The sequence below is a fragment of the Ceratotherium simum genome, chromosome 37 (genome assembly GCF_057802395.1).
Source record: "Ceratotherium simum simum isolate JZ-2026a chromosome 37, ASM5780239v1, whole genome shotgun sequence".
Taxonomy (NCBI): domain Eukaryota; kingdom Metazoa; phylum Chordata; class Mammalia; order Perissodactyla; family Rhinocerotidae; genus Ceratotherium; species Ceratotherium simum.
In genome coordinates this window covers 15,808,899-15,880,987 of record NC_141936.1, presented here as the reverse complement: position 1 = coordinate 15,880,987, position 72,089 = coordinate 15,808,899, and the positions used below count along the sequence as shown (strand labels likewise).

General features: G+C 39.0%; 1 long non-coding RNA gene across 1 annotated transcript; it reads left to right on the top strand.

Moving 5' to 3' along the window:
• The first annotated feature begins 30,381 nt into the window (after positions 1-30,381).
• On the top strand, positions 30,382-53,065 carry LOC147912311 (uncharacterized). The gene is made up of 3 exons (XR_015550051.1): positions 30,382-30,602; positions 37,180-37,290; positions 52,900-53,065. It is a non-coding gene; the product is annotated as an uncharacterized LOC147912311 (long non-coding RNA).
• The last annotated feature ends 19,024 nt before the right edge of the window (positions 53,066-72,089 follow it).

The window sequence follows — 72,089 nt, the reverse complement described above, 5'->3', positions numbered from 1 at the left end:
AAGTATGAAAACCCAGCCTAGCAAATGCTGGTCTCCACCCTGGTGGGATCAGAGACTTTATGCCAGGAGCCAGCCCAGGAAAACTGTGTTCCGGAGACTCTGGCTGGCAAATTGCTGAAGAGCACCAGAATGCTCCGCTCCCTTCCTCCAGGCAGGCTAGGTTTTGGAGGATGAGATCAGCTTTCCTGAATAAGATCTAATTTAAATAATGGTGGATTTAAATAATAGTGATTCATTTGCTCCCCCTAGATCAAGACTGCCAGAAACTGCAAGGGGGAGGTTTGCATTTATAAGAAGCCTGCGGGCGGGGGTGGTGGCGGTTGTTTCCACTAAAAGAAATGTCACTTATCCTGGAATAGGAAATGTGGGCATCCCTTGGGATTGAAAGGGAGAGGTAGCCCAGGGCAAGAGGTCGCGGGATGGGGTAATAGTTTTGACGTGTGGCTGTGATCCCAACCTGTTGGAGACGTGCCTTGGGGAAAATGGAGGTGAACGGGCATGTAGGTTTTTAAAAGTTAAGAAGTAAAACACTACAATGCTGGCCCAGGCCCAAGGTGGTGGGAAGCAATCATAGATGAGGGTAGCAATAAGGGAGAGACTTCCTCCGCCACCCACACAGAGACACCGCAGTGAGGTGATCCAGGGATCTCAAGACAGGAGTGGAGAGATGGAGACCGCCATCACTCAGCTCCTCCCATCACCACTGGAAGTATTTCCTTCCCTGTTCCCCAAAGCAGCCTAAGGGGAAGAATGTTCAGGATAATTCACTTGTACTAAGTTGACAAGCAAGACATAATAAAAAGAGATTCAATTAGCCATGAAGTTGTGTGTGTGTCTGTGTTACTGAGAGAGGGTGATCAAGAGAGAGCCATGGGGCATCTGAGAAGATCGACTGCACTATCTGACACTCTGGAAAGGTGAACTCACCCTCAGAGCATCCCAGATATTTACGAGGTTCTTCCTGAATGAAAAGGATGCAGTACAACTTCAGAAATTGCTTTAGTTCTCATAACAGATGCTGCCCCCAAGCTGAAACTGAGGCTAGTGCCCAGCAGCTGATACTGGCTCTTTTATGTTGTTCTAAATTAAATTCAGAGCAATTCAGCCCATGCCACAAGTACTATTATGTGGGCTTACTTGCACTAAATCTATGTTTATGGGAACATAAAATACATGTTGTTCTTGTCGTCAGATTTTATTATTGACAATGATTTCTAATATGTGCCCATCAGCTGCCCTTTTAATCACTGTCAATCATTCTTTTCTATTGCAGTCAGATTTAAAACAGCAATGACAGTTTTAAAATAAGGCCCTTTCTCTGCTCAACTGTATTTAGGGCTAATTAAGATTAAATAACTATTCTGGCAAGGAAGGCAGAATCCGAGCAAATCTTTGACAAATGCACCCTTCCCCTTAGAGGAACATATTCTTGTCTGCTGCCAGTAAATATTTCCATTATAATCATAAGAAATTTCGTTTTTCTCCCCATTGAGAATGACATGCTGCTTTGCTACAAGTAGAGAAAAATAAATACCAGTGAAGGCCAGGAAGGAAAACACAAGAAGCATTTAATTAAGAAAAAAGTATATAATTCCCTGTTTCTTTCAGTTTATCTCAGTTCCATTTGGTTGCAATCACAGGCTCTTTGCTCCCACTCAAGTCTGACATTTCCCCTAAATCTTCCCACCTTCCTCCGCTCCCACACCCTCTGTGATGCAACACAATTCATTCACTATAATTTGAAGGTTACAGTCAATTGCTCCAAGACAAGAAGGCAGAATGGATCAGATCAGACTTCCTGCATTATGAATGTTCACCTTGATTTCAGTTCTGTAGGCTCTCCTGCCATGTCTTGCCCAAAGGACTCTCTGTTCAATTTTGCTTTGACTGGGCCTTTTAATTTCTCCTTTCATTTAAAGACGAGAGTTACTGTTACTTCGCAAATTATAGATTTTAATATTTCTTATATTTTCACTTCCCATTGAAATCTTAGTTACTTTTGTTACCTCCCAACGTGGGGCCTTCTGCTCGCCACAAGACATGCCAATAGTCAAGAGGCAAGGTGGTAGGAGAAAATGGACTTTTTATTACAGCTTGATAGCAAGAGGGAAGATGGCCGATTCATGTCCAAAAGAACCATCTTAAGAGGGCACGACGGGCCGGCCCTGTGGCTTAGCGGTTAAGTGCACGCACTCCGCTACTGGCGGCCCAGGTTTGGATCCCTGGCGCGCACCGATGCACCGCTTCTCTGGCCATGCTGAGGCTGCGTCCCACATACAGCAACTAGAAGGATGTGCAGCTATGACATACAACTATCTACTGGGGCTTTGGGTAGAAAAAAAATAAATAAAATCTTTGAAAAAACAAGGGGGGGCACGAAATCTTACAGTAGTTATATAGGCTGGTGGGTGATAGGGGAGGGGGGTTAGAAATGTTGACTTTTGGTGTTACAGACTGGGAGTGCCACACCAGATCTTTCAGTTTTCATTGATGATGGCTATCAGCATAGATTCTCTGTTCCCGGGTCATCACATTCCTAAGGAACTCAGAAAGCAAAGTTATCATCTTCTCGCAGCTGGGAGGTACACGCACAAGCAGGGGTCGTAAAATCTACAGAGCAGGTAGATCTCCTGGAGGGTGCAGATCCAGCTGGGTTAGTTTGTCAGAGATCATTCAAAGTTACAATAGGGTTTTTCTTTTCTACAATATGGCTTCCCTTATGTCAACGTTGTCTTGAGCTGGTATCACTTTTATGAATTTCTTCTAACTGGTAAAAGTTAAAATGAAGTGTCTTCCTAGCCCAGGGAAGGAGGAAGAAGTGCAATGAAGGATGTATAAGCTCAGAAAAATTGGACTGTGTGAGAAAAGTAAACTTTGAGCTACCCACATGGAAATATAAGAGATATACTGTTTATATTTATCCCATTTTTTAGAAGTGTAAGAAAACCCTATTATAAAATATGGAGTTGCAACAAATTAGCTTAATGAAGACACAAGCAAGGGTATAGGTTTTTTTTTTTTTTTTTTTTTTTTAGTGCAAGCACACTTAAATAAGAAATTCTTATATGCATTCAACACAGAGTGGTTGAGTATCACCAATGTAATATGCTGTTCAGTCCTCCTTACTAATTTCTTAACTCCAGTCTTTGTTGATTCTCCAAGAGGATGATAAACATTAACAATCTTCAAAATTATTTTTAATTACTCCACTTAAGTATTATAGGCAGACCCCTGTTTACTAACTGCTAGTTGACACTAATGAACTAAGTTTTGCAGTATATTGACTATAATATCTAAGTTCATTTATTTTTTCCACAACTATTTCTTGAGCACCTATCATATTCTAAGTAGATTTCTAGGTGCTGAGGATACAGGAGTGAAAAAGATGAGTACAGACTTGAGCCTGCAGAGCCTACATTCTAATAAGCAATATATTCAATAACAAATGGATACATCATATTTCAGGATTCATACATGCTATGAATAAGGGGATAGATATTATCAGAGTCAGCTATTTTAGAGTCACCAGGGAAGGCCTCTCTGAGGAGATGACTCTTGAACAAAGACTATAATGGGCAAGGCGGAGGGTAGTAGGAGGTGAGGTTAGAGAGATGAGTATGGCAGCCTTGTAGGCCATGGCAAGGACTTGGAACTCTTGTTTGAGGGAGACAGAAGCTTTGGCTCAGAGAAGTAGCATGATCTAGTTTACATTTTGCAAAGATCTCTCTGGCTATATGGAGAAGGGACTCTTGGATAAGGTTGCCAGATAAAACACAGATGCCCAGTTATATTTGAATTTCAGAAAAACAGCAAATAATTTTAGTGGAAGTATATCTCGTATACTGCATGGGACATACTTATACTAAAGAGAAGATTATTGTGAGGCTAGAACCCCTGAAATAAAGTGCTGCTACCACTAACCAACTTGAGAGTAATTCTTGCAGGGGTCACTCTTCTTGTCTTCTACCACCTTCCAAGTAAATTCCCCAGACCTGTTGCTCCTGGATTTCCAGCCTGACTCAGAGGCTCCTGGCAAGGCTGGGGAGTGGGAAGGAAGAGGTGGTGGGCCTTTGGCCAATGGCTCCTTTCCCATCTATCTCTGACAAGCCCCTTCCTATCTCCTCTTTCCATAGTCATTAGCTAGCCCTTCTTACCAATGGCTCTGTCCTCCCTCAGCCCACTTCAGAACACGCTGAAATATCAGAGTATTGAGACTATTCTATCTCCAAGGCAATGCCTCTGGAAGTTTGTGAGGAAACACACACACACACCTAGATTAAGCAGCCAGTCATTATTTCCTAAACACTTCAGGGCTAACATGCTAAGTGTGCTTGGGTACACTTAGTCCTGGACTCTCTCTCCCCATATTATTGACTCGGAGAACAAGACGATCCTCTACCCAATAGCAATATGATTGACAAATAAGATGATCACAAACACTTGCCAACAATGGGTCATTCTGAAGACTATAACTAATAGATGGAGGTAAGAGAAAGTTTTCAAGGAGGAACAAAAGAGACACTTTTCTGTTTCTTAGCACCTAAGAAAACCAAAAATTATAGACAGTTGAAGAACTAAAGTTGGCTTTCTAGAGTGATATATTGGTTTTCTAGGGCTGCTGTAACAAAATACCACAGACGGTGTGACTCAAACAGCAGAAATTTATTTTCTTGCAGCTCTGGAAGCTAGAAGTCCAAGATCAAGGTGTCTGCAGGGCTGATTTCTCCTGAGGCCTCTCTCATTGACTTGCCAACTGCTGTCTTCTTGCTGCGTCTTCACATGGCCTTTCCTCAATGCACACACATCCGTGGTGTCTCTCCATGTATCCAAATTTCTTCTTCTTATAAAGACAAGTGTCACATTAGGGACCACCCTAAAGGCCTTATTTTAACTTAATCACTTCTTCAAAGGCCCTGTCTCCGAATATGGTCACATTCTGAGGTACTGGGAGTTAGCGCTTCAGCATATAAATTTTGGCAGGACACAACTCAGCCCATAACAGGTGAGGATATGTTTGTAATGGTGGTTGAAGTCATCAACACTGAGGGGCCAAAGGACAAAATTGAGTTCCCCAAACAGCAGAATAGTAGGGCTTCGCTGATGGTCGGGGTGAGAAATGAATGAATGAATGCAGGGTCTGATGTAAACTGGGTCCAACGTCCCTCCAACTTTGAATGTGAATCATCAGTTTTCTCATTAGATGAGTGGTTACCTGTTTTTTCTCATTGGGAGTAGATTAGACCATAAGGAATCTAGAGAGATTATGAAAGCAAACATAACACTTTATTAGAAATTTAATTCTAAATATCCACTGATCTCTAAAGTTTGATAATCGTCAAGCATAGATTGTGTTGAAAAGCTTTAAAATGGCTTTTTGACATGGCAAGGGGCATAGCAAGGCTTTTGATGATGGGAGAATAGTAAGCACAAAAGAAGAATTTGGAAACCACTGCCCAGAGTAGTGTTTTTTAAACTTTTCAAAGAATATAAATTTGAAGTCAGAGGAGAGCGAACCCCTGGCTGGGAGAGAAGAGAGAAATGGATGTTGTGTTCTATTATTACATGTATTTGAACTTTACATTCCTTTCTATAATATATTTCTTTTTATTTTGATTGAAAAACTGCGTTACTTTTATCACCCGAGTCCTCAAAAAAATTCACGATCCAGTAAGATACACCATGCATGTTGTGTAGCTTTGTCTGACCCCTGGCATCGCAGTTACACACCTGGCTCGTTTGTGCCCCAGTTTGAGAATCCAGCCTCAGAGTCTTAATTGCCCTCTTGTAGCATGGGAGTAGCCTTCTGGATAAAAAGCTTAACATACATCCTCAATGAGTCTTGGCCACAGGACTTGTTCCAAGCATACTAAGAATAAATGAAAGTCTAGAGTCCAGTGCAGACAAAAACCAGGATCTCTCCTTTCCCATCTGAAGGCAGCCCCTCTACAGATCTCCCTGACCTCTTCAGGAGTTCACACCATTTCTTTGGCAGTTAATGTATAGTTATCTATTGCTGTGATTATGATGCATAAAAAACCCACACAACCTCAGTGGCATAAAATATAAACATTTATTTTCACTCATGACTCAGTTGGCTGAGTAGTTCTGCTGATCTTGGCTGGCTTGACTAAGCAGTTCTTCTTGTGTTGGCTGGGGGTCACTTACATATCTGGCAGTCGGCTGATTTTTAGTTAATGTAGCATGGTCTTGGCTGGGATGACTGGCTTTGCTCCACATGGTCTCTCTTCCTCCAGGAAGCTATCACAGGCTTGTTCTCATGGTGCAGGCAAGAGAGAGTAGACGTGTGCAAGACCTCATGAGGCCTGGGTTCAGAGGTGAGGCCCCATTCTATTAACCAAAGTAAGAGAAAAGAGCAGCTCAGATTCAAGGGACAGGAAAATAGATGACATTTTTGGGGGGAAAAGTGGCAAAGTCACATTGCAAAGGGTGGAGATTCAAGGAAGGCTGGAGAACTGACATTTCTTGATCAATTTACCACAAGAAGGCATTCCAAGTCATGTTTTTTGTAAGCAAAACTCTATAATCATATTATCTTTTTCCATACTGCTTACCTATGGAGCCCAGGAAGTCTTATTGGAATTCAGGATGGAATATTGCTGTGAAAGGTTTTAAGCCCTCCTTGGACATCAGATTTAGCTACTTACACATACTCTTTGTTGGGAGAAGAAGGAGGGAGCAGATCGTCTCTAACAATGACTTCCCTGAGGTCTGGTGGTTGACTGGTGATGGGATTGCTGTGCTGGATGAAGCCAAATTCTCGATAAAAGTGAGATATATTAATGATAAATTTATTAGACTTGTGACAATTTGGCATCTGCTTGATCAAAGATTTCAACCATGCAGAGAAAAAAAGACTCAAAAATGTGGAGGAGAAAAATTATGCAAGTCAATAATGCTTAGATGTATAGAGGAAAAATAAATGATATTTTTGAAGCTAGTTCGAGAAACTTCAGTAATTATGAGGCAGATTTATAGCCCTTAAAGTGTAGTTTTTCCATGGAATCACATCTCATAGTTAAAAGAATATATAAAAGAAGCTTAGCTCTTCATTTTTAAAGTGTATATCATTACTCTGCTCAGATATTTACTTGCCTTTATCCACAACTCAAGATGAATATTTGGAGAAGGAGAAGGAGAACTCACATAGTTTCAGGAATAGCTGTGAAAGATGAATTTTAGAATCTAGAATGAAGAGACACAGAAAATGACATTGATTGGACACTGTGACAGGTGCATTATCTCATTTAATCTCCACCTTAACATTGTGGGATAGGTATTAACAGCCTTTGGGTTTTTTGGTTTTTTTTTTTCAGTGAGGAAGATTGTCCTTGAGCTAACATCTATGCCAATCTTCCTCTAATTTTTGCATGTGGGATGCCACCACAGCATGGCTTGATGAGCAGTGTCCACAGCATGGCTTGATGAGCGATGTGTAAGTCCGCGCCCCGGATCAGAACCCGGGAACCCTGGGACACCAAAGCAGAGTTCATGAACTTAACCACTACGCCACTGGGCCAGCCCCCTAAGAGCCTCTGAGTTTATCGATAAGGAAACCAAGACTCAGAGAGGACAAGCAGCGTGCCCAAATTCACACGACTAGTGAGAGAGAAAGCCCAGAATTGAGCCCTAACCTCCTGGTGTCCATTTCTGGCTGTGATTTTTCCACTATAACAGATCACTTCCATCTTGGATAACCTCATCTTTATAATTTGAAAGTAAAAAAGTACTGAACTGGTTTTTGTTCTTTGGGGTTTTGTTCTCAAAGGCAGGGAAAGAAAGCCTATTTAACACCACGTGAATGAATACCTCACACTTTGTTCATGGTCTTCCCTGGAATGGTCTTTGTTAAACCAAAGACAGAAAGACTAGTCTGCAGGGAAAAAAGGCAGCAGAAATGCTAAACACAAGTGATGCAGTGACTCCAGGGTTTACAAATTTGAGAAAGGACTTTGCTCCAGGTCAGGCCTGAGGGAGGGGAGTAACAGCAACCCACACCAGACACATGTGCAGGGCTCTGCTGCTGTGGGCACCCATGCCAGTATCCATGAGGTAATTCTGCAGAACAGCAGGACTCATTCATCCCACATGCCGTCTGGGACAATTAGAGTAAACAACTTTCAGATGCGTTTCCTGCTAGCTAAAAAAATTTCCATGGTGGTACGAGTCAAGCAGTATGAAAATTCCCTTTTTGTGTTTCCTCTAAAAGTACTTTCTTTTGCAAGAGATTTCCCGGACATGATATCATCCTAATTATTCCTTGACCGATTTTATCACCAACCACTTCAAATCTAGACAGTTTATCCAGCTTTACAAGGTGGTTAGGGTCACTCTGGGAATGTCCGAAGTCATGACAACAGAAACACTTCAATTCCGTGGCCAGATCCTACCGTTGGAGCAATATGTGACCTGTCTGCCTGATGAACATTTACTGCAAAGCTTGGAGATACAACTAATTGGTTGCGGAGTCATAAGGAACATTTACAAGGTGCCGAAAAAAATCTGTGACTGGAAACGTGAGAGAAAATAATGAATTGACAGCTGGTTCTTACTCTGAGTTCTTTAAAGCAAATTGTTCAGAATTGCTGCAGAAGTTGAGACTTGGTTCCCTGAATAGGGTTGCGAGTTCAGTGCTTCCCACTTCCCTGTTTTGGCTTTTCTCAATGAGTCTCAACCAGAGGAAGCAAATCCCCCCCTACCGCCCAGCCCCCCGCTCTCCAGAGGGGGGGTAGACAGATAAAAAGCTCAAACCAGATTTACACAGATCTGCTCTTCTATAAGATTCTTGCCTCTAAGATGAGAGAAAATGAGAGAAATGTTGGCATCTTGTTGATAAATCACTTGAGGCATTGCTAAGTCATTCTTAGAAGAAGATAAGGAAATAGACATTCAAAATCAAAGTTTGAAGTTAGAGATAGTTCCAGAACTTATTTTGGAAATGACACTGGCCATAGATTAAGTCTATTTCAGAGAGATGAGTTTCCTATCATGAGATTTCAGTCTCGTGAAATCTGCCAGCTTCTATCTAGAGAAGTGAGGTCAAGGCCAGCACCTCTGGCCATAATTATTGGTGTATGTATCTCAGGTTCAAGAATCCCAGCTTTGTTGAAAGCAAATTCTGGCTGGCCTTGCCCACTCACGGGACTGGAGAGCCCTTAGCAGTCCATGGAGGTACCACTCACAACCCCAACAGCATGAGGATGAGGAGGACAAACCACACTATGCAGGGATAGAGAAAGGCCTGGTAAACCCCTCAGCCTGGTAAACCTGGGACTCTGCCCCCTCCTGACCTAACCTAGACAACACTGGACAAGATTACAAGTGGCCTTGGCATTTCACTGATGAGGGGAAATGTGCGAAAGGAACGAGGTGTGAGATCTTGGCAATCTTTCTGGTAAAACCGTGGTTAGCCCTATAGCTGCCAAGTGGCTGTTACTCAATGAAACAGAAGAATCCCACTTTCCTTCTGGATGTGAAGGTGACTTGGCTTCAACAGCTGTGTCTTCATTGATCCTCAGGGCTGATCTGGCTCACCTGGCTGGCTAAGAGGAGGCTCTTTCCTTCCCAAACCAGCATTCTCTCTTCTGTAACCCATTGTTGCCTCCAGATACAACTTCTTTTCTAAACTTCCCAGGCTATGAGACTGTCTTCCCCTGCTCCCCACTCCCACTTCTATAGAAAAGGCACCAAGATCACCCTGGGCCTTTGTTTGAGCCACATTTCAACTCTAAATGGCTATGATTTATTTTTACAACAAGGAGGAGGAGTGAGTGGGCACATGTTCCCTGGAATTTGAAAGAAATTTCCTTGCCTAGAGGGCTGATGACTTGGGCTTTTGTTCTTCCTTTCCTTCTAAAAACTCTTCTTAAGAAATAACCCAGAAAAAAACACCCTTAGTCGTCAGCAATCGAATGTGTGAAAAGCATGAACTTGTCTGAATCACCTTTCTGATAAGGACAGGACCAACCAGAAGTCAGTTTGAGGCAGCCGTTGAAGAGTTCAAGATAGCTTGAAGAGCTTGTTTTAATTAGTGTCAGAGCAGAAGAGTATTAATCAAGGCTAATGTTAGAAAAAAACAAAAGGAAAAAAAAATAACAGTATAGGTGTGGATGGAAAAAGCAGAAAAAAAGAAAAAATGAACAAGATTATGAAAGCCTGATATTATAATTCATATTCTGTTTGTTTTTTGTGTTTTGGTGAGGAAGACTGGCCCTGAGCTAATGTCTGTTGTCAATCTTCCTCTTTTTGCTTGAGGAAGATTAGCCCTGAGATAACATCTGTGCCAATCTTCCTCTATTTTTTATGTGGGACACTGCCATGGCATGGTTGACGAGTGGTGTAGGTCCTCGCCTGGGATCCAAAGCCATGAACCCCAGGCCACTGAACAGGAGCCCATGAACATAACTGCTATGCCACCAGGCTGGCCCCAATTTATATCTTTTTTAATTCCATATTTTTATAAAATTCAGTTCAGCAAAGATTTTTTTGTGTACTAGACAGTCTGTTAAGTTCAGGGGATAGAAAGATGCATAAGACCAAATCTCTCTCCTACAAAAACTAAGCTAAGCACTTGGTAAACTTTCAATAAATGTCAGTTCTCTTTTTTCTGCTAATGAGAGAAATTCTGAATTAAAGGATATTTATTGTGATTGCTAAGAGTTGTTAAAAATAATATACTGTGACAGAGAAGACTAGCTCTCCCCTAAAATCCATTCTCATCTTCTTTGCCTGGGCACATTAGTAAACTACTAATTTCCCAGCCTCCTTTGCAAATAAGTGTAACCACGTGATTAAGTTCTAGCCAATGGCATGTGATCAGAAGTAATGAGTTGCTTCCTGGCTGAGGATTTTTAATAAGTGGCTGTATCTTCTCCATGCAAATTTCTTGGACACTTCAGCATGTAAAATAGATTGGTCTTTATCACAGTGAGTGAGGGTGGAATGTGAGATCCATCCCTGAAGAAGTTTTCAACAAGGGGATGGATATGATCAAATTTGCTACAAGTAAAATCCTTCTGGTAACAGACAAGAGATGGTTTGCTGCAGGCAAGACATAGGGCAAGAATACCAATTAGCAGGGTGTTGCAGGAATTCGGGTGAGAATGATGATGACTTGAATTAAACAGTGCCTCTGGGTGTGAAAAAAAAGGGGGCTAATTAACTATATCTTCAGGTCTTAGTCGCTAAAAGTTATCTGAAGGCAGATGGGGTTGGGAAACGTGCTCATAACTCATGGACACAGTCAAGAAGGAAATCTTCTACCACGTTTTCCACTCCTTCTCCTCCACCTCCTCCTCTCCACACCTCATAATTTTCCATTTTTCAAACGTCAAGATGCATCCCTGAGTGCACATAGGAGAAAATCAATGTTAGCAAAAATTCCAAATACTATAATTGCACCCCACATCCAAACTATAGTCAAAAACCACTAAAAATTATTTGTAAAAATGCCTTGTGGGCCGGCCCCGTGGCTTAGCAGTTAAGTGCGAGCACTCCACTACTGGCGGCCCGGGCTCGGATCCCGGGCGCGCACTGACACACCACTTCTCTGGCCACACTGAGGCTGCGTCCCACATACAGCAACTAGAAGGATGTGCGACTATGACATACAACTATCTACTGGGGCTTTGGGGGACAAAAAGGAGGAGGATTGGCAATAGATGTTAGCTCAGAGCCAGTCTTCCTCAGCAAAAAAAGAGGAGGATTAGCACGGATGTTAGCTCAGGGCTGATCTTCCTCACCAAAAAAAAAAAAAAAAAAAATACCTTGAGTCAGCAACTCCGTGATTGGCCATTGGAGGGAATCTTACTGGAGAAAAATATAATAAATAGAAAGCAGGCAAAGGGAACACTTATAAGGATGTTTTAGTCTACGATTGGGGAAAGCAGGAAAGAAAAAGATAAGGAGGAAAAATATTTAAACTCATAATTAAAATTTTTTGTAATGAAAGAAAAATGTATAATTTGTAATGAAAAACAAATTGCAAAAGGCTTAGGAACCAAGTTAGGCACCAGAAAGCCACAAAAGGCTCCAATAACCTAAATCATTGCCAGGATACAATAGAGACACATTTACATCCTTGGTCTTAATAAGGCAACTTAAATCTTTGCAATAATCCGCTATAGCAAAGGGTGCCAGCATTGTAAGCCTGACCCTCAGAAACTGAAATATCTCTTGACCTGGATTTTATAAATGTTTTTCCTAGATTAAATTGGGGGGGGGGGGTGCCTTAGCAAAAGTTCAGAAATGTCTTGTTTCCCAATAAGCGGTTTCAACATCTTTCAAAACTTTGACCTCACTTTCAGCTATAAGACTATGTTACACCTTTAGCTATCTATTAATATTCCTAGCACTTAATACTTGATTGATTCATGAATCCTAAATTAGCTATCCAAACTTTTAAGAAAAACTACAAGCCCAATGTACTACACTTTAACAAAATTAATTTAGGAAAAAGACAAACTATTTTGACAGTCTGAGAGGTTCTAGCTTTGACTATAAGGAAAGGAAAATTTTTAAAAAATACTTTTCTGTCTCACAGTGTTCTTAGTAGACAGAAAAATGGTTCATTCTTTGAAGATAAAATGTAGAGTCAGATTAAGAGTGAAACATCTGCCAATAGAAACAGCAATGAGAATTAGTTACATATCCTGGAAAAATAAGATTTAGCCCAACTATGTTGATATTACTTAGTAAGATTGGACACCAAAATTGGCAAAAACATTTCTTATTCAACTATTTTATGGAAATCCTATGAAAATAATTGAAAACAGAGACATTAAATTGCTTCACCAGAGAGAATGCATATTCCCTTTCTTCTACCTTCAACATTTTGCAAATCTGTAGAGGGCTTGGAAGAAGAATACATTTAAAAAATCCTCAATATGTGGAACAGATATGGAAGTTAACTGTGAAGCAAAGTTTTATATAGCAAACTTTTTCCCACTGACTTTCTTCTTAAAATGGAATGAATACATTCTACTGCTTCAAAACAAAAATGACTTCCAAAAGGAAATAAAAATTGAACCCAAGAATGCAACACATCTCTAGAACATACATTTAAAGTAAATTAAATTGGCTATGTTATTCATATTAATGCAAAAATACATACGCCAAAAGTGAAAATTATAGAAATGTGGAGCCATTGTGTGGGGGTATAAGGAATTAGGATGGGGCATTTGCAAGCATCTGAGGCTTAATAATGTGATCCTAATTCCCATGGACACAAGTTTGCCCAATTCAAGTTTCTACTTTATGACTGTTTTTAAGCTTGCTGCCATTTACTAATCTCTATCAACTCAGCTTGCATAGAATTTAGTGCTCGGTGATCACAAAATTGTTTAGGACCAGTTAATAGCACTAAGTGAAGGGTCCACTGTTGAATGATGGTTGTTTATACCAGTGCTACATTAAGGTGTGGTCTGCAAACCTTTTTTTTTTTTTTATGAGGAAGATCAGCCCTGAGCTAACATCCATGCTAATCCTCCTCTTTTTGCTGAGGAAGACTGGCTCTGAGCTAACATCTATTGCCAATCCTCCTCCTTTTTTTTTTCCCCAAAGCCCCAGTAGATAGTTGTATGTCATAGTCGCACATCCTTCTAGTTGCTGTATGTGGGGTGCAGCCTCAGCATGGCCAGAGAAGGGGTGCATTGGTGCGCGCCCAGGATCCGAACCCGGGCCGCCAATAGCGGAGCGCGCGCACTTAACCGCTAAGCCATGGGGCCAGCCCTGCAAACCTTTTGTTACCAGTCTTAGTATGGAAACTAAGAGTAAGCATCAAGAAATGTTTATAGCAATTTAATATTGCTGTAAGATCTGAGCATAGGCTCTAAATAGTAGAATGTGGTTCAATTACAAATAGACTAAAATAATCAAAGATAAATTGGAACTTTTTTTTAAAAGTCTTTCACCACAAATAGATTGAGAACCATTGGTCTACATTAAATTAGGAAACATAATCATAGTCTAAGTGTGAAGATGTCAGATGAAAGAGAAGAAATACTTTGACCATTTCAAAGTTTATTTTTTAAAAAACTAAAAAGTTTCCAAAGGTCGATGGGAACCACTAAACCATGATTCACCTTCTGCATTTGTAACTCCGGATATAGTCAAAGGAAAATACATAGCCTAATTGTCAGTCTGGCAAGTAATTTTCAAAATTGATGATTAATGATGAGTAGTACATCATACAAAGTCAGTAAAATCATGTCACCAAAGTCATGTCACCTGCAGATAATCATACTAATAATGGGGGGCAGAAACTTTCCTAAATTGTTTCCTATATCATACAATTCACTTAATAGATCATGATTATCTCTCAAAGTCAGTAAATATACTTCTCCATCAACATTGTTAATAACTGCAGAATATTCCATTTTATGAATATTCTATAATTTGTTTAACCAATCTGCTACTGTTGAGTATTTAGAGTATCTATATCTGACATTGTATCTTTTTCCATCTTCTTACTTTTAATCTATTTGTGTCTTTATATTTAAAGTGTATTTCTTGTAGGCACATATAGTTGGGTCTCACTTTTTAATCCAATCTGACAATCTCTGCCTTTTAATTGGAGGGCTAGACCATTTACATTTAACATTATTATTGATATAGTTGGGGTTTAAATCTACTGTCTTGCTTTTGTTTTTGACTTCTCCTTTCTCTTCTTTGTTTCCTTTCTCCTATTTTTCTCTCTTCTATTGTACTATTTCTTATGATTCTTTTTAGACTTCTTTATTGGCTTATTAGTTCTAACTGTCTATTGTGTTACTATAGTCATTGTTTTAAGATTTATAATATACATCCTTTACTTCTCATAGTCTACTTTCAAGTGGTATTATACCATTTCATATATAGTATAAAAACCTTAAATTTCTGTCTTCCTGGCCTTTCTGTCATTTTTATCATACATTTAGCTTCTATGTGTGTCATAAACTCACATACAGTATTATTACTTTTGCTTTAAACAATGATCTTTTAGAAAGACTTCAATGATAGAAAGAAAATGTCTTTTGTTTTTACCCACATACATACATTCCAGTGTTATTTTGTTACTGTTTCTAGTGTTCTTTCTTTGGATTCCTTTGTTTAGATCCAGATTTCCATCTGGTATCACTTTCCTTCTGCCTGGAGGACTTGCTTCAACATTTCTTATAGTGTTGGTCTGATGGTGATGATTTCTTTCAGTTTTTGTGTATCTCAAAATGTTTTTGTTTTGCCTTGGTTTTTGAAAGATAATTTCACTGGGTATAAAATTCTAGGTTGACAGATTGGCTTTTTCTTTCAGCACATTAAACACAATAATACACTGTCTTCTGACCTGAATTGCTCCTGGTGAGAAATCTTCCATCATCCTTCTCCTTGTTCCTCTGTGTCTTAGGTATCTTTTTTTCCTTTGGTGCTTCTAAGATTTATCTTGATCACTGTTTTTCAAAAACAAAGTTATGATTTACCTTGTATTTTTCTTCATGTTCTTGTGCTGGGAGTTTGTTGAGCTTCTTGACTATGTGGGTTTATAGTTCATATCAAATTTCCAGTCATTATTTTTCAAATATTTTTTCCGTGCTCTCTCCTTCTCCTTCACAAACTCCAATTATATGTATATATATCTCCACTTAGATGTGTCCCACATTTCACTGATGCTCTCTTATCATCTTTAAAAAATTCTTTTCTCTCTCTGTGTTTCATTTCAGATAGTTTCTTTGCTATGTCCAGTTCACCAATTGCCTTAGCTCGGGCTGCCATAAAATATCATAGACTGAGTGCCTTAAACAACAGACATTTATTTCTCACAATTCTGGAGGCTGGGAAGTCGATTCAGTTCCTGATGTGAGCTCTCTTCTTGGCTTGCAGAAGGCCACCTTCTCACTGTGTGCTCACGTGATGGAGAGAGAGAGAGATCCCTCTCTTTTCCTCTTTGTATAAAGCTGATAATCTCATCATGAGGGCCCCACTCTCATGACCTCACTTAGCCCTAATTACCTCCCAAAGGCCCCATCTCCCAGTACCATCACATAGTTAGGGCTTCAACATATGAATTTTAGGGGCCACAATCCGTGGCACTGAGTTTTTTGGGCAATATTTAATTTGTTATTAATCCCATCTAGTATGTTTTTTATCTCAGGTGTAGTTTTCATTTCTAGAAGTTTTATTTGTGTCTATTTTATACCTTATACCTTTATATCTTCCAGGTGCAATCTTTTTAGCTTCTTGAACATACGAAATACAATCATAACAACTCTATTATCTGGTCATTTCTGGGTGGATACAAATATTTCTTTTATCATTAGGGGCATATTTTCCCACTTATTAGCATGCCTTAATTGAATGCCCAACATTATGATTTTTAACTTATTGGGTGCTAGATATTTTTGTATTCCTATAAATATTCTTGAGCTTTTGTCTGGAAGACAGTTAAGGTACTTGACAATAGTTTTTAATCCTTTCAGATCTTGCTTTTGAGTTTTGATAGGTAGATCCAGAATAGTGTTTGATCTGCCCCTAATTTCCTGCTACTACTGAGGGCTCATCTTACCACAGTCATTTCACTGAAGCAAACACCTTCTGAGCACTCTACCTAATACTCCACGAATTATGAGGTTTTCCACCTTGGCTTGTTGGAACATGAACTATTCCTGGCTATATGAGAACAGGCCAGTGTTTCCTCTATATCTCGTCAGTGGTTCTTTTCCTGGTCATGATCGTTCCTCAGCTGAGGACTCAAGGGGGACCATCTGTAGATCTCCAGAGCTCTCTCTCTGTGGTGCTCTCTCATTTCTGGTACTCTGCTCAGCAAACTCTAGCCACCTTGGTCACCACAGGCTCCTATCTCTGGTTCGTCAACTCAAGCAGACCTCTGGGCTCTGCCTTAGTTTCCTTTCCTGTGCTGCTCCCTGTAACCTCTATCTAAGCAGTAAGCTGGGGTAACCATAGGCCTCACCTCATTAGTTTCCCATTTCTCAAGGCTCACTTTACTTGGTTGCCTGATATCTAAAATCTTAAAAAGCTTTGTTTCGTATTTTTTCCAGTGTTTTGGTTGTTTCAGGCTGGAGGGTAAATCCATCACCTGCTACTCCATCTTGACCAGAAATGTCCTTTATATTGATTTCTAAATGACTTTATATATTAAGAACCTCAATCTTTCATCTCTCTTATATATTACAAAGTGGAAGCTATATTTAACTCAGTCTTTGTGGACTTAGTCCTGGAGCCCAGGTCAAAAGGAAGAAAACCAAGAAAGCGTGAAACTCATATGGGTCCAAACTCTGAGCTAGACATAAGCCAAACTGGTCCTCTGATTGTGAAGTTGTATAACAGTGATACTTCATGTACTCAATCGGATTGCCCTGTTATAGGAGACTTTGATAAATGAACACCTAGGAATAAACTTCCCTGGAAATAGGCCAGATCTATATATTCAAGCAAATTGAAAACAAAATAGAAGCAGCTAAATAGGAAAATGTTAAATTTAATTATTTAATTCATTTCTTCATCTAATAAATGTCTACTAAGCACTTACTACGTGCCTAGCGCTTTTCTAGATACAATTAATATCATTTGATGTTAAATACGAATTATAAACTAAACTTTAATTAACACATGTAGAAAGGAAGGTAAATCACTGACACATCCTAAATTTCTCTATTAATTTAGGAGGTAGTAAGTACCAGGAGGTATTTCAACCCTTTGAAGCACAGACTTATTTTCAAGTGCTGTTTGCTCTGAGAAGTCGAAGAAAAACAAAAGCAGATGTTTTTAAATGAGGGCAAATAAGAGTTTATTGCAAATATGTCACTCAAATATCAAAAAGAATTGGCTTAATAAAAGAACAATATGGAAATATTTGGCTTCTAGTAAATTATGTACAATATTAGTGTATCAGATATTAGAGTTGAGAAATTTAGTGAGTCAAAGATAGCTAATGCTGCCACTTAAATCTCCACGATGATTTGTTCAAAATGAAAGTTATGACATTTCTAAAGTTAGGGATGATGCAATAGAGGGTAAAAACAGACCAAAAATGTAACTTTGGATTATTCATTAGAAAATGCTTTAAAATTCAGTATGAAATTCCAAAGTGAAGACAGATTCCCAAAATTTCACAAAATTATTTCCATTGCTAACCCAACACAATCAATACAGTACATATCAATATCCATTACAATTAATTAATTAAGCCACTACAATTAATGACCACAAATTACTTGTTAATGAACTCTTTATTTTGGAATAATTTTAGAATTACAGAAAAGTTGCAAAGACAGTACAGAGTTCCCATATATTCTGCCCCCCACAAACATAGTTTCCCTTAATGTTAACATTTTACATTAATTACTAGGGTACATTTGTCAAAACTAAGAAACCAACATTGGTACATTACTATTAACTAAACTCCAATTATATGGAATAACTTGAAAACTATTCAAATAATGAGTGTAAGCGTGTCCTTTTTAAAGGGAAAAATACTACCATTTTGGTTAATGAATAGTACCCTTAAGTTTTAGAGATGTAGCTTTACATTGGGTTTCCTTCAGAAGAACTGAAAGTAAACTAATTTGAACAGAATATGTAACAGAATCTTCTTGGATGAGAGTTGTTGTGCCTCTTGTATTGGGCTGAACTTGAACTTACACCAGGCATAGCTGCACAATTCCTCAAGTACCAGAGGACTCCAGGAAAGCTGGTTTCCAGTTTTTCCAACAGGATTTTAAAATGCTTTGAATTCACCTTTTTTTTTTTTTTTTTGCTAATTCACTCAAATTGTACCTATCAAATTTTCTTAACAAAGATGAAGGTTCATTAATTGGCAAAGTATTTTTTGCCGTTTGTGTATTAACGCCCACATAAAATTAATCAAATCACACATATATTTGCACTTTTATGAATGGTCTTTGTTGAAAAGAATAAGATTTCATGAAATAGAGACCATCCTGGAAAATCTGGGATGTAGAGCTTTTGTCTCCATGGCAACTAGCTAACTAGTTGCACCTGGTCCTCCAGGGTAATTAATTTCTTCTGTGCTGGGATAGTCTGCTGCTTCTCAAGGCCAGCAAAAGAGAAGAAACAAGATGACCTTTCTTTAAAACAAAACACACTTAAATCTCACATAGAGAAATCAGACTTTTGTGTACACTCTAATTTCACTCTTGCAGTGGGTTTTGCATTTGAGCAATAAAATGGGAGGCCAGATTTTGAGTTCTGTTGAGCTTACTTTTCAGAGAGCTCTATTGCATCAGCCATATTTGTAGGATCTTGAAGATTTTTTCTCCTGCTTGAATTAGTTCAGCTGAATCAATAGCTGTTTGTGGGTACATATTTGCACAGTGTGCTTCGCCTAAAAAGGGAAGGGGAAATGTCGGAAGACCTACATACTGAATATCCAAAGACTGGTGATCCTTAATTCTGGTGGCATGTTGGAATCACCTGGAACTCTTTTAAAACAAACCAAGCCCCATCCTTCAGAAATTCTGACTTAATTAGTTTGGGGTGAGGCCCAGGTGCCAGTAATTTTCAAAAACTGATTAGAATGTGCAGCCATAGTCAAGAATCAGGATTAGACAGTATAGTAACTTAGTTAACTTTGACCCAATGAAGTAAACTCTTTGTAGATAAAGGTTGGGTAAATATATGATGTTTATTAAAGTGGGTTACTGTTTGTTGCTTAACATTCCTTCTGTGCTACAAACTAATGAAAGCTTCAAGGAATGCTTAAGGTAGGAGATATAGAAGTTAATGTTCTTTAGTTTTCTTTTTTTCAATCCAAGTGTGATATAACTTAAGCTTTTAGAATATACCTTCCACCTGAGAATATTACAATGTCTGAATCTCAGTGAGCCTCATTTTAGAAAGTTTTCCCAGCTGTGTACTAGAATCAGACTATACTGGCTCCAAGAGCTGATTGTAAAATTTTCAGAAATTTAGCTAGCTGGCTGTTAAACAATTAGTAGCTTGAAATTGGCCCTGGTGGGAGTATTTACACCATGGTAATCAGCAAATGCTACAAATCAGAGCTTTGTTTCTTCTAAAGAGTGAGTCATTAAACATCTACCTGCAAGCCACTGATTTTCACCTGTGAAAATAAGGTCAAAAGGACGAAATTTGACTGGGCTTCAAATATTTGCCAACTCCTGTTTTTACAGATAAAGAAACTGAGGCTCAGAGAGTTTAGGTGACTTGTCAAGAAAATTGCTGGTGGACCCAAGAACAGAAGCCAGTTCACCAGACTGTCTATCACATCTGTCTTGATTCTGGTCTATGTAGCAAATGCTTTCAAATGTCAGCTCAGCATTTTACAAATAAGCATCCATCCATACAGTATTATTTTAGGGGCACAGGTATTTTTGGTGAAGATGCCAGAATTCTGTAATAACTATGATACATCTAGACAGTGGAGTATTATGCACCCATAAAAAAGGAATGAGAGACTTCTGTATACAGACACAGGAAGATCTCCAGTGTATATTGATAAGAGAAGAAAGCAAGGTATAGAACAATGTGTATAATATGCTACTTTTTGTTTACAAAGGGAGAAATAAGAATATACATAATTGTATTTGCAAAAAAGAAACACTGAAAGGATAAAAGAGAACCTAAAAAAAATGACTCCCTAACAGGGTGGAGGGAAACAGGGCAGTAGAGGCAAGATGTCTCTGTGTTGAAAACCAAATGAAGGCTCCGAAAACTGACAGCTGGTAACAACCCACAGTGTTCCCTATAAACATAAACAATTTCACAGAATTTCAACATCAGATGAGGTCACATCATATCCCTGATGGAACCAGGTCTGAATAAGACCATTCTGTAATCATGTCTGAACACAGACAAAAACAAGGATACCACACAACCACCAAATCAACAAATATTCTTCTCTCTCCGCTAACATGAGTAACTACTCTTTCTCTACCATGACAACTCTAGCTTCACTTTCTCCCTTCTGCCTCCTAGATGAAAATTAAGATTCTCAATCATTGAATAGTCCCCATTGCCTTCCAGCACCTAATTTGGCCAATGGTTTGAACATCCAAAAGCATAATAGTTCTGAAATATACTAAATTATGAATATCTAAGATTATATTATAAATTCATAAAAGAGAAAGCAGGTTATTATACCAACTTGATTTTATTATCTAATATAATGAGCCATGTAACTGTATTCTCAATGAGCACAAAGAAACTAATTGAATGCAAGACCAACCAGAACTGGTACAAGAAAGAAACGCTGAAATGGAAGTAAAAGGGAAAGATATATTTGTCTACAAAATTTGGCTCACAGCTTGAAATTTTCTCTAGCTAAAGATAAGTGGTCTTTTCTTCAGCCAACATGAATAATCTCATATAAATCCTTGACCTTGCTAGGTTCTTTTAACTTCGTTTCTATAATGAGATGAGCAGTATTTTTCATTCACACCTAATCTCTGAGCATCAATCATGTGCCAGGCATAAAGGATTCAAAGATGAATAGGATCTGGTTGCAGCTATCAAGGAGTTTGCTTCCTAAAGAGTGAGGCTGAATTTCTCCTCCTCCTTCTCAATTCTGTTTGAATATCTATTACCTAGGAAAGCATCCCTGCAGTGATCTGATGCACGACTCGTGGCTCTTGAAGGGCAGGGAACATGTATAACTTATTCACTATCACCTTCCTGGTGCCCAACAATGCATCTAATACAAGTGGACTCTTGTACTGGGTTGAATAGCATCCCCTCCCTTCCTCATTCATGTCCACCCAGAACCTCAGAATCTGACCTTGTTTGGAAATAGGGTCTTTGCAGATGTAATTGGTTAAGATGAGGTCATATTGAATTAGGTGAGCCTTAAATCCAATATGACTTGTGTCCTTATAACAAGAGAAGATCCACAGAGGTACACAGAGGGAAGAAGGTCATGTGACGACAGAGGCAGAGATTGGAGTGATGCAGCTGCAAGCCAGAGAAAGCCAGGATTGCCAGAAACCAGCAGAAGTTAGGAAAAGGCAAAGGAGGAAAGACAAGGAAACATTTGCAATTGCTTTCTCAGTTTTCAAGACATTTCTGAAAGCATAAGAACCTAGGTCTCCCAGCAACTTGGAAGGCATATGGCATACAGGTTAAGGAACAGGACTTCCAATCAGACTCTCTGGGTTTGGGTCCTGGTCCTTTCACTTATTACGCTGTGAGCCCTCAGCCAGTTGACTTAACATCTGGGTGCTCAATTTCTACATCTGTAAAATGATGAAAGTAATAATAACTACCCTTGATTGTGAAGAGGATTTAATGAGATTATACATGTAAAGTAAGAACTTGCACTATTGAATACGTGGCCATGAGCCACACGTGGCTACTGAGCACTTGAAATATGGCTCCTCCCCACATTGAGATGTGCTGTAAGTAAAATTCACACCAGATATCGAATACTTAGTGTGAAGAAAAAAATGTAAACATCTTGTTAATACTCCTTTTATATTAATTACGTGTTGAAATGAGAATATTTTTAATATATTGGGTCAAATAAAAAGTATTACTGGGGCCAGCCCGGTGGCCTAGTGGTTAAGTTCAGCACACTTTGCTTCAGCGACCTGGGTTCGGTTCCTGTGCATGGACCTACACCACTCGTCAACCCACATACAAAATGGAGGAAGACTGGCACAGATGTTAGCTCAGGGTGAATCTTCCTCAAGCAAAAAGAGGAAGATTCGGGCCATCCCCGTGGCTTAGCGGTTAAGTGCACGCTCGCCACTACTGGCAGCCCGGGTTCGGATCCTGGGAGCGCACACCAACGCACCACTTCTCCGTCCATGCTGAGGCCGTGTCCCACATACAGCAACTAGGAGGATGTGCAGCTATGACATACAACTACCCACTGGGGCTTTGGGGAAAAAAAGGAGGAGGCTTGGCAATAGATGTTAGCTCAGAGCTGGTCTTCCTCAGCAAAAAGAGGAGGATTAGCATGGATGTCAGCTCAGGGCTGATCTTCCTCACAAAAAAAAAAAAAAGAGGAAGATTGGCAATGGATGTTAGCTCAAGGGTGAATCTTCCTCAGGAAAAAAAAAAAAAAGAAAACTATTAAAGTTAACTTCACCTGCGTTTTGTGTGTGTGGCTACTAGAAAATTTAAAATTACATATGTGTTTCAAATGTACAGCTCACAATATACTTTTATTGGACAGCCCTGGAATAAATGGTGCCTGGCCACAAATAAAATTACCTCCACTTAGAAATACGTAGAATCATTGTAAAATTCAGTGTTGGATATTGATTCAGAAGTAGGATATAAAAGATTGGTGTGGGGGCAGGGAAATAGTTCCAAGCATAAGAAAGATTATATAGTGTTTTTGGCTCACTATAGATGCCTCTCCCAAGTCACTTGTCTGTTTTTCCTCAGAGTTACCATTTAGCGGCACTTGCTATATGTCAGGCTCTATACTAAGCATGTTGCACTCACCATCTTATTGAATAATACAGTCCTATAGTTTGTGAATAACATATGTAACTTATAATACATAATATGTGTTATTTAGAACTGATGTTAAGGTTTCTATTAGGTTAATATACATCATTCACTCTTGAACTATATAATGCCTCTGGAGTGGGAAAGAAATGGCAGTCACAGAAAGTGTGTCCATGTCACAGGCAGTGAGCACCTCTGACCTGGGTATGCCCATGGGAGTGTAATTCAGATCTGAACATTATCTGATTCATCTTGTTGGGAAAAGGGCAAGATTCCCTTCTGGAGAAAGAGTGGAAAACTAGAAAATCTTCTAAAGCCTGGCATTTCCTGGAAGCACCACTGACCCTTTAAATCTTAAAGCTCCCTGCCCTGCAGACACGAAATATGAACCTACTTAAACAGTATTTCTTCTCTTTTGAGTTGAGCTGAAGAAAAATCCTCCTCACCCAGCTTTTTGACATTTCAATTGAGTTAATCCTTAAAGGAATTGTAATCTCCAATTAAGAGGTGATCTAACTCTTGGCATCTATGCAGAGGCAAGAGAAAAGCAAGAACAGAGCGTCGATCTTGTCCCTGTTGGGGTCACATTTATGCTGTGTACTCTTTGCAGAAACAAGAAGGGGCATGAGTTTCTCTTGGCATTGAACCTGTAGTGCCTGAGCTACAAGGAGCAAAATCATTATGAGCTTTAGATAAGGCATTAACCTTCCCCACCAAGAATTGATGTTAGGACTTAATCTCTGGAAGATACCAGAGTGATAATGCCCCTTTCTGTTTTCACCAGGCACCAAAATGACCTCTTCTTCCTTGTTAAAAGATAGAGTGAGAGAATTTGCTGGGTCAGCTGGAGTGACAGTATGAGGGATACTGGTTAGATGACAAGACCAGTTCCCTATGATACATGCTCTCTCTTATAATGCATTTGAGTGTTTACTCTTCAATCTTGTAAGCATTTTCATTATTTTCCCCATTAGGAGACATTTAGACGTTTTTCCTACTCATCCCCCCCAATAAATTTTAATGTCACAAATATACTGTATATCTGTCTATGTACTGCATGTTTATCTGTGCTTTATGCATAAAAAGTAAAATTTTTTCACTCTCCAAGAACAAATTATGGTTCCCTTGGGTGCGATATTGCCCTTGTTGAGAATGTACGAACTGGAGTGAGTCTTTTAAGATAACACTGCATAATCAACAAATTAATAAACACTCTTAAAATGACTATCAGAGGACTGAAACATGCAGACTTTGTCTTTGCTATCTTCCCACCTCCAGAAAGTTGTCTTTAGTTAACTGGCTTGATATATAGAGAAAAGTATGTAGTTATGGTAGCACACTGCTCCATGTGGGCACTGTAACTCAACCAATGCTGCCTTCAGGGATGGGAGGGTATTTCATCCAGAACTAATTGCCCTATATAGGTTACCAAATTACTGCAAACTTTGACAGCCTGGAATATTATGGAACAAAAAGCAAGCTTGAGAATATAATATAATAATATTATCACAAAGAAAAAAATTTCTGGGTAGAAAGTGGAAATTTTTTGCTCAGCCTAGTGTTGATTACTGTAAAATAGAGAACATGGAGGAATATCAAACAGAATATTATTTTAAGCAAATATACTTTTCTCAATAAAAAACCGTATTACTCACCAGTGATCAAATTACTAAACATCTAGGAGTCAACCATAGTTATCATTTGACTCTCTTTCTGCAGTTGATACATTTGCTACATTTCCACTGCCAAAGATATTTCTCCTTGAGGCTTTTTTTATACTATTTAAGAAAGTTTCTTAAAAATTAAGAGTTGCATGCTTATGAGTCTGACTTTTCATTGACCAAGTCTTAAGGCTTTGAGGGATCCTGAGCTGGAAACCATGGTGATGGCTTTTGTAAATATCACATTAGCATAATAAGCAGTAGATTTTGGCTTTGCAGTGGGAATACACATTTTATCCAGTACTAAAAATAGATTATTGAGATTATCTTGAAACCAGCTTCAGTGATCCCAACACATTAAATGGATCATATGGAAAAATCCTGTGTTCCAAGGGAGTTTATTGCTCTAAGAAGTAAGCAGGTGTGCAGTTGGACACATCATTTACCCAGCCTTCAGACCTCTTAGCAAAACAACTTCTTTTAATGAGTAATAAGATTCACAAAAGGAAATTACCTCATCTCCCTTGATTATCTGAAACTACGTAAACTTCTCGGAAGAAAAGCAATAAGGACAACAGTAAACAAATAGTTCATTTTATCCGCATCATTCTTTTCTGTGCTGAAGAGCATCTTCTTAAGGTGTTCTGTTTTAGACGTAAGCATGATGGTGAAATACTTACTAGTGAAAACTAAAATTGCCTGCTGATCACCTGCTTAGAGGTATTTTGTGTTTCTTGTCAATAACAAAATCAAATACAATTTATTAATACATTTTGATGTTTCTGTCTCTTTTGTGGATCATTGACTAGTCACAACTGTGTTACCTTCAATGAAAACAGCAGGGAAATCTTCATTGATATTCTTTATGATTCCTAGAGTGTGCTAAGGGTCAATGGAACTGTTGGGAAAAGTTATTTTGCTTCCCTTCACATTCAGGCCACTGTAGAACTCATCGGTGGCCTGAACATCTTGAGTCACTGAAACGCCATTGAACTCAGAAGCAAAGACATCTGAACATGCCTGAAGAAAAAAACTGCAAAGAAAATGAGACAAAATTGTAGGCACTGTCCAAAGATGTATAAAAACAATTATACACCACAACCAAGTGGGAGGTATTCCACGTATGCAAGGCTAACTGAACATTCGAAAATCAATTAATGTAATCCATCACATCGAAAGACTTAAAAAAGATAAATTACATGATCATATCAATAGATGCAGAAAAAGCATTTGAAAAATCTAACACTCATTCATAATAAAAGCTCTCAGTAAACTAAAAATAGAGGGAAACTTTCTCAACTCGATAAAGACTATCTGCAAAACCCTGGAACTAACATCATACTTAATGTCAAAAAACTCAAAGCTTTTCCACTAAGATCAAGTACAAGGCAATGATGTCCTCTCTCACCACTCCTTTTCAACATTTTGCGGGAAGTCTTTGCTAATGCAATAAGGCAAGAAAAGGAAACAAAAGATATACGGATTGGGAAGGAAGACATAAAACTGGCTTTGCTCACAGATGACATAATCATCTATGTAGAAAATCCAAAAGAATTGGCCAAAAACTTCTAGAATTAATAAGTGATTATAGCAAGGTTGCAGGATACAAGGTTAACTTACAAAAGTCAATTGCTTTCCCATATGCTAACAATGAACAAGTGTAATTTGAAATTAAAAACACAATATCATTTACATTAGCTCCCAAATAAATGAAATATTTAGGTGTAAATTTAACAAAGATGTGTACAAGATCTATGTAAAGAAAACTACAAAATTCAGATGAACAAAATCGAAGAAGAATTAAGTAAATGGAAAGAGAGTCCATATTCATGGATAGGAAGACTCAATATTGTCAAGATGTCAGTTATTCCCAACTTGATCTATAGATTCAGTGCAATCCCAATCAAAACCCCAACAAGTTATTTTGTGGATATTGACAAACTGATCCTAAAGTTTATATGGAGAGGCAAAAGATCCAGAATAGTCAATACCATATTAAAGGAAAAGAACAAAGCTGGAAGACTGACGCTACCCAACTTCAAGACTTACTATAAAATTACAGTAATTAAGACAATGCCCTATTGGCAAAAGAATAAACAAGCAGATCAATAGAACAGACTAGCGAGCCCAGAAATAGACCAACATAAATATAGTCAACTGGTCTTTGATAAAGGAGAAAAGGCGACACAATGAACCAAAGAAGTCTCTTCTACAAACGGTGCTGAAACAAGTGGACTCCCACATGCAAAAAAATAAATCTAGACACAGAGCTTACACCTTTCACAAAAATTATCTCAAAGTGAATCATAGGCCTAAATGTGAAAAGCAAAACTATATAACTCTTAGAAGATAACATTGGAGAAAACCTAGATGACCTTGGGTATGGTGTTTCCCCTTTAGATATACCACCAAAGACCCAACCTTTGAAAGGAATAATTGATAAGCTAGACTTCACTAAAATTAAAAACTCCTGGTCTGCAAAAGACAATATCAAAACAGTTAGAAGACAAGCCACAGACCAGGAGAAAATATTTGCAAAAGACACATCTGATAAAGGACTGTTATCCAAAATATACAAAAAACTCTTAAAACTCAAGAATAAGAAAACAACCAACCAAATTAAAAAATGGGCCAAAGTCCTTAACAGAGACCTCACTAAAGAATATATACACATGGCAACTAACCATCAGAAAAGATGCTCCAAATCATATATCATCAGCAAAACACAAATTAAAACAACAATGAGATATTACTACATATGTAGTATTAGAATGGCCAAAACCTGGCCACTGAGAACACCAAATCCTGGAGAGGATGTGAAGCAACAGGAACTCTCATACATTGCTGACGGGAATGCAAAGTGATACAGCCACTTTGGAAGACAGTTTGGCAATTTCTCAAAACTAAACATAATCTTACCATGCGATCTAGCAATTGAGCTCCTTGTTATTTACCCAAAAGAGTTGAAAACTTATGTCTACATAAAAACCTGCACATGAATATTTATAACAGCTTTATTCATAACTGCCAAAACTTAAAAGCAGCCAAGATGTCCCTCAGTATGTGAATGGATATATAAACTGTGGCACATGCAGACAAAGGACTATTATTCAGCGCTAAAAAGAAATGAGCCATCAAGTCATGAAAAATCATGGAGGAATCTTAAAACCATATTATTAAGCGAAAGAAGCCAATACGAAAAAGCTACATACTGCATGGTTCCAACTATATGACATTCTGGAAAAGACAAAACTATGGAGACAGTAAAAAGATTAGTGGTTTCCAGGGGTTGGGGTGGTAGAGATGAATAGGTAGAGCACAGAGGATTTTTAGGCCAGTGAAAATGCTCTATGTGCTATTATAATGACAGATGTATGTCATTATACATTTGTCCAGACCTATAGAATATACAACACCAAGAATGAACCCCAAGGGAAACTACGGACTTTGGGTGATTATGATGTGTCCATGTAGGTTTATCGTTGGTAAAAAAATGTACCACTCTATATCAAAATTGGTCATCTCCAGGAGGCAAAAAATAAGTAAGGAGGGAATTGAACAATATAATAAGTAAACTCATGTGGGTGTGTGTGCCTACCCATGTGTGCACACGAACTCATGTATGTAGGAGAAAGACCCTTCCATTCTTTGAATAGAGAAGATACACTTCCCCCCCAATATGTTCACGGAACATTTTAAACAGTTGATCCATATTTGACCACAAAGAAAATTTTGATACATCTTTGCATTATTTCACTTTTTGCAACAATCATGTATTACTTTTATAATGCAAAAAAAAAAAAACCACACCAAAATAAAGGAAAAATTTAAAGATGAAAAACAAAATGTACCACTTTGATGAGAGATGTTGATAACGGGGGAGGCTATGCACATGGGAAATCTCTGTACCTCCCTCTCAATTTTGTTGTGAATGTAAAACTGCTCTAAAAAAATTAAGTCTTAAAAAAATTGTAGGTGCTGGAGAACAGGGTTGTGGAGTGTAACAAAGATATTCAACGATTGTGGTGGTTGTTTAGTTTTGTTTTCTTTTCCCCTGAGAATCTATATTATTTAAAATAGCTAAAAGAACTTCTTCAACCTGAAAAGAGAATTATGGAAAACTTAATCTTCAAGTAAGTTATTTCTAACAAATTAATTCTCATGCAAATTTATCGGATTTGCTGAAGTTATCAGTTCCTTGACATAGATCTATTTTTTTTGACACAGTAAAATAGTTTCTCAATTTGATCTGTATATGTAATGTACTTCCTAACTCAGCTAAACACATATTCCCTGCAACCAGTCTCCAATGACCAGAGTCAAGATCTTGAATATGGAGTAAGTAGAGAGAAGAAAGAAATCCCTTTCTGAATCAAAAATATCAGTTTCTAAATGCATGAATCATTGATATTGAATAGGAAGCCTAGTCCTATCTCATTTGAGTTGCATTAAGGACCCTGGCTTCTTTGGACAAGCCATTTATTCTTTTTTAATCTCTGTTCTGTCATTAAAATAAGTAAAAACAAGCCTAATAATTGTTCCCAGAATACCTCTCAACTTTAACAGAATCTTAGCTTATTTGATATATATATATACACACTTATATACATACATTTGTAATACAGCTATTTGGACAGGATTGTGCTATTTAAGAGAAGTACAATTCCAAATGTTTGCAAGACGAAATAACAAGCTGTACTTTTTGCAGAATATTTTCAGCTAGAAAAATAAGTTTTACATGCAAGGAAAATGGAAACTTTGGTTTGGTTTGTAGAAATATATCATACTAATATATTTGGGTCCACAATATTTCCTATAACATCTCACTCTACTGGGCTCATATAAAAGCTACTCATCTGTTTTTAAAACTTAGATTCTTGTATGGATTGGAGAATGTTAGAGACATATTACAGTGGATTTGGGCAGAGGTCCTAGGAATACCCACATTCTATCCTAGCCCAGCCACTCCTATGAGATCCTCTGGTGAGCAGTTAGGCATGGAGGAATGTGACCAGCAAAAGTACTTTCCTAGCTGGACTTTTGGCCCCAAACCCAAATGTAGAGCATTAGTGAAGGAGGCTATCGATGTCACGAGTTACTGTTGCCTGAAATCTACCTTGAAAACAAGGAAAGGGGAAAATTCTATTCTTTACCTTTGCAACAAGCCCAGGCTTGCCTCTGGACTGTAGACAATGAGGTGGGAAGAAAGCTCCAAGCAGAGCATGCCAGCTCTCTTGAAAGGGAGCACAGGAGCAGTGAGAGACACTGACTCCAGTGCCAAGAGAGGCTCCAGGGCTCCTCAAGTCTCCCAGTTCCAGATTGATCTAAGCCTGAGGATCTGAGAGCCCAAAGAAAGACTGAAGAAGGGAGCCAAGGAGAAAGTGAGATTCCCCCTCCTGTATCCTAGGAACAAAATATACTCAAAGGAAACAAACAATGGAAGAAGAGGATGGGCCTTCTCCCCAGTCTGGTGGAAGAGACACACAAAGAAATGACGCTACGGTGAGTGTTTGCCCCAATACAGGTGCCTTCACATAGAAACTGCATTAAAAAAATAGACGGCCTAATTAATACCCTTGACTTTGACTAAGTCAGCCACATTCTTCATTAGGGAATTCGAGAGTTTGGGGACTTTGATAGGAGAAACTATGGGCTTCAAGTGAAAATTTGTCACAATTTTACTCTCCAAGGTATTTTTACGTATTATAATATCTTTGCATCTTCATGTACAACATACCTACACATGCACGTACTTACATCCAAGGAATCCTCCTCCCCTAATTGTGAGTAGGAAACTACCTTTAGAGTGCTTCATATTTATTAGCTTCTTTTACAGTGGACAATCTTTTAGGTCAGGAACCATATCTTGCTCTGTCAACCCAGTAAATACAAACAAAGGATTTGAACCAATGAGAATAAAGTTGACTAAAGGCGATCTGTCCTGCTTCATAGATCCAGCAAGTCTTGGCCAATCTAAAATTCAAAACAGATGGACAACTTGAATTCTTTTATTTCCATTTTTGCTGCACACCTACAGTAGTTCCTATTTTGTGAAAAGATAAATTGTGTTATAACAGATGTCTATTGTTTTGGGAATTGTCAAATTATCCTTGGCTGTGAAAGAAACATGTGCTATATATGAGTGGTCAAATCAAAGTCTATAATCCAGGACTGAACCTCAATCTTTTCCCAGTACCTGAGTCACTTCACCCAACATTTATGTACTGCCTCTTCTGTGCAGGGCGGTGCCATAACTGTGGGAGATTTTAAGAGAAATTAAACACTATCTCTGCCCTTAACAAATTTATAGATTATAGGGGAGACAAATAGAAACTCAGGCCTGTAACCTGACCTTTCCCAAGAAGCCTTGTTAAACTTAAGCCACGTATCTACACTGACTCCGACTCCTTCTTCCACTGGCACCAGGTGTCACTTCCAAACTCCCAAACTGGAGACCTGAACACCTTTCAGGATATGCCCCCTCTCCTGCCTTTCTGAACACGCCTTTGAATAAAATATTTCAAGAGCCCATTAGCAGGAAACCCTTTTTACAATTTTGACGATAGAGTCTCCTTCACACCCAAAAGCTGTGAGTTTTTCCAGTAAGAGTGGGCTTAATCCCAAGTCCTCAAAGCTATATCCTGGTGGCACATGTCAGCAGTCAGCAAGGAAGAAGCCTTAAGTATCACCCCTGAAGTGTTCAAATTCTGATGGTTATATAGAAGAGGTTCTCAACACTCACTATGCATCACAATCACGAGACGGATTTTAAAACCTGCAGATTCCTGGACCCCAGCCCCAGACTTTCCAGTTCAGTCAGTCTGAGAATGGCTTCAGGCATTGTTTTTAAATTTTTTAAATCTCTCAGTCATTTTAGGTGCAGCCAGGTTTGAGAACTGCTCTACACAGAACTTGAGATGGGGTGAAGGATTTTCTCAGCCTCAGTGACACTTGATTGATGTTGAAAAAGACTAAGGGGACGTCTTTCTTTATTCTGCTGCACAAAACCCTGAGCCTGTGGTATTTCTGGCCCTCTTATTAGAGTGATCTAATTTGTGGATGGCCAGCTCCTCAATTCATTCACTCTTTCTTCCCATCTGCTGTAGACTGAATGTTTGTGTCTCCCCAGAATTCATATATTGAAGCCCTGATTCCCAATGTGATGGTATTTGGAGCCTTTGGGAAGTAATTAGATTTAGATAGAGTCATAAAGGTGGAGCCCCCGTGATGGGATGAGATGGGATGAACCCTTACGAGAAAAGGAAGAGGCATGAGAGCAGCTTTCTCTCTACCTGCTATGTGAGGACATAGTGAGAAAAAGGCTGTCCATAAGCCAGGAAGTGGGCTCCCACCAGGAACCAAATCTGCAGCCACCTCGATCTTGGACTTCCCAGGTTCCAGAACCGTGAGAAACAAATGTCTGTTAAGTCACCTAGTCTATGGTATTTGTTATAGCATCCCGAGCTGACTAAGATATCCCCCTTGTGTAAAACCCTTACCTACTGTTTATTTTTTTTGTAGTTCCTCGCGACGCTTAATGTACCCTCACAATTTGCAGAGTGTTTAATGGATGTCGTTGGTTTTCTATGTTCACATTTCTCAACCCCAAAAGGAAAATTCAAATTTTTGCCTGGTGACACTTGAGTCAGACAAGGATTCCACAAATTGATTATAACTTGCAGAAATACAAGACACACTATCCTTTTAGAGCATTATCATCTTCATAACTGCCGCGTATCTATCACGTGGTGAGACCAGTGAGGCGTTAATCATCCCTCCACAAAGAAGATCACTGTTGACCTCAGACCCCAGTATTCCCTGCCAAAACCAAGACTCTCATTATCCTTAAAAATATATACCTAGGACAGCTTTTGGCTCAGAATTAAATACAGCTCCCAAAATTATTTTAAATGCTTAAATTTTTTTGATTGCTTTTATTCAAGTAAGATGCAAATATTTATTTTTTATTATTATTATTATAAATATTTATTTATCATTATTTAATTTTGCTGCCTCTTTCTCTTTTTTAAGGGCACTAAGCCCATCACGGAGGCTCCACTCTCATGACCCTATCTACATCTAATTTTTTTACTACTTTTATTCAATTTAATTTAAATTTTTTATTGTTTTTATTCAAGTAAGATGCAAATATTCTTTGCACATTTGCCTGGAGATCAACACATAAATACTATCAACTTGCCTGCGTGGGTCACAGAGTATACTAGACGCGAGCTGATATGCTTTGTGCATGGCACATAGCTCATAAAAACACTTGTTTTAGGAAGGGCTTTTTGGCTTTCAGGTAGGTATTTGGTTTTGAAGGGTTTACAAATAAGAAATCTTTAACTGAGCACCTAGTATGTTGCTAGGACAGTGCTAGAGCCTCTGGGAGGTACAAAAGATGTGAGCTCTGATGGAAGAAGACAAGACACTCATGACATGAAAATAATAATGAGCCACTCTGGGGATTCCAAGGAGGCGAAGGTCAATGAGAGCTGGAATGACGAGGAAAGGCTTCTTGGAGGAGGCAGGAATTGACATGGGCCTGGAAGGTTGTGTAAGATTTGGATAAAAATAGAGATAATAAGAGTGCATTTAGGCAAGAGGAATAACATGTCTGAAGAAGTCATGGCAGCAATGTGCAGTGTTCAGGAGGACAATCAAACAGGCCTGGATGTGTGACTTTTAGCGTGTTAGTTAACCGATCTGAGCCTAAGTTTGCTCGTGTGTTCAACGCAGACAATAAGAATCAGCTAAGCAGAATAACTCATAAGATTGTTGTGAGGATTAAGTGCAATCAGCCTTTGGAGTTAGTGTCTAGAACAAAAAGCATTCAATGAAAAGTAGCCTTGTTGTTATACTTATTACTACTACTATATTTATTATCACTTAATCAAGAGAAGTATCCAACAAGAAAAAAGTAGAAATATCTATGGACCATAGAGTGTGGCTAGATTTTGGAATACTATAAATTTGAGGAGAAAGAATAACAAGGAATCGAAGTGTTTGAACAGATGGGTAACAATGGAAAAGACAGTCAAGGAGGACCAGGAGGAAGCTCTTGGTTGTATTTATGTGAGAGCAAGAGATGTTCTAACCCTTTGTTATTGACCAAGTTACTGATTTAAGGGCATCCGTCATGAAAGAATAACCAACTGCAATGCCATCGTCCACCTGGAAAGAGATTCAGGCAGAAATGCATGAGTTTTTTCACCTCACTTCTTAAAAGTCATAAAAGCCCCTTCTCAGTTATTCTTAGAAAGAAAAATATGTTTTGCCAACAACATACTATTTAGGAACTGGGAGTGTTTCTACTGAACACCCGTTTTAGCAAGGGTATTGTATTATTATGACATGCTGAGATATCTATTTCTGGAGTTCTGGGGGGTTTGGTTTGGTTTGGGTTTGGTTTGGTTTTGGTTTTTCGAGGAGGAGAGAGGAAGTGACTTGACAGTAAAACACTCCTTCATGACAGAAATAGACCGCGTGGTTTTAGTTAGGAAGCAGTGTAGTGTCTATTCAGCTGAGCAGTAAATCAAGGCTTTGTGGGCATGGCAGGCTCTGACAACTGAAGCTCATCTTCCCCACGTTCGGGAGACGTCGGCCGCAAGTCCTTACAGTAAGTAACTGCAGACTTAACTGCAGAGTGTGGCTTGGCTTCCCAATCACTCTCCACCCTACTTCCACCAGCAAATGCAAAAAAATAGAGCCAGCTATACCCCGTGGAGGCTGGGAAAGGCTCTGTATCACTTTCAGCCTTAATAATTCTCTCTACGCCCATCATTTGGATTCATCCAGCAGGAAAGTGCTCAGAGCAACACCTATTATCTCCAGGGTAAGATTCTCAGAAATTACAAAGCGCCCCAAACCAATCTCCTGTACTCTTATAGAGAAAAAATAATTTACCCTGGACAGAAGAATGCAGTCTGGGTTCCTGCCCAATTACATCCAATGGAATATTTCTAACTGAAGCCATTGAGGCAGGACACACATACAGGCATAAAGAATCCTCAGTATTTTCTCTCTTATCCGAATGCCTAAATTTTGACACTTTCGTTGATTATCAGCATCAGAAGAATAACAGGCTTTTGTAGGAATGTTTTTGAAAGGGTGATAAAACAATATTTCAAATTTGCTACTCATTAAAAACTATAAAAGTTTTAGTGCGGATGAAGGTCAAACGTGTTGGCTGAATTATACTTTTTGAATTATATTTGTTTGAATTGTCTGTGGATTTAGGCATCCCTAATGCCATCTTTGCAGAAAAAGTCAGAAGCTGTGTAGTAATATCTAAAGCGTTGCAAAAGAACTGAATGTGATGAAAGGAAATGTAATTATCCTTTATGAATGTCTTTTCTTATATGCAATAAGACTTTCCTTTTGTGGGATTAAGGTGAGGGGTAAGGACGGACATGAGTGGTTAGTATAGAAGATAGGGTCTTAAACTCCACTCTGCATAAAAATCGCCTGAGGAACCCTCCCACAGCAAAGATTCTGAAGTGAGGCCAAGGAATCTGCATTTTTACACACAATGTAATTCTGATGCAAATTGTCCTTGACCCACAGTTGGAGAAATTCTGGTAGAGTTAAACCTCTGTAGTTGCTGGTATTGAAAGACAAAACCACCTGCACCACGTGGTCTATATGGTGGTATTTCGGGGAATTTGGTCTCATTTGGTATAGCTGAGGCCCCTTTATACAAGGCATGGATTAGCAGTGTTTGCTTGGGGAAGGGAAAAAAGCCTAAACATCCATAATTTGCCAGGTGCTGCGTGTGTCCATGATCACATAAGATATCAAGGAATTAACAAATATTCCTCATTTCTACTGGGCTCTTCAAAGGACAAGTGTTAATTTTCACACTAGCACTATATATGACTTCAGGAAAAAGAGAGTCACATGAATTTCCAACTACTCATCTTCCCTTAGGGTGCATAAAAATCCCCTCCAATCTATTTTTGGTCTCTTCTCAGAATGAGAGTTAGATTTTTACCTAAGAAAATTCCATGCAGTACAGATTTTAAATTTGTAGTTATCAACCCACCTATTTCTCAGAATGTTAGGAAATTTTAGTCATGAAGCAAAAGGTATAATAAAGCTTCTTATAGATAACCATAATCTTGGACACTTTAAAGGTTAGGAGTCAATGAGAAACTTTTCTCCTTGGCCATGCTTCCTAACTCCGAAGCACAGCCCAAGAAATTATTGGGGTGATTCATTAAAATCACCAAGTCAACAGGTGCTGAGGAAAAGAATCTGCAGTGTGAAGAGTAAGATTTGAATTGTAATGAGTGCATGGGCTCCCTTTAAAAGTGCTTCTGCTGTTATCTGCAGAAAGTGCTCACGTCTTGGCTCTGCCTCATATCGGCTGTGTGACCACAGGCAGGTTACTTGGCCTCTCTGATCATTAGCTCCCGTATCTTTAAATGTGGGGATAAAAATGCGCATCTACAAGTGTGATTATTAGGAGTAAATGAGACAAAGCAAGCGGAAGTGCCTAGCAGAACGCCTGACTCACAGTGGATGCTCAGTAAATTTGATATTTCCCCATGATAGCGTGAATATTTAATTTGGAAAGAAAGAAAAGCAAGTGAGGATGAAATAATTTAATTCATTTGGAGCTTGTAAGTAGTTTTAAAAATGTAACATATGAGATCACGATGGTCAAGACATTGCTTTTCGAGATAGTCAGTTTTAAATCTTGACTCAGCCCCTTAGTAACCTTGTGACTTCACGCAAGTGACTAAAAGTTTTTAAGCTTGGGCTCCTCATTTGTAAAAATGGGACTAACATAGAGATATTGTGAGAATTTCCAGGAGAAAAAATATAAACTACTTAGTATAAGGTCTGGGACAAGATGAACCTTCCGTCTGCCGTAGTTGTTATTCATATCATTATCTCATTATTATTATTATTCATTAACAATACCAAAGAGATCAAGGCCCTTGAATGTTCATTTCTAGGCAAACTTATTTTGGTACAAGTCCCGTAAGTTTGCAAAAGATCAAATTACATGATCTTGGCCTTCTGGCAGAACAACTTTATCAGCCTCAAAAGTAACCTCTAAACTGTTTTCCAGATCACTGGAGGCTGGCCACATACTATTTGGCTTCCAAGTCCCGGAATGATTGTCATCTTTGCAGAGAGCTCCAGCCAGCCAGATTAAAGACCTGGCACACTCCTTTACAAAGTAAGCAAATCCCGCAACACTTTGAGTAGGAAGGTGGTCGTGAAGTTAACCCTTATGGCTTAAATCACAGGAAAATGCCTTTACCCCCAAGAATCCATTTACTTCTGGCAAAATGTGGGCCTTGCATACCCTTAAAGAAATAAAAATATGTATAGATTTAACTCAATTATTCAGGGTAATAAAAGAAAGACATATGCATGATATGCAAATTAGGTAACAGATATGCAAATCACAAGCCAAGTCTTTCCTTGAATTAGAAACAATTAAGAATTGGCTCCTACAGTTAAGAAGATACAGAGGAAAGTGTAACTCTCATCTGGTTCCATGCAGCTAAAATATCCAGGTGTGTGGAAGGGAGAGGGGGCAGAAACTGGGTATGAATGATTCTGCTGTTTCAGACCTTTAGAAATGATGTTTCGGGGAGAGAAGTTGGGAGTTTCTCTCCCTAGCCTGACCTTGTTATTCCCAGCACGTGTTGTCAAGATTTAGCGGCAGCTCCTTTCTCAGAATGACTCTAGCTTTCAGAAGATTCAAAACTCAACACTGGTTTTAGGTTTCTTGAAGTGATCGCTAACCCAGGCACCTCCAATTCATTGGAAGACAGCCATATTTATAAAATCTATTTCCTTATTTTTTGGAAAGATAATTTTCCACCCATACTTGAAGATTTACTTTACAAATATTTCCTGTGCCGGGCCCTGTATGAGACACTCCACATGCATTATTGCATTGAATGCCCCATGATGTAGGCACATTAGCCCCAGTAGACTTGCAGCTAGTATTATCCGCCTCAAGGGGTGTCCTGCTACAGGCCCTGTAGATAACAAGGAGCAGAAGCTGGGGGGAGGTGGGGTCCTGAAGATCTATCTTGACCCCAAATCCATGTTCTTTCTCTAGACATTAAAGAAAAACTGAAAGAGTGATGCAGAGCCTCTGTCCTAAAGGAGGAAGGCATGATCTGCAGCAGAAATGTACCTATATGCCACCAAACGAGGTGGAGAAAATAAACACAATAAGATTGCAAATACTTGGGGCAGGTGGGGGGGGTGCTGGTGAAAGAAAGAAGAAGTTGCATCTGCTTGGAGCAATCAGGAGAGATTTCTTGGAGGAGGTGGCATTTGAAATGCACTTAATGTATTTTGATAAAGAGGGAGATGGGGAGGCATTCCACAGGGCTAGAGTAGCAAAGGAGAACAGCACATTGTAGAATCTGACTCGAGCATAAGTTGTGAACATTGGAAGGGTGGGGCATTCTATAATGACAGACTGAACACGTATTGTACTAGTTAATTCTGTTGGTGAAGAAGAGTTTTCTAAAAGTACTTTTGCAAGGGAAGCTGTGCTTTAGGAAGATCATCTGGAGCTGTGCATAGGAACAAGTGGGTTGGGGGAGACAGGAGGCTGGAAGACTCATCGGAAAGCCTAGTAAGGATCTGAATAAGGATGGGGGAGTGAGTGACAATGGAGAAGGGACCAGCCATGACTGTCTTCACCAGTTTTTCCAGCTCGTAGCACAGTGCCTGGTACTAAATTGATTCTCAGTGTGGAAGGATGGAAGCCAGGGAGGAAACGAGAGAGGGTGTGAAGGAAGGAAGGAGGCATGGAGGAAGGGAAAGTATTAGAGACATTGCTCATTAGGACTTTGGGAACTTGTATTGAATATTCTCAAGTTGTAAATGTCAATCCAGAAAAAAAAAAGAGTACATGTAAAAACTGGTTAAATCCAAGTAAGTTCTCTTGTCTAGTCAATTGTATTCTGCCAATGTCAATTTCCTGGTTTTGATAACGTACCATAGTATGTAAGATGCTAACGTTGGGGAAGGCTGGATGAAGGAAACATGGGACTTTTCTGTACATGTTTTGCAACTTCTTGAGTCCACAATAAGTGGACTTGAGTTCAAAATAAAAGTTTTTTTAAAAGTCAAGACAAGTGGTGAAACACTTCCATCCCCTTGTTCTATCAGACAGCTGTCCTCGCTCGTACTCTCTTTGGCGGGTCACCAGGCTGGGTTAGAACAGAGTGACCTGCGGGATGAGACTGCCTCGGTTAGGTTTCCCAGCCTCAGGGACATGCCCCCTAATCTCTGACATTCCTCCAAACCCTTTATTTCCCTTATCTCCCAAAGAGTTGTTATTTTTTCTAGATATATCAAAGTTCACAAGTGTTGCATTTCAAAACCTTTCTCATTCCACAGCTCAGTACATCAAAAGAGCTAAAAAAGGTGTTATCTTTATATTCACATTTTCTTTTAAATTTCTGCATCTCAGAGTTCAATTCATTAAATTCACTGTGTCTTACCCATCAGTCCACACGAGTTACGATTCCATTCTATTCTATTTACTTATAATTGTTACTAGGTAATAGGTCAAGTTTGGGGTACTCATGATGGGACACCCTTCTAAAGTTTTTGAAATAAAACATTTAATGAAATAGGTAAATTGTGTCTTAGAGTGAATTTATTATTCCATTATTTTGAAATAGCTTCTAAATGTATTTAGGATAAAAGATGTTAAGAAAAGGAAATTGTAGGATTTTAAGATGATTTGGTACCACAGGTTTCATCACTGAGTTTGGAACCCTACACTAAACAAGTGGTATTTGGGACCAAAGCTTTGGATTCTATTTAATTTTTAAGGAAATGCCCACAGCGTATGTATCTTTCTCTATAGCTAATTTGGAATACCCGAATATCTAGTAAATATCTACTTGAGCTTTTCTTTCTTTTTCTGCCTTTCTCCATCTCTTTTTCTTCCATTTCTTTCTTCATTTTCTTACCTTAAAAAATGGGTTATCCTTATTATACTGAAAACCTTCCATAAAAGAACCCAGCAGACTTTCTAGGAAATAGGCTCTATTTCTGAGTTAATTTCAAGAGGTACACATAATCTTGGGAAAGAAAACAGGAAAACACATGTGAAGTCCCATTTCACTTGAACTTCAAAACCCAAGTGTAGGAAACAGCCCAAAATGAATGAATATTAGATTTCTTCAAACTGCTTATTCTATGGAAGGAATTATGGTCACTACTTTTAAGTTTTCAAAATATGTTTATGAATATAACTCTACCCAGCATTTGTGTAATGCTACTCTTTTCAAAATGGTTTCATTTAAACTGCTATGGTCTGACTGTTTGTGTACCCCCAAAATTCACATGTTGGAATCCTTATGCTCAATGTGATGGTGTTAGAATGTAGGGCCTTTGGGAAGTGATTAGGTTATGAGGGTGGAGATTTCATGAATGGGATTAGTGCTCTTATAAAAGAGATCCCGCAGAGCTCCCTAGCTCCTTCCATCACATGAGGACACGACAAAGTCTGCAGCCCAGAAGAGGGCCCTTACCCAACCATGATCTCAGACTTCCAGCCTCCTGAACCGTGAGAAATAAATTTCTGTTGTTTATAAGCCATCTGGTCTGTGGTATTTTGTTACAGCAGTCCAAATGGACTAAGCCATAAACCAACTCATGTGACCACAAAAATCACGTGACTGTCCTTAAATCTGAAAAAGGTACAGATGAAGGGATAAAGAAAATGTGGTACATACATACAATGGAGTATTATTCACCCTTAAAAACAAAGAAGAAAATCCTGCCATTTCTGCCAATGTGGATGAACCTAGAGAACATTATGCTAAGCGAAATTAGCCAGTTACGGAAGGGCAAACATTGCATGATTCCATTTACATGAGGTATCTAAAACAGTCAAACTCATTGAAGCGGAGAATAGAGCGGTGGTTGCCAGGGGCTGGGGGGAAGAGGAAGTGGGAAGTTGTTGCTCAATGGGTATAAAGTTTCAGTTACACAGGATGAATATGTTCTAGAGATCTGCCATACAACATATTGCCTATAATTAACAATACAGTATTATGCACTTTAAAATATGTTAAGAGGATTGATTTCATGGTGTGTTATTGCCACAAAAGCATACACACACATAAATACACACACATATATACACACAGACACAAGTATGCACACACAAAAGAACACAAGCAAATTTTTGGAGGCGACAGATATGTTTAGAACTTGGATTGTGGTGATGGTGTCATGGATATATGCATATGCCCAAGCCCATCTAAATGTGTACACTAAACATGTGCAATTTTTGTATATCAATTATAGCTCAATAAAGCTTACAAAAAGATTTGAAAATATTCCAATACATTATCACTGAAACAACACAGCGACAAGGAGAAATTAAAGTTTGGCGTGCCATTGATCAGCATTCATGATTTTTATCTAAAGTTCTTTTTTTAACTGAATAAGTTATATAAGTTAACATTTTATGATGGTATGATCTGAAAGAGATCATGGTACATTACTCCCTAAATGCTCTGTAGGTCTTTGTTCTTCCCGGATTCTCTTTCATATCGTTGTGAGTATTTCAACCACATACTTTGCCACCCAAAACCCACTTTTCAGCAAAACTCTTAGACTACTACAAATTCCTACTTACCATCCCCTTTTTAAGATTTCCTGATTGTGTGTTGAAATTAGCATATTTACATAAAATGCTTAGGACAGTACCTATGACAAAATGAGTACTTAATAAATTATAGATAATATTATTATCAATACGTTTTATTTGCCACCTCTCCTTCCTGCTTTTTAGAAGCATGATTTTTAAAAAAATTCTTTAGCTTAAACATTTGATTTTTGATATTATTTAATATTTTGCTTTATTTTAAATCTACTGCAAGGAAAATGTGCAAAGGTAGAAAACACCAGAAAACAGAGAAAATACCAGAATAATCTCCCACATTCAAAACTTGTTTTTGTAAAAAAGTATTTTAAAATTCTCCAATCTTCATTGCCCACTGCCTCTAAACAACGTCCCAAAAGATGTGGCATACTTCTATTTATTAGTCTATAGTTTATTTGTCTATAGTTCAGCAATTATTCTGCTAGAACAAATTAGCTTACACAAATAAACAAAAAGCTGAGTCATCCTGTTTGAAAACCAGGCCTTTGATTTTTGTTTTTGGCATTCAAACTTTGCTGCCTAAGAGAGATTATGTTTACTGTAGAGTGAAATAACTCCCATTTTCTTGGACCACTTCGGAGGAGGGGGCCACTCACTGGAAGGGTTAGATCATTTCCAAAGTTAACTAGAAGAGAGGTGAATCTCTCACAATAGAAACAAGAACTTAGATAGAACCCACATGAGCTACAGGAAGGGGATCTTTCTTGGATTTTGCCATGCAGGTACCGCAATGGAGGCAGCAGTTCTCAAGTGAGAGGTGTTAAGATGGCACATCTACATGGAGATAGGCTGGAAGTTGAGCACCTGAGAAATACTTTGGAGCTGAAGAGTATACATCTGTATTAGTCTGCTTGGGCTGCCGTAACAAAATTTCACAGAGCAAGTGGCTTAAACAACATTTATTTTCTCACAGTTCTGGAGGCCAGAAGTCCAAGATCAAGGTGCCAGCAGATTCAGTTTCTGATGAGAGGTGTCTTCCTGGCTTACAGGTGGCCACCTTCTCTTTGGGTCTTTACATGGTCTTTCCTCTCTGCAAGCACTTGGGGAGAGAGAGAAAGGGACAGAGAGAGCTCTCTGGTGTCTCTTCTCATAAGGACACTAATACTATCAGATCAGGGCCCCATCCTTATGAGCTCATTTAACCTTAATTACTTCCTTAGAGACCCTATCTCTAAATACAGCCACATTGGGAGTTAGAGCTTCAACATATGAATTTGGAGGGAGGGACACACACACAAACATTCAGTCCATAACAACATCCCAAGACAACTTGCAGAGCAGGTCGCCTGAAAGCCATCACCTAAACATCATGACACCTTCATGATCGTGTCCAAGTAAGAAAGATCCCCTCTCTGCATCCCACCTAGGGCTTTACCTAAGTTCTTGTTCCTATTGTGAGAGGCACATCTGGGTAGGACGAGAAAGTTACTCTTTAAAAACCATGCTGCGTTTAGCCTTTATCTATAAGCTTCTGGGTTTATTGCACTTTTGCTCTCCCTTGGTACACATAAAGTCTGCTCTGAGTTCCCCTATCTACATTCAGATAAACCAAGGGAAGGGAACTGTGGCTGCATCTGGGCCAGAGATCTGAGCAATGGAGTACTAGCTTCCTGGAGTTATCTCATAGAGTCACCACTGGGGTTGACACCTAGGAGGTGCCAGTCAGGCCTGCTACATCATCCCCCAGCCCCATCTGGAGCATCCCTTTCAGGTCAAATCCTGAAGGTTTAGAAGTTGTTAATGTAATAGGTTGGGAAGTATTCTCTTCCATAGTCCCTTACTTTTCTTTTCTACTATTATTTCTACATTTATTTTCCTTGTGCTTAGAATATCCTGAGCATGTTTTTTGAATGTTGGTTGTGATGGGTTCAATTGTGGCCCCCAAGAAAAGAGATATTGGACTCCTAATCCCTAGTACTCAGAATGTGACCTTATTTGGAAAAAGAGTCTTTAGAGAGGTACTCAAGTTAAAATGAGGTCATTAGAGTGGCCCTAATCCAATATGACTGGTGTCCTTATAAAAAGGGTAAATTTGGACACAGAGAGAGACACCCACAGAGGAAAGATGATGTGAAGACAAGCACACAGGGAAAACACCATGTGAAGATTGGAGTTATGGTGCCATAAGCTAAGGAACCACCAGAAGCTAGGTGAGAAGCGTGAAACAGATCCTTCCTTAACGTCTTCAGAGGGAACGTGGCCCTGCCAACACCTTGATCTCTGACTTCTAGCCTCCAGACCGTGAGACAATAGATTTCTGTTGTGTAAGCCACTCAGTCTGTGCTACTTTGTTGCAGCAGCCCCAGAAATACATCAGCGAAACAAGCTGAGTCAGGTTCTTGTTGGCGTTAGATTACACAGACCTTGCTTTACTTGTTGCAGTATCAGCCACTGATAATCTGGGACCTTCATGAATGATTGGGTCAAAGAACTCTAGGCCTCCAAAGAGGAAAGACCGAGCGGGACCAGATGGGCATTTCAGAGAAGATCTGCCCCAAAAATATTGATTGCAAGGTAGCGAGGGAGGGCGTAAAGACAAAACTGTAGAGATGACAAAATTATGGAAGTGGAGAATAAATCAGGGCTGTCAGGGTTTAGAGAAGGAGGGAAGGGTGTGATTATAAAGAGGGAGCACTAGGGAGTTCCCTAATGGTGACAGAACAGTTCTGTATCTTGATTGCTAGGGTGGTTACGTAAATCAAGGCATGGAATAAAATGTCATAGAACTAAACACAAATACATCAAAAACATAATGAGCGCATTCAGAAGCTGGTGAAATCCAAGTAGTAACATCTGTGGTCGAGTTAGTTGTATTGTTTAATGTCAATTTCCTGATTTTGATAATGTACTGTAGTTACATAAGATGTTAGTTACCATTGGAGGAAGCTGGCTGATGAGTACACGGGCCCTCTCTGTAATATTTTTGCAATTTTTTGTGACTATAATTATTTCAAAACAATGTTTTACTGAAAAGAGAGCTTGGCTGGGAGATAAGAGATAGAGATTCAGTTCTTTCATTTCTCCTACCCACATGGCTTCAGCCTTTGACCTCAATGGCCCCTGTTTAATCCTCTGTTAAATTAATATCATAGAATGTGAATACTCACAACCAGTTTTGAAGAATAGATTTCAAGAGGAGAGAGAGCAAAATATTAAGCATGTATTATGGAACTTCTTAGAATTTCAGTTCTCAATCTAACATTGATTCGACCCTCTCCAATAATTTCTGCTCTGATTTGAACCCTGTTACATAGTCGAAAATAATAAAAAAATGGAACCACCTTGCAGTTATGACACAGATGCACTTGAAAATAACATCATGCTTCCTCAGTTGTCAGCTGGTGATTGCTGCAATTATCCAGTTCAGCTTGTCTCTAACCCTGTACCAGCATTATTTTTACTTTTTTAAAAATGAAATAATTGATTCAGAATAAGTGGTTCCAGACTTAGTCATTAGTATCTTTTAAATTTCTCCTTGGTGCTTCTTTAGCAATCTAATCAGATCTAGTGCACTTCAGTACAATTTTCAGGCAATATTCATATATTCTGTTTTCAAGATTTATTTTTAAAATGATGGTACTTAAGATACTTGGTAACTGAACAAACAAGTTATAGAACAGGATTATGGATACTCACATTTCTGCCTGAAATATACATGTGCGGGTACATGCACGTACGTTTATTTTAATATATGTGTAGAAAGAATCTGGAAGAATAGAATATACACTGTTAACAGTGGTTATCTCTGAAGGATTGAGATTGTGGAAGACTCATTTTCTAAGGAATATGTTTCTATAGTATTTAATCAATAAAGATTAAATTATATTTGATGCCTTTCCCAATTATACTGGCCAACAATATGCATATGATGATCCCATTCCTACCTACATCACTATATACACACATACACACAGACACAGAATGAGTGTGTATTAGCAGATCACTAACCTGCAATAATGATACAGAGGGAAGCTCAGATTACAAAGAAGAATCACAGGCATTGTCATTCTTGTCTCTTACACGTTAATCTAGCCTAACCGGGCCAAACGTCTCAATGCTGCTGGTCCATTTTATCCTGTTCCTAACCTTTTGAGCCCTTCTTGGTCTGCCTCAGAACTGACCTCCGTCTCACCTCTAATCCTTGGAACTTGGTGTTTACAAGTAGTCTGTTGAGTTTGAACCTTAGTTTGGTTTACTCCTATGGCACAGAGTCTCTGTGGGACTTCTTCCCCCTGACCCCGGTCTTGGGAAAGGATTCCAATCCTTGAGCCCATCTGTTCTGCCAGCAATGGCCGGGGCAACAATGCCTAGCAGCGTGAGTAAATTGTGAGGGAGGTAGAGGGATCTAAGTGCTAGCAGCCTGAAAAATGTGCAGGAGGGACTGAAAATGCTCGCTCTTGGATAGAGCATGACCAAAACATGATGACATCATTTATGTGAAAGAATTAAGGATGTAAAGAAGAAAGAACGGGAAGTCACTGCCTGATATGGCTTTTGTACATCCAAATTCAATATATGTGCATCAAAGTCTAGAAATTAAAGGGAGACCTAGAGCTCTCCATAAACAAAGAAAAGGGGAAGACAACACATACAAGGTGTCACCAATGTCCCAAATAGGGGAGATGTGGAAAAGGTGTGGATGCTACCTTAGCAGATAAAACATGGCAGGAGGGGAGGGGTTGCATCCTGAGAGGGTGCCTCAGAGTAGCACAGAGTCTTCAAAAGCTGTGTCATGCCGAGAAGTTGGCTGCTCAGGGGCCACTGGCCCAGGACAGAAGATAAGTTTGTTGACCGTCTGGGCTCCCTTCTACTGAAATCCTCCCCAGCGTGCATACAGAATTGAGCCAAAAGCCAAGACACAGTCATGAAGAAAAGCCGTAGCCCCTACCCTCTGTGGGAGAGATAGAAGATCAGTTCACTAATTGTCAGCAGTATTGCGGTAAGCGGACCACAGCTCTGAAACATTCATGAGTCATAAACTTGAAATCTGATGAGAACTATCACCCTCTCCCCTGGGAAATGTGTCTATGCACACACACAGAAGTGTGTACTGTCTCAGAGATTTCAAGAACCCAGTTTAAGAACTTTTAAATAGAACTTCTCCTTGGAGAAGGTTAAAACTCAGTGGGAAAACAGGAAGCTCTTAGTGTGGAATTTAGCATACTAAAGAAAAATATGGGGGAAATGAAAATAGGAAAATTAATAACAAAATGAAAGCCAAGATTAATAGGCTTAGTAAAATAGCAAAATCTCTTTGGACCAGACTTGAAACAGAAAAGTCATCTAGTAAAACTAAATGTTTCCTCAACGGAACAATAGAAAAACCCCAAGGGTCGAGACGGGGGTGGGAAGCTACCTTATACGAAATAAATAGAGAAGGAGCAGGAAGAAGCTGAATTGACTATGCAAACACCCAAAATACAAATTAAAATTACAAGGAGAAACTTGGTCAGCTTCCTCAAGAGAGCACAGGGAGATAGCAGGTAATTGAACTAAAATCAGAAAAATAAAAGCCAGAAATGAGATGCAAATTGCAAGACACAAACAAAGGCATGTACAAAGTTCTTTAAGCACATAAGGCATGAGAGATAGCCACAGGGATGTTGGCCTTCCAAATTGCTTTTTAATAAATGACAAAAAAAATCTCTTAGCAACTTATAACTGTATAAGAATTTAGTTTGCAAAGTTCCCAGCAGTCAATAATAACAATAGTGAGAATAATAATAATGGGGCCAGTCGGGTGGCATAGTGGTTAAGTTCATGCGCTCCGCTTCAGTGGCTCAGGGTTCACGGGTTCGGATCCCGGGCGCAGACCTATGCCAATCATCAAGCCATGCTGTGGTGGTGTCCCACATACAAAATAGAGGAAGATTGGCACAGATGTTAGCTCAGGGCCAATCTTCCTCACCAAAAAAAAAATACATATAGGAATAAGCATGGCATTGTCAATATGTCACAGGCATGAAACATAAGCCCTAGGCATGAAACTTTGTTTTTATTCATTTATTCCCTCAACATCAATTTCTGGAGCATTTTAGTGGACATCTTAAATTAACAAATCCACATAAAGCACTCAATAAAAGTTAGCTATTAGTATTCTTATTGCTATCAATATTTCTGTTTGCCCAGCATCCATTCCCCCCCTTGTGGTACGAGAAATCCTTTTTCTCTTTGGAAATCACTCTCATCCTACTCTCAATCCATGTGGGTCAAGCAGGGCTGACCTCTGCTCCTAATTTCTGGAAGGTGTACTGACCTTGACTAAGGCAGTCAGAGTGCCACACTTCTCAGTCATGGTGATGGACCCATGGATGGGCCTGTGCCCCAAGCAAAACAATGAAAACCCTAGTTGGGACATTTGCTGAAATGATCTCTTTCTAAGACATGGAGTACTGAGGATCAGATAAGCCTGGAGCAACCAGAGCCATCTTGGCTCCGACAAAGGCAGAACACGTCTAACAGTAAAAGAAATACAAGAAAACATCACCCCAAGGACAAAATTTGAGTCCAGGGACACAGCTTGGATGAAACCACCCACTTCTGTCTCTAGACATTTTAGTTCCATGATCCATTGATTACTTTTTCTTGTATAAGTTAGCATGAATTGCATTTCTATAGCTTGTAACCAGAGTCCTGACCAGAAGCGTGCTTGCCATATGCATGGTTTGTGCTGGAGAAATATTGGGGTCTAAGACAGATGACATCTCTGTCCTCCTGGAGCCCAGAGTCTACTGGGGAAGCCTGGCATGAACAAGTCATTACAAATGTGTTGAGAGTTATAAGGGAGTGCACAGGTGTTTAATGGCAAAGTTTAATGAAAAGTGCATCTCACCTGGTCTGAGAGATCAGAGAAGACTTTTCCAATGAAGTCTTATTCTGAGACACAAAGGATGAAAAGGAGTTCATCTGGTTTAAACAGATGACACTGAAGAAACAAAATTCTTGCACATTTACCAAATCCTTGAACAAAATGCTTACTCCACATATTATATAAAATGCAACTTTGAGTTGACTAATAGAACAGGCAATATTAGAAATGCAGTCAAGGATACACATTACATAGAAATCAAGTCCCCTATAGATTAAAAAAATATATGTCAGATATATTAATTTCTGTAAACAATGAGAAATTATATATAAGGAGATGGCTAAAGAAATGTAGAAGTGTTCGTGAATGCACATTGTCAAAGATTACTCCAGTGATGGGTACTCTGGGAGACCTAACAGTATTGGAGCGGTTTAGATGGTAGAAGGGTATTCTGCTGAAGAGTTGAGGCATTAGGACTTCTGAGGACTGGAAATAAACTTTTGTGGTTTTGGAAAAGTCACGTAAACTTTTAGGCATCAATTTTTTTAAATTTAAAAGAAGACAGAGTTGTAATAGATGACCTCTAAGAGCCCTAGCACTAATTAAATTCTATGATGTGTCTCCAGTCTAGTTTCCCAAAGCTTAATTTTGACATATTAAAGAATCATTCAGACACCTATCAAGGGCTGACTTTCCTGAGTTCATATTTCGCTAGGGCCTTTACACTGATTATTCCCACTGGTAGGATTATAACCTATCTAGAGAACTTGACTTTTAAAGAAAGATAGAAGCTAAAGTCCATGTTTCACATTGTAGAGCATAGGAGGTCGGCACAGTGTGATGCTTTTAAAAATCAAACAGCGCTCCCAAAGCTATTCACAGCAATGTGTCTGGATTGAGAAATGATATGAAAGTAAATTAAATGCATGAGGTATGAATATAAACTAATGTGTCTGGCTTCAAAAAAAGTACCAAGAGGGTATGGTCTCTTTCAAAGAAGTCCCTTGGGAGATGAAACCCTCACCCCAGACATGTGCTCAGCCACAGACCAGGGACTTTTGGAAACTACTTTTTTGAATTGCCTGTAGAGACATTACTTGTTCTTTTGACTACACTTAATAGTGATAAAATTTGTCTTTCGGATGATTTTTGCAAACAATGAAAAGGTACTTAGCTCCTTATTAGGTGAATAAAATGGGTAATCAAGCTGCAGAATTCCACTTTGATTTGAAACACGAAGCAGTGAGTTTTGTTCCCCTGTGCTCAAACCGACTCTAGGGCAATTCCAAATAAGATCTAAAGAAATAAAAGTTTGGAACGATGACAATATCTCGAGAATAAGTGTATCTCCTGCTATGGCGACTACTCAAATACATGCTCTGGGCTGACTGCTGTGTAGATAATTTTTTAATCACCTATTACAGCAAATTGAATATATGTAGAATTAAAATTGGGGACCCTCCAATGATTCTCTGTGAATTCATCATTCTAAAATACTTTGGAGCCTCTGACCTGAGCCATGTCCCGTACGTAACAGGCACTCAAAGAACAAGCACAGAATAAAGAAGGGCAGAAGGAAACGAGAAGCAGAGCTTGTCCTTGAGTTTAAATTCCTATTGTGGAAACCTAAAAAGAGAGCATCTGGCAATAGACGGTGACGCTAGGATGAAAATTCAAGACTATAGTGACGGGGCTTTGGGGAAATTAAAGTTCATTTCTCAACAACATTTTGAAAAATTAATGGGATCTAACTAAATATATTCATTTTAAGCTTAAGAGACAAGAAAAGTTTCCTAACTTATATTTGGAGTAACATCTTTGAATAAATCTACTACTGCATATTACTTCTAAATCCCAAACCAAATTTTTTAAGAATTTAAGAAATCTAGACGTTGTCTTTCCTACATGTTTACTGCCACTGGTTGTAACTCTTTACAATTAAATTAACCATATTCAAATCCCACATTAGTTCACAACCAGTTTTTACCCTTGGAGAAAAGATACTTTGTCATTTATAACTTATTTTAAAAATTCAAAGAAACTCACTAGTTCTTAATTTTAAAAACCATAATAAAAATAATCTATGTTAGTATCCTAGCTTTCCCAACTTACTTAGGCAATACTCGAAAGGGCACTGTGAACCAAAAGGTTCCAGAATGATTTTATATGCTCGAAATGCTTGGAGGAAAAACTGGTAATATACATTACAATGTGATTCCTACTCTGTAATGCATGTAGTGACATTATTAACTACACATTAAATAAAGATGTTTCAAACAACCTACTTGCAAGATGTATACTGAGGTAAATTATAAGATATACTAAGGAATGGGAGAAGACAAAAGAGAACAGTTAAGATGATCATATTTTACCATTAGAGAAGTCTCCCAATACTTCACTGCACACATTGACTCTGCAAATAGTATCGTTAATTTCTACTTAAGAGAATTTAAATGCCCTCAGATAGTATTTATTTCAAGTCGGAAGCCATCTAAAAATGTTTCTCTAAGTTTATCTTTAGCCTCTAATGTTGAAGCCAACATTACTCTTAAGCAAATATGTGAAATAAAATTTTTTCTTCCTGAGACAAAGGAAAACATACTTTACTTCATCCATTTTATAAAATGACCTAACTCAAAATTGTGACTGCATCAGCAAATTCATCTACCCAATTCTCTGTTAAAAGATTAGGGGTATGCCACTTCAGGGTGTAAATTCTACAAGAGAGCATGCATTGCTCTGCTCATATGGAATTGAGTTGAGCCAAAAAAGATTTTACAAGAACAAAATTTTCATATTTTCTGGGTCAGCACAATCCCATAGAGTATAGTGGTCCCAGAGGCAGGGGCCAACTTCTCCAAGAACCTAAATACTGACTTTGGAAAATGGTTCTTTCAGTTGTAATTTCCACCATTCCATCTCCTCCCTCCATTTAAAGTCACATAGAAGAAAAAAGAGTATTCCTAAAACAAAGATTGAAGCTAAATTTGATACTTTCTTTTGTTGCTTGATATTCTTCTACAGTTAAACACTAAAACAGTCTTGCACATTTTCACAATTCACATGTTTTCTCCATATCTAATCAATTGACAAGTATTAGTCAAGCCTACTGTGTGGGCCTACAGAAAATGGCCCTTGCCTTTGCTGGATTGAGGTCTAGTGGGGCAGACAGGAGCTATGTGGGAAAGAATAGCAAAACCTATTAATAAGTGCTCATTTGTGGGGTTCAGACTGTGTGTTCTGGGGGAATTGAGAAGAGGGATATGTTTGGAAGCTGTACTGTGCAGTGAGCAAGGGAAGTGGTCCACGTAGAGGGTGACAGATAAATGTCACCCTGGTGAGACAGTATGTTCAAACCTCATGTCTGTCACTTGTTTGCAGGGTGATGGACAGGCTTGCTAGCTCTTTTCTCTAAACCTCCATGTTCTCGGCTGTATAAGGGGATAAGAACAGTAGCTCCCTCATGGGTTATCACGAGGATTGCCAGAAGTGATGCTTAACACAGTACCTGGCATACAGCTATGAGCTACTAGTTAGTCAGGAGATAGGACTTAATCAAGGTTTTGGCTGATGGATAGGGTTTTCTTAAGATAAAGGAGGAGATGATTTCAGGAAGCAACATGTGAACAAACCCAGAGGCAGCAATGATGATGCAGTTTAGAGATAAATAGTATTGAAGTTTTCACTCTTTATACCAACTTACACTAAGAAGATACAGTCTTACTGAACAAATATTTTGTATATTTAACCACAGGAAGAATGTAGATTCCTACTCCTGTTTCCCTGGAGATGTTGATTCAGTAGGTGTATAGAGAGATCCAAGAATCTGTATCTTAAAACACATTCACATATTTTCATCAATTTGAGGGTACACTAAGCCAATAAATCTATGTTATGCCTAGTATTCACAACACTCCAACACTAGCTATTCTGTGATTCTATGAAAGCACATTTTAACATAAATTGTTGGTAATTTTTTTTTTAATTTTAATGACTCAAGGCTGCATATTCTAGAGACAGAGTGTGGAGTCGTTAAGAAGGAGGTGGAAAGCACAGATAGAATCCCAGAATTTTGGGTAGTGACGTTAGATAACACCTCTTCATCTGAGAAAACTAAGACCCAAAGGAATTAACCGACTTGTTATATTCCCTGTGTAGTAGCTATAATATCTGAGGCCTTGAATGAGAAAACACCTGGTCTTTCATTTTGCATAGGCAGTTGAAGGAATTCAATATTGTTCTGTATAGAAGGGGTCTAGCTGGACAATAGAAAGGCCGTGAGCCTCCAGATGTGCTAACAAGTGGCTCTTCTTCTGCAGGTGCAGAGGCGAGTCCTGAAATCCATTAAAGAAAACACATATTGATTTCACTTGGAGTCAATCAAAGGTGTATAAAATCAGCTGGTCTCAGTGGAAAAACCAGCGGCCTTGCTGTGCAACTTGAGAGGAACTGAAATCTCCAGCTTTAGCCTACTGTAAGCAAGTATCCGTGATTACACCAACCCCTCCCCAGATGGTTGAAATTGAATGGAATCTTATTTACTGGGCATAATTAGACCTCCATTTAGCCCTCCCAACAGGCCAAGAAGGGACTTGAGCAATTCCATACCTCTAAGTAAAAACAGACTTTCATAATACTGAACACCCATCCCATAAGTCAAGTTTGCTTTGGGCATTTGCATTTGGTCTTTGCTTAGAACATTTACTCACCCAAGGTCAGAATTTGATTACAAATGCAAGCGTCTTACTTATATCCCAAAACTTAACTGTTTTACCCACTTTTGACTTATAACTATCTAAAATTGGAATGTTCTATTAACTGCGTAATTTCTGGAAGCTGTACATGCAAGGGGAATACTATAGTATTAGTCTTATAGTAATATAGTCTTCTGAATGTTGTCTTTTTTAGGGTAGGGTGACCTTACAGACTTTAGTCATAGTCTTACTTATCTTTGTTACTCCTCTGGTGCTTAGTGAAGGCTGATTAAGTTTCATTAAATTGCACTCTTCTCTAAAATTTGGACAAGTTCATTCCAGTTATATAAGCCAGAAACCCAGGAGTTATTCATGACATCTACCTATTTCTCTAGTCTTATGTCTGGTTCATCACTGATGTTTACCCCCTAAATCTTTCTAAAATCTGTCTTCCTATCCCCATCTCTAGGGCAGTACCACTCTAATTTATCCACATCAGGTAAGATTCTAAGGTTGGGGGACATTCGTGTATACCAACACATATACCAACAACCTCCTAGATAACAAATTACCAACTGTCAAATCAAAGTTCTTATGTCTTGGCAGTAATGAGGTCTCAGTGAATAAGTTTTTCCTTGGGATCATTTTGGAAGGAGGGGACTTGAGGAAAGAGCAGATTTTTAACGCAAAGGTCTTTGGAATACAAGAAGGAGAATTTCTGAGAAGAACATCCATGACTTGGCGATGCTGCCCAGGACCCTGACAACAGACGCTGCGCTGCTGAAAATCGCTAGGCAGCCAGCCTGGGGTGCCAGTGGTCAAGCTGGGGTGTCAGGACTTGTCATTATGCCTGCAACACTCAGCTTCCCATTTTAACTGAGTCTCCCTCACTCAGCCCAGTCTTCTTCAGCCTAATGTTCATTCCACCCCTCCTGTCCATCTAGGAGAAGGGAAGGAAAGAAAAGGAAGAAAAACATCAAAGAGAAAAAAGATGAAAGAAAAAGATATATCTATACCAGTTTTTATCAGGGAGAAGAGGAGGTTTCATTCCCTCTGTTACCAGCTTTTCTTTCCTTAGTGGAGTTACCTTCCTTTACTATATTTACTTAATATTTAAGCCTCCCTCCTTTTCCAAGGACTACATTTCTCTTGAACCTACCCCCTCCCTTCAGTGCACCCAAATGGACTTGTAAGCTTTCTAGAAATACTACTGACACCTAATGCAGTAAATCTGGGGTGGGATGGGGGAGTATAGAGCTCTGTATTTTAAAAAAATATCCTAAAATCTAACCTCTTTCTAGGGCTGAGAATTACTGCTTCAGTGTGTCAAGGGTCTCTTGAATATTTTATTATAGCTAGAATGGAGGAAAGGCTGGCAGGCCAGAAAAAAGTAGAAAGAGAGAGCAGAATGGCGTTGGAGGAAAATAACAAACGGGAAAAAGAGAAGCTAGGAAGGTTTCCTGTAGACGCCTAGAGAGATGCAGACACTTCAGCGTGAGTGAGGCCTGGGGTGAAGCCTTGTTTAAGCCACACAAGCACAGCCAGGACTGGGACCCCGCTCTGCGGAACCCTAGTCCACTGCTTTTTTACCCAGAGGGCTTTGAAGGGTAAACCCAGCCTGAATCAGATTCCAGCTCCAGTAGGGGGCAGAGGCGGTAGGGATTGAAAGGCAGGAGGTCCTAACTTGGGAGCTTGGGCTCTGAAAGCCCAGAGAGTTCTAGTCCGCCCTGTTCTGCTCTTGGATCTGGGGTCACAGCCCAGCCAACTGGGTCAGAAGGATCTGCCGAGCCTGCAGGGTTGTGAGTCTCAGTGCCTGCGCAGGGAAGCAATGGGACCCTGGCAGCTGCGTCCCTGGTGTGAGCAGTCACATGGAGCAAGGCTCAAGACTGCAGCAGGCTGTGCCTTTCCTGCAAGTCTCAGCTCACACAGGGACCACTGTCTGGACTCGCCTGGAGCAAACCCGCCGAGTCTCCCAGGAGATCCCTACAGTGGACTGATGCACTCAGAGAACGTAGACAGCAACATTAAGCAAACCAAGAATGCTTGAAAAAATTATCTGTTCAAAAGTTAACTGAATACTAGAATATGTAATAGCAAGCATGCCTTGCCTTAATTCTGCAGTCTAAAGGAAAAATATGATTGATGAATTAAAGTTTGAAGACCTTCTTCCTTAAATGGTGTTTAAAATCTGTAAACATAATAAAAATGTAAATGATTTTTATTTAAAGGAAACAAATGTCTTGACTTTCCATTGGCAAACAGTATATGTTGAGAGGGTTTTCCATTAAAAGTGTTGGATTTCTATTAACCCGTTCGAATGATCTTCTCCTGTCCCCTTGTGGCCAAAAGTAGACATTGGAGGGCCAGCTGCCTAGACCTTCGTAGCACAGAAGGGAGCAACTAGGGATGAGAGCTAGTGCTTCCGTCTCGTTAGGATAATATCCAATCTAAAGAGTGCCATGCCCAGGAGACTTCAATTATTTGATGAACTTACAATTAATCTACGCTTGTCTGCGGAGACATAAAGCCTTTAAGATGACCTTTAAGGTCCAGGAAAGGAAATTTGAGGACGTGGCGCCCCCTGCTGGCAAATTTTTTGTGTGTGAGGAAGATTAGCCCGGTGCTAACATCGGCCAATCCTCCTCTTTTTGCTGAGGAAGACTGGCCCTGGGCTAACATCCGTGCCCATCTTCCTCTACTTTATATGGGACGCTGCCACAGCATGGCTTGAGAACCCGTGCGTCAGTGCGCGCCCGGGATCCAAACCCGCGAACCCCAGGCCACCGCAGCGGAGAGCGCGCACATAACCGCTTGCGCCACCGGGCGGGCTCCAGCCTGCTGGCAAATTTTATCACCACCAGAACTCAATATCTGCAAGCCAAAGGAATGATTAATATGGTTAAAATGAGATGTTCATGCAAATGAGGCGTGGTTAATGAGACAGTCATGCAAAATTGCAGGTCCTCCCAGCGGGCCTTCTGACAGTTCCAGAGTTTCACCTCAGCTTTCTTTAATAATTGGCCTGGTAAATTGTTCATGTTTGGGCGGTTACCACCTCTTTTCTTTTCTCTAATCTTTGAAGTACCGTTAAGAGTAAAATCACGTGATGCCTTTGGATGCCAGTCTCCCACTACATCTAGTCTTCCATTCTTGGAGGTAAAGACAAATGCTGTCATCTCTTATCCTTCATTTATAGATTATCTTCTTTTTCTAAATTCACTTTCCAGAGAACTCTCCTACTTCCAAAAAAGAACTTCCACCCCTACCATAGAAATCTCTAGTCTAGATCTAGAACAACAAAGACTTCCTTACTCAATGGGGGGGATATCTAAATATAAATGCACTTTTGTTCAGTTCTTGAAATGCTCCAATACCACATCATGCCTTAGTTGTCCAAATCCTACGGAAAACCTCACCAATGTTTGGTTCATGGCCCTGGCCAGCTACACCCTCAGAGTCCCCTCCTCTTTAGTTAACCCCCTCCTCCAGGATAAGCGTTTTGTGGTGTCCCTTGGCTGCCATGAGCCCAATGAAGACACCCACCCTTTCCTGTCCTTTGTGGGCTCCTATCTGTTGTGCCACAGTTTGTTCTTCTGATATCAACTTCCACCAGATTTAAAATCATCCCCAGTGGTCCCAGTCCAACCTTCTTATGTGATGTAAAAATATGCAACATAAACGATATCCAAAAGAAGTCGAACTGCTTAGAATTTTCCTTTCTTCCCAGATAAGTAGACTTAACTTAAGGGAAGGACATTAATGGTGTGAAATTCAAGTAAAAACTAGACAATTTTGGCACAGATCCTCTCACACACCAACCAGTCCACTCCCGTGAAATCGACTGTAAGCTTTGTAAAGTTTTTCAGATATTTCAGCATCTCTACAATGGTATCTGAAGTCTCTTTCTCTGCTTTCGGGTATTCACTATTATGAGCGGTCCGAGACCTCTGAACTTCTTCAAGGTACTCTAAGAATACAAAAGATGAAGATGAGGCGAAGAAGAAGAAGAAAAAGAAAAAGAAGAAGAAACCAATTCAGTTAGTATGTTTTAATTGTGTTCATTTATAGAATGTAATTCAAGTTTGCACCTTTCCCTTTTTTATAATATGGCAAATCTAAGAAACTGCAAAATTAAACGATTTTGCCAGGATGCCAAGAAATCACTAGCAAACAGAGACTATTGACCATATTCTGCAAATCCTGATCCATCAACTGTGACAGGGCTTTTACTCTTTAAAAGAGGCAGAGGGAAAAATCCCTCAATGTTCCAGCTTTCAGAGTCATTGGACCAGATAAGAGTATATCACAGTTACAGAAACCTGAACTGGAATGGCAGCTGAATACTTATTCACCTTTGAAAAGTTCAAATATTAAAACAAATTTTACCCAGGATGTGTCTCTGGGCTTTTTTTCTCTTTTTCTTTTCTTTTTTTTTTTTTTTGGCAAGGAGAACTTAATCAAGTGGAAGTTTCATACCTTGCTCGTTTTAACAGGAACGTGTATTTAAAGGCACAAATTGCCAATCAAGAGTATTTATCCACATGGGAAAATTCTAAGGACATTAATTATAAATGGTTTCTCAACAAGTCAGATAGTTGAAAGGAGAATGGAAAGGCAACTCTGGAATAGGAAATTTTGCCCCTCAAAAAATAAAAGCTTTTTGAGTTAGATCCGATGACCTAGCAGTTAAAGTTTGGCGTGCTCCACTTTGGTGGCCCAGGTTGTGTCCCCAGTTGTGACACCACGCCACTCGTCTGTCAGTAGCCATGCTGTGGTGGCAGCTCACATAGAAGAACTAGAAGGACTTACAACTAGAATATACAATTATGTACTGGGGCTTTGGGGAGAAAAAAACAAAAAGAGAGAGAGGAAGATTGGCAACAGATGTTAGCTCAGAGCAAATCTTTCCCAGCAAAATATAAGAGCCTTTCCTTTCCTCCTTTGGAAATAGCTAAATCTCAGGCTCTTTCACCATTAAGCCAACACCTGAGACTTATCTTACCATTTCCCCTCACTAAGAAGCTATCACTAATCATATATCTGCAAGTATGGAGAAAAATTATGTCAGGATTCTCCTATGAAATGTATTATGTGGGGAATGGGCATAGATCCAACTCAGACTGGGGTGAACCTGTGTGTTATTGGTCCACTTGTTAAGATAATTTACTTACTTACGAAACTTTTTCATTGTTAAGTGCATACTCACTATAAAAATAAACTTTTGGGAGCTGGCCCCACGGCCTAATGGTTAAGTTCAGAGCACTCTGCTTCAGCGGCCTGAGTTCACATCCCGAGCTCAGACCTATACCTCTCATTGGCAGCCATGCTGTGATGGCAACCCACGTACAAAATAGAGGAAGATTGGCTTGGATGTTAGCTCAGGGTGAATCTTCCTGAGGCAAAAAGAGGAACATTGGCAACAGATGTTAGCTCAGGGCAAATCTTCCTCAGCAATAAAAAGAAAAAAAAAAATCAACTTTTGCTTGGAGCAGTGCACTGCTACCCAAGGCTGCAGAAAACAGGTTGGGGTATTTTATTCCCCACCACACTGCAAGGGGTCCTGGTAAGAACCACCAAAACGCCACCCATGCCTTCTTAGTGACCTTCCCCACTACTGCCATTCAGATGCTGACAATGTCGGCCAAGGTTTGCTTCTGCTGAGGTGATAAAGGCTGGAAGTGCTCAGATTTCTACAAATACAGAAAAACACACTGTTTATGAAAACAAAACAGAGCAACAAGCTGCCTAACATCAGCTTGACTCTAAAATAAAAATGTAGATTTTTAAAAGCAGGCCTAATCTGGAAATTTAGTTATGATCATTTGCATGACAGTGAGCCATAAATGCAGGAACTAGCAATAATCACTATCGTTTTTTGAAGTTTCATTTTTATTATGTCATTTCCTCTTGTCGTCATTGTGAAGGAGTTTCAAGTGCCTGTCTCATCCATATGGCGACATTTTCTCATACACTGAACTGAACCACAACCATCAAGCGATCACCCTGACTCAGAGGTCACCCTTTTTTTTCTGGTGAGGAAGACTAGCCCTGAGCTAACATCTGTTGCCAATCTTCCTCTTTTTGCTGAGAAAGATTGGCCCTGAGCTAACATTTCTGTCCATCTTCCTGTAGTTTGTATGTGGGATGCCGTCACAGCATGGCTTGATGAGCAGTGCATTGGTTTGCACCCAGGATCCAAACCTGCAAACCCTGGGCTGCTGAAAAGCAGAGCATGCAAACTTAACCACCATGCCATTGGGCCAGCCCCACTCATTTTTTAAAGGGCTAAATTATCAATGACTTAACTCCTACCAATGAATTAAGAAAACTTGCAGTTCATTGTACTTGATGTTATTTTCCAGTCTTTCTGGTTTGCCTGCTACATCAGACAAAGCCATATTGGAATCTAAGTTTCCTCAGTCAAAAGAAAACTAAATAAAAATGTGCTATTTAGTTACTTTTCAATGATGTTTATTCCATAAAAGGTTTTGTATAAACCTAGGATTTTTTTGTAAATCCTAATTACTGGAAGGAAAAATCTCCCTCCCCTAACACTCAACTCAAACTGTATAAAGCTATATATATAACTAGCTGAATGTTAATTTAAAAGTAGACAAAGGACTTAGGATATTTACAAAAAGAAATAACAAATGGCCAGCTAATATATGAAAAAGTTTAGCTCTTTTTATTATGAGTAATGCAAATATAAATGAAATTTTCTTTCCTCCTGCCAAATTGGCAAACATTGCTACTTTGGATGATAGCACCCAGTATTGGCATGGATGTGATGAGGCAGACTTTCTCATGCACAACTTGTGGAAGCGTTGAGTGGTAGAACCTTTCTGGAAGCAATTGGTTCTCATATAACAAGGGCTTCAAAAGGCAAAAAATATAGCTTGGTTCAGGAATTTCACTGCTGAGAAGCCGCAGCAGATCGTGCTAATTTCCCCCTCATATCCATTCTCTCTGTCATCTTTAGGTCATTAAATCTCTGAATTTTAGCCAGGCACATGGCTGCCCAGAATAAACACTACATACCCCAGCTCCCTTACAGCCAGACATGGACTTACTGATTAAGCTCAAGCCAATAGGATGTACTGGAAATATTGTGTGCAAACTTCCAAGAAATGACCTTAGAAGACAGCTGGTAAGTCTAGTCTCTCTTCTTTTGTGCTGCTTGGAATATGGGTGGCAAGGCTACATCCTGAACCATGAAGATGAGGTCCTCATCCTATTAGTGTCAGATCAGAAAACTAGAAGTGGCCTGGGTCCCAGACAACCGTGGAGTCACCAGGCCACTCTCGAAACTTGAAGTCCTTTTCCTTTGCCTTGTGTCCCTAAAAAGTTATTGTTTTTGTGAAGATGCTATATAAGCCCAAGTTCTAAGCACCCCTTTGAGTCACTCATCTCTACTTCCACGTGTATGTGCAATGTACATGCTAATAAACTTCTCTTTGGTTTTTTCTTGCTAATCTATCTTTTGTCAGTCTAATTTTACAGGGTCCCAGCTGGAGAACCGAGAAGGGTGGGAGGAAAAAGAATTTTTCCCTCCTTTATACTGGAATGTTACCTGAGCACCAAACACTGAGAGACTTTGAATCCAAAATCACTTTTGTTGAGACACAGCTAGAAAGAAGTTGGTGGAATCGTAAGTAATTATTGGTCTGTCATGATAAATGGTCCTAAGAATTATGCCGCATATAATAAAGGTATCACTTCACTGACACTAATCACATTCTCAGGGTTGTAAAAAGCAATTCTTACTTCTTATTTAAATGAGAATAAAAGACTTTGACATTACATTGGATTTTTTCATAACCTGCAGAGGCACTTTTTAAACTCCATTCTATTTGCTTGACTTCATGCAATGAACAGTTTACAATTATGAGCAAGTAAGCTAAAGATATATCTTTCAACTGACAAAAACAAAAATGTAGAGAGCAAGAATAAGCTATTGAGGCAAAAATAAGCCCATATTCTTGCTTCTTGCTCTGCCACTGCAGGTTGAATCTTAGTAGGACATCAGTTACCATTGACGCATTGTTTTAACAAAAGGGTTGCCCTGCTCCCGTGGGGAGAATATTTTCATGGTTTAAAAGTCCATTAGAGTAGAAAAAAAGAATTAACAGGTCTATCATCTTGCTTAAATATGTTCAAGAAAATCCAAAATTTTAACATGCAACTATAGTGCATGAGGAGTAATTTTATTCAAAAGAAACTTCATATGAATCTTTTTTCAAGAAAGTCGCTCCATCCCTGTCCTCTACCTACAGGGTTTTTTTATATGGAATTTGAATTTTCAAATATTCAGCTTCCTGAAAGAGGAGCATATTTATAGTTAAAATTGCATGTAAAAAAGAGACAGAGAGAGAATAACCACAGCAACAAGAACAGACACCAAAAGGAAACCCTTGAACTCACCCCATTGGTTGGCTGTGTCCGTAAAAACCGTGTTCCAGCCGTAAGCACAGGGATCCCAGGCTCTTGGCACATGTAACCGAGGTAACACTTGGTAACATGATTCTCTACTGGCAGCTTATCTCCTCTTCAATCATTTAGAAACACTGGGCCTCTAGGCTTACAGAAGTCACGATGAATGAAATAGCTCTGTAAAAAGAAAGTATTCTTTTAGGTCACTAACTCCCCCAAGCCCTGCAATTTGTCTGTGGTTTCTGATACGTGGGTGGCAGCACAATTTGGCTGGTCAGAACAAAGACTTGGGTTATGGGTCCTGAGGTCCAATCTGAATCAGTGACATTGCAGAAGTCTTTGTGCCTACACATTAGACAAATTTATTTTTTTGCTTTTTAATTTGAAAAATCATTACCCTATACAACTGTACAGAGAATAAGATAATGAATCCCCATTACCCAGCAGGGTAGGCTGAATAACAGTCCCCAAAGATACATGGCTCCTTAATCCATGGAACCTGAGAATGTTTCTTTATATGGAAAAAGGGTCTTTCCAGATGTGATTAAGTTCAGGATCTTGAGATGGAGTGATTATCCTGGATTATCGAGGTAGGCCCTATTATGTAATCATAAATATCCTTATATGAGGGAGATTTGACTTCAGACAAAAGAGCAGGCCGTGTGATGGATGCAGAGAGAAGCAGATGCTGTGCTATTGGCTTTGAAGATGGAGGAAGGGGACCTGAACCAAGGAAGACAAAGAATGCTGCCTAAGACACTGACAAAGGCAAAGAAATGGATTCTAGAGGGATTCTAGAGGGAGAAAGGCCCTGCAGACGCCTTGATTTCAGCCCAGGGAAAGTGATTTTGGACTTCTAACCTCTGGAACTAACTGTAGGAGAATAAATGTGTGTTGTTTTAAGCCACCAAGTTTGTGGTAATTTATTACAGCAGCCGTAGGAAACTAATACAACCAGTTTCAACAATGAACATATGTCAAATCTTAGCCACATGCACACACACACACACACAACACGCACACGCACACACGCCCCCATGCTCTATCCCAATAATATATACTATATACACACACTAAATAACAGTTAAATATATTATGAAGATATATATTATTAGTCTATTATTAACACTAACAATATGATTATTGGAAAGTTTTATTTCTTTACAACTGTGTGTGTGCATGTCTTTAGGATTTATCCCACAAGAGCTATAAGTCAAAATACTGTACTTTCAATTCATTGGAATTAACTCTGTCTGGTTAAGTCACAGACGTAATAGATAATTAGTTTTGTTTGTTTCATTTTATTTTCAACTTTTAATTGTTTTACAACTCCCTCAAAGCATTACATGATTCCAAAGTTAAACTTGCACAACAAAATACATTCAGAAAAGTCTGATATCTTTTCTGTTTCTTAAAGTTTACCTCTCCCCCATTATATGTAACCATTTCTATTAACTTTTATTTATCTTTTCTTTACATTTTGTAAAAAAATAAACAACTATAAATATTTTATTTTTCTGTCTTTTCTTAGATAAGGTGCCATTCTGCACTTTACTATTTTCACATAAAAATATATCTTGAAGATCACTACATAGCAGTATGTGAAGATGTGAAGCTGTTCCTCATTCCTTTTTACAGATGCATGGCATTTTCTAGTGTCAATTAATTAATTGAATCCATATTCTATTTATGAACACTTGGCTCATTTTCCATCTTTTCCTCTTCTAACTGGTGCTGCAATGAATAGTTTGTGCATATAAGTTTTTCATATTTTTCTTAGTGTATCCTTAAGATAGATTCCTGGAAGTGTATATAATTTTGATAAATATCTCTAAATTCCCCTCCAAAGGAGTCATACCATTTTTCGTTTCTGCCTGCTATGTATGAGAGTGCCAGTTTACCAACAGAGTATGTTATCAAACTAGAGAAATGGTACTAGAAGGCAGTTGATAATTGTAACCACAGGTTTTTCCCAAGAATTAAAAGAAATTAATGACAAATCACCTCTATAAAAAAGAGATCAGAGCACAGATAAAAATGTTCAAAAAAATAACATAAAGAAGTGAAGACTAAAGTGAACATGCCAGGGGCTGGCCCAGTGGCGCAGGTGGTTGAGTGCGTGCGCTCCACAGCAGCGGCCCTGGGTTCGCTGGTGTGGATCCCGGGTGTGCACTGATGCACCACTTATTAAGACATGCTGTGGCGGCATCCCATATAAAGTAGAGGAAGATGGGCACGGATGTTAGCCCAGGGCCAGTCTTCCTCAGCCAAAAAAAAAAAAAAAACACAGAGGAGGATTGGCATTGGATGTTAGCTCAGGGCTGGTCCTCCTCACCAAAAATAAAAAGTAAAAAAATAAAGTGAACATGCTCAGAAGATAAGCAGAAGGAAAAGTAAACTTATCAAAGAAACAAAGGTTATTCACAAAAATGAAGCATCTAGAGAACAAGCTAGAGAAGAATTAGCAAAAATCAATGAAAAGCTGTTGATAAGAAGTATAGAGAAAATTAAAGCTGTGGAAAAGAGACATAAGATATTCAACACTGCATAATTAATGAATTTGAAGAAGAAAATTAGATATATAGAACAGAAAAATACATAATTCAGCAAAAAATTTTATAAAATAAATGGAAGACTTTAATCCACAGATTGAAACGACAGCCTATGTCTCAGTAAAAACTGACATCAGCCCCTCAACACCAAGATGCCCAGGAAATTTTATTTACTTCAAAACAAGAAAAGAAAGACTATTGCAGGCACTGAGGCAAAAATTCCCCTATTTGGCTGGACTCAACTTCCTACATGCAATGCTACAAGAGAGATTAGCAACGCATTTGAACTCAGGGAAAGAAACTGACACACAAGGACTACGTACCTAACCAAACACACACTAGACAAGCATTAAAATTCATGAAATACAATTCCTACAAATCCTTTTTAAAGAACATAAGTGAGATAAATCTATTTATATATAAAACTAAGCCTAAGACACCTTGAGATTCTGGTTACCAAGTAGAATGTTAATGTCATAAAATATGAAAATTAGAAACAATACTATCACAAACAAAAATAGAGAGTAATGAAAGTGGAAAGCTATAGTGCAAATAGACTAAAGGCTTTATCTTTGATAAAGTCATAAATATAAGCACTAAGAATAATAATAGAATCACTCAAAATTGGGTTTATTAAAATATCTTGCTTTATAGATTTGACCTTATAAGCATGTGAGTACTTCAGACGATTATAAAACAAAATTAAATTTCATGAAACCAATGATTAAAAATAAAAAAAATAAAATGAAACAAATGGACACAAATGGTATCTGACTGATGAAAAACCACCTAGGGAGGAACAAGTCTGAGTGGCTATAAAACCAGTAATTTGTACATCTTAAGTGGAACTGACCGTGCGGAAAAATAGAACCACAAAGAAAAAATTTTAACATTTTTAGTAATTGTATTACTAGTGGTAGTGTTGGTATTATTATTCTGAGACTGCTGGGTAATATAGGGTGAAGCAAATGAGTGATTAGGTAATATATTCTAAAGAATTATTCCCAGTGTCCTTTTAAGATCTGGTAAATAAAGGGAATGAGCCAAACATATATCCTGTCTTTCTGATACGAACTGTGCCATCATGTAACCAAATAAAAGATGATGAAAAGTCTCTTTTTTATAGAAGTATTCCAGGTAACAAACGAAGAAGAATAAAATTAGAATGTCATCATTTTACAACCCACAACGAATTAATAGATCGATGCATTCGGTATCAACAGCTCCTACCATCTTAAAAAAGAGAGACTCAGATATTACGTCTCTCTTCATGGAAGACCGTGCATGCTACCACCTATGAAGCGGTCTTGCCACCACCCCTTCCCAAAAAATAAGAACCTGAGTATATCAATCCTCTAGACCCAACAACTAATTGATGTATTTGTAGGAACATAGATGAGGAACATGTTAGACTATGACATTAGGAAGCAATCAGCAAAATCTAGACCGTGAAAAACTCTAGAGGAGAAATGACCCAAAAAGCAAATTGTGAGGCGAGAGAGAGAACTGAAGGGGGAGCTGAGAGCCTGTAGATTAAAAGAGACTTAAAACATATAGCAATCCATCAAAATATATGGATCTTATTTGAATCCTTATTTAAACAAAATTTTATATCATTTATGATGTAATTGCAAAAGGGAAGAGAAAGGAGAGAAGAGAGAAGAAAAGAGGAGAAAGAATAAACTAATTTCATCATAATGAGAAGCTAGTCAAAACTAAAGATTTAATGGATTAAGTATATTACACAAAATTATAACTAAAGTAATTCGTAGAAAAACTAAAACTGAGTACAAACATTCCAAATTACTAGAAGGTGTGTGCCCATGAGCACACACACACGTGCACGCACAGGAAAAAATAACATTTCACTTAGTGAAATACACTAAAATAAAAGAAGCATTAGAAAAAGGAACAACATAACATAACTAAGATAAACAACTACTCTAGCACATGGAAAGAAGAAAGAGTAAGAATCTTTCAAATTCTTTTCATAGCGCCTAACACTAACATCTGACAGAGAGCACAGACAAAAAAGAAAACGAGAGCCATTCAGTTATCAACCTCAAAGCAAAAATAGTAAATGACCCATATGCAAAAATAGATTTTAGCATAACATTAAAACAACAACGCCTGATAAGCAGGTGGGATTCAGAGCAGGAAGGCCAGGAAGTTTCATCTTAGGAGATAAAAGAACGTATTTTGGCATTTTAATAAATCGAAATAGGAATAGAAATCAAGTTATCATCCTTATAGACGCCAAAAGTCATTGGGTAAAATTCAATATATATGTATTTAATGGGAGGGGAGGAACAGATGGGTAATTCCTTAATATTAGAATAAGAATATATACACCTTAATGATATAAATGTACTTATTTATTTATGTGTCTCTACAGAGTTGTATTCTATGTAAAAAGGAAGTATCTAACCACATGTGAAATGGGAGCCTCTCTGCAGACCTGACCAATGAGAATATTCCCTTCCCCTGGACACAGAGTGATCAGCAAAGGTTTAGGGCATAGCGTGAGCCAATGAGGTCTCGGCCCTAGATTTTTGCTGGAGCTATTGAGACAGAGCTTTTCCTGCTCTGAAGTGTTGTTGGTAGGACCTTTGTGACTGCAGAGACAGACCAAGACTTGAGAGTTAACGCAGAATCCAACTGAAGCTGTCAAAACAAATTGGTGTGCAGGGAACGCTTTCTAACTCCTGTGTGGATATATCTGGGCATAGACTGATTAAGGTCTAATTAGCTCATTTCTAATAGAACTTGAAAGGAATTAAGCCAGATTCAGCACTTCTAGAATATATAAGAAATTCCTATAAGTCAGCAAGAAAAAGATAGGAAATCCAATTAAAAAAAAGATAAAGTATATTAATAGATAATTCACATAAAAACTAACCAGAGTAATGCCCCACCTTTCTAATTATCAGGGAAAAACAAATTAAAACAAAACCAGACACTATGTTATGCTCCTCGGTTGTCAATAATTAGAAACTTGAGAACACTACGCTCTGGTGAGGATGTTGGAGAATAAGAGCCCTCATATACGGCTGGTGGGACTACCAGTGTGCATGTCCATTGGAGAACAACCCGGCAGTATTCTTGAAACTGAGTACGCAGATGTCCTAGGACACAGCAATTCCAGCCTGTGTGGAAGTACCCCCCACAAAAACTACCCCTCAAGTGCAAAGGGAGATGTCAACTGGTGAGGGCAAATCATCACGCCTGGTAGCAAAGGGCTAGACATTTGGTGTCCATCCAAATGTGAACTGTAAACAAAATAGAATACTATGCAGTGGTTAGAAGGAATTAACTAGCTTCGTGTGTAGCCATGTGGATAGATCTCAAAAATACAATATCAAGTGAAAAAACAAGGAACAAAATGAGATTTAAAGCACAATGCTATTTAAGTAGGTTTTTCAAAACAAAAAATACTATACATTTGGGGTATACTCATACATGTAAATAAAATGATGGATGGTTGGTTGGAAGTGTGTACATTAAATATATGAGAAAAGGAAGAAAAAATGACTGGGTATAATAAACGAAGGGAGAAATAAAAATTTAAATAGCCATATACAGACAGAGGATATGTCATAAATCGAGAAGCATGATCAACTTGATTCAGTTCAATAAGGTCAAAAATAAATAATCCTTAGATAATAAAACCCATTTGGTTTTTAATTTAAACACATATAAAATGATGATGGTCATGATTTGGAATTACAAAAGCAAACAAAACAAGAAACTAAAAATATTCCTCCAAAAATAAATGGACCAACAAAGGATGGCAGATTAGCTCAATGAAATGTCGTCAGTCCCTTGAAAATTACTATTAAGATTATTAAGATTATAACACATAAGTAAAAGTTGTTAATTAATATATGGTGAACTAGTTTTGGAAACAGAATACAAAGTATCATATTTCAACTGAGTAAAATGTTAAACAAAAGATTAAAATGTACACAAAAAAAACAACCCATCAAAAAATTTAAAACTTGTGAGCTTTATGGATGCCTGTGGGATTATGGATGAAATTACCTTTAATGACAAAATTTTTAAAAAATTAATAACAAATATGAGAATGGATAATAACAAGAAGCAAGAATTTAAAAAACCTGAGAAATACATGAGAATTGCTTTTTGTAGCAACTCTTTCTGAGTTTTGGCTTGCTTGCTCATCTGACAGTTTTTTGTAATTGTGGAGAAATACACATAACATAAAATTTATCATCTCAAATATTTTTAAGTGTACAATTCAGTGGCATTAAGTAGGTTCACATTATTGTGCAACCTTCACCACCATCCATCTCTAGAACTCTTCATCTTGCAAAACTGTAATTCTGTACCCATTAAACAATTACTCCCCATTTTCCCCTCCCCCAGTCCCTGACAACCACCATCTACTTTCCATCTCTATGAATCTGACTACGCTAGGGATCTCATATAAGAGGAATCATACATTTGTCCTTTTGTGACTGGCTTATTTCACTCAGCATAATGTCCTTAAGGTTTATCCATGTTGTAGCATGTGTCAGAATTTCCTTCCTTTAAAAGGCTGAATGATATTTCATTGTATGTATATACCACATACCATTTGTCTAGCAATGGACACTTGGGTTGCTTCCACCTTTTGGTTATTGTGAATAATGCTGCTAGGAACATGGATGTGCTTATCTGATTTTTAAATGATAACATTTCCACTTTGACCAGATGCCCCCAAGCAGCTCCCTCAAGGACTAAAGGGGAAGCTACTGGAAAGACCACAGTGGTCTTATTTCCTTACATACTCTTACATACTGGAATAAGTACGATAAAATGGTTCCAGCTGTTAAATCCAAGAGGCACACACATGGTTGTCTCTACATGTCTCTATATTTTAAATATTTCATAATCAAACAAAAGATGTAAAAATATTTTAAAAGCTCAATATGATAGAAAATGCCTAGCATAAAGCCTGGGCATTCAGAAAGCATTCCCCACCCCTTCTATATCTCCTGGATTTCTGCAGCACCCTCCATGAGACCTCAGGTTTATGCCATCCCCCACCTGTCACCACCTGTCCTGGTCATTATTTTTCACCTGTGACCAGACGTACCCCTTAGTGCTAAAATGGTCGAGCACTGGCTGGAACCAACCAGCAGTAGGCTGCTTCTCTGATGACCGCAGGGCTGACTGAATCTATCTGTAGAGGAAACTCTGGGTACCCGAACAGAACAGCAGCAGCAGCAGCCAAAGCAGCAGCCACCCAGGAGCACAGCCAGGGTTGTCTCACTGGAAGCAAGACCCCCAGGCATGGGTCCTTGACCCAGAGCCCTTGGAGCTACCTGATGGTATCTCTGAGCAAGAAACATAGTCGCCTCCATCCCTACCCCCCACCACCTACGAAAATGGGCACATTTAAATAGAAAGGTTAAACATTGGTTGGGGGGGCAATGCCTATTAGTAGCTTCCACCTTGACTCTGCTGGGGTGGAGACCCTGGGATTGTGGTTCCCCAGGGCTGCAGGAGCCCTCAAGAATGGGAGCCTGAGATGAGAGTGGGAGATGCTGAGAAACTCCTCTCTCATCCTCCACTGAACAATTCCCTTGTCTTTGTTTCCTTGTCTCTGTGTCTTCTTGTAGGACTCCAAGACCACAAACACAGGATAACAGCGTACAAATAAATGCATTATTAGCTCAGATTCCAATTGGTGCTACACCTCTGTGCAGAAACCCATGTGTTTGAAACTCTGATCTCTGTTTCACTCTTCATTTCTTGGTGCCTCTGATTCTTTCATTGCAAAGCTAGTGTTGTTATTGCCCCCTCAGCCTGATCTTCATCACCACCACCATCATCCCCTTCTAATCAATGTCACTACCCACCTCAAACATGTTCTGAGATCCCAAAACTCGAATGGCCTCCTGGAGAGACAAGGCAGCGTCTCTGCCTCTGTAATGTTTTGTAACAGAGTTGAGAAGGCAACATATGCACAGGAGAGAAAAGAGGGAGATAGAGGGACAGAGAAGGAAGAAAGAAGGAAGGAAGGAAGGAAGGAAGGAAAGAAGGAAGGAAGGAAGGAAGGAAGGAAGGAGGGAGGGAGGGAGGGAGGGAGGGAGGGAAGGAGGGAGGGAGGGAGGGAGGGAGGGAAGGAGGAGGGAGGGAGGGAGTCATACTATGTTCCTAATCTTGAAGGGCTTTGCTAACTCAACATGCTCTTCAAGTTCAATGTCATTGTGGAATTGGAGGGTTTTAAAGAGTACAAGTATTCCTATGGCGGTGGGAGTGGGAGGTGGGGTCTTGAGTACTCAATTGGAAGCATTTTTTCAAGTGCCTAGAGCCCAAAATTTTAACACCACTGGCTCAGCTGCCAGACTGCCTAGGTTTGAAACCTTGTTATGCAACTTAATAGCTGTGTGACCTTGGGCAAGTCATTTAATCTCTTTAGGCCTCAGTTTTTTCTTCAGTAAAATGGAAATAATAATAATACCTACCTGTGTTGGAAAAACAGTCTTTCAATCTTTCCTTCTGCGTTTTCCCTTTACTCTCACACGACTACCACATTCACAGCACTTCTGACACTTCTGGTCACCAAATGTGTGGGAGGGTTTTCCCACACCAAGCAATTCTGTGACACCAGCTAGATGTCCTACAATTTAACTCGTTCTGACACTATCTACCTAGAAATAGCATCAGATCCCCCAGGTTAAGGGCTCTCAGTCCCACAAGACTGCCCCCAACTTCAGATGCCAATGGTAAGCAGTAGGTCCCCAGGTTACTCACAACCTCTGTCCAACTTGGCTACAAATTGGAGGTTCCTGTGACTTCCTTCCCCTTGAATTATTTGCTAGAACAGCTCACAGAACTCAGGGAAACATTTCATTTACTAGTTTATTAAATGATATAATAAAGGATACAGATGAACAGCCAGATGAAGGGATAATAGGGCAAGCTGTAGGATGGCCCCAAGAGCAGGAGCTTCTGTCCCCGTGGAGTTGGGATTCCCCAACCTCATGGTATGTGGATGTGTTTTCCAACCTGGAAGCTCCCTGAACTCCATATTATTAGGATTTTATGGAGACTTTCTCACATAAGCATGATCAATTATTAATTCCATTTCCAGCCCCTGTCCCCTTCCTAGAGAAGTGGGAGGGAGGGGCACTGAAAAGTCCAATCTCCTAATTGTGGTCTTTCTGGTGACCAGCCCCCAGCCATCCAGGAGCCCACCCAGAGTCACCTCATTAGAACAAGAGATGCTCCTGGTACTCTTACCACTTAGGAATTTACAAGGGTTTTAGGAGCTCTGTGTCAGAAACCAGAGGCAGAGACCAATACATCTATTTCTTATTATTTCACACTATCTCATAGGGTTGTTGTGAAAATTAAATGAGTTAACATACACAAAAGGGCTTAGAACAGTGCTTGGTGAATAGCAAGCCTTACAGAGGTGTTAGCTACTATTTTAATTATATGGAATAATAGAGCTTATACTAGCAGTTGCAGACATGTTCTCCTGGCACTGAATCTGGATCTCCTACAATATGTATCCAGATATCAAGTCCTCTCTGCAGAGAGAGAGATAAATTAAGAGCAGCAATAAATGCTTTCTCTTTAAGGAACCCTGCCTCTTCTATTATTTGATTTTCATCATGGATATTAAATAATTCATATCTTCCTGGTCCCATTTCCACCCAGGTTTAGATAGTCACAGAAGCTGGAAATAAGGATTTGAGAACTGATCTCAGCATAGTTTCTCGTCCTGGTCTTTTTTTTGGTGAGGAAGTTTGGCCCTGGGCTAAGATCTGTGCCCATCTTCCTCTACTTTATATGTGGGACGCCTGCCACAGCATGGCT